The following is a 72,089-nucleotide window of genomic DNA, read 5'->3' on the forward strand; positions in this document are numbered from 1 at the left end:
TGCAGAGAAAACCTGAAGTAAGTTTACACTTCACTCAGCACTGTTGCTGCAGAAACCAAAAAGACTTCATCACAGGCACCAGGGAGTCTGCCAGTTTTCAAGTCTTGAATTGTTTCCTTCACCTGTTTCTTCTTTTCTTGGCCTTTGCTTTCTTTAAGGGATGTATTTATTTCTTCCAATTTTTTATTTCTCTTTTCCTTCACTTCTTTAAGGGAATTTTTCATTTCTTCTATAAGAGCCTCTATCATCTTCATAAAGTAATTTTAAGTTCATTTTTTTGTGTTTCAACTGCATTGGGATGTTCAGGCTTTGCTGTTGTAGGATCACTGGGTTCTGGTGGTTGGTGGTGCCATATTGCTCTTTCTGTTGTTGAATGTGTTCTTAGAGCAGTGTCCACTCATCTTGTCTTCCACTGGTGTGACTTGTGCCTTTGCCTGTTGTGCCAGGTGTTGTGTTTTGAACCTGTTTCTATGTAGTCTGCTGGGTTTGTGGGAGAGGGCTGGCCACAGGGAGGGTGTTCTGGTGCTTAGTGTTGGGTGTTGGAGTGGGCCTTGGCAGGACCACATCCAGTGGGTGGGTATGGGTGTGCAGCCTGGAGGCAGATATCTTACCTGCCTGCAGGCTGGCGGGGACTGCACCAGAGCAGTAAAGCTCCACCAGAGGTGGAGGCAGGTCCAGCTGCCTTGCTTGTGCTAGGATGGGAGGGGGATCATGGAATGTGGCCTGGGGTTTAGTTAGGGCCTGGACTTTGGAGCAGTCCAGACGAGAGACCAGTCACTCACCTGTTTTTCTACCTGGTGTGGTTTGTAGTCTGCTGGGGTTATAGTGATGTTCTCTCTTATACTTGACACATTCTACTTGTAAGGCTTTCCTTTGCATTGTCTTGCTGAGTTGTAGTGTTTTCTAATTCCATCTGCATTTCATCTTGAGTGCTCACCAATGTTTCTATCTCTTCATTGAATTCTATTCTAAAATTCTGGTTTATCCTTGTCATTTCTATCAGCCTCATGTTTGTGTTTTCTTTAACATCACTCAGGCATTATATTTGTTTTATATTTATATTTATATTTATATTTATATTTATATTTATATTCTGGCTTGTCTTCAGGACCTGACATTCTCTCTTTCAGGTCTTATTATCTCTTAGTAAGGCTCACCTTTGAGATTTTTATTTGACAACATGAGTTTTTCACTTCCAGTTTTATTTCAGTTTAAGTTTTCTTTAGTGATTCTGGTTTTTTGTTAAATTCTTCTTTCAGTTCTTGAAATATTTCATCATTTCATTCAACTGTTTGTGTCTTCATCTTTATTAAAGCATTTATTCACATCTTCTTTAAGTCTTTAACATATTCATAACTGCTGTTCTGAAGTCCTTGTCTTGCTCTTCAGCTAAATTTCTTTTCTTAGGACCTAACATAATTGGGTTCTTGGCTTTTAGAGGAGGTACATCATTTTGGTTGTTCATGGTTTGTGTTTTTATGCTGAGATGTAGGCATCTGGAGTTCTGGTGATTGGGGTGTTTCTTGGTGTAGATACCTGAGTTCATCTTTGTTGGATTGGTATTCTGTTCTTTGACTGCCGTTGGCCAATCTGGGTCCTAGCCAAGTGTGGTAGCTGTGGGATCCATGCATCCCAGTCAAGTGTGGTAGCTGTGGGATTCCTGCATCCCAGTCAAGTGTGGTAGCTGTGGGATTCCTGCATCCCAGTCAAGTGTGGTAGCTGTGGGATTCCTGCATCCCAGTCAAGTGTGGTAGCTGTGGGATTCCTGCATCCCAGTCAAGTGTGGTAGCTGTGAGATTACTGCATCCCAGTCAAGTGTGATAGCTGTGAGATTTCTGCATCCCAGTCAAGTGTGGTAGCTGTGAGATTCCTGCATCCCAGTCAAGTGTGGTAGCTGTGGGATCCCTAGTTGACAGTTGCTTTGTGGTTGGAAAATAGAGATAAACTAGAAAGAAAGGCTGAAAGGGGAAATGAGGAAGAACCAGGGAGACCCTCAGTCTCCACCAAGAGGCAGAGTTCCCATGGAATTGCGATGGAATGGGAAAAGGGGCTCCTGTGAGAAGGCTGAAGCAAGATGAAGGGTAAGGTAGAATGACAGAAATGGGGGACAGGAAGGAGAATGAAAGTGAGGCTGCTTTGGGTCCATGGTAGAGAGATGTTATGCAGGTTGGTTCAGTTACAAAGGACTGGAGATGGGCTAGATGAAAATGCTAAAAGTGATCTCCAAGAAGAACTAGAGAAACCTTCAAGACAGCATCTTTATCAAGTGCTGCTGGTAAAAACTAGTTAGCTGCATGTGAAGAATGAAACTATCCTAATCTCTCACTCTGAAAAAACTCAATTACAAATGGATCAAGAATCTTAACATAAGATTAAATACCTTAAATCTGCTAGAGGAGAAAGGAGGGAATTCACTTGAACTCACAAACACAGGAAAGGACTTTCTGAACAGGACACTGATGGCATGGGCATTAACATCAACAATAAATGGGACCTCATGAAACTAAAATATTTCTGTACATCAAAAGACAGCACCACTTAAGTGAAAATGAAACCTTCGGAGGGAAAAACCTTCACCAGCTATATATTGGACGGGGGGTTAGTATCTAGAATATATAATGAACTCAAAGAGTTAAACATCAAGGAAACAATCCAATTAAAATATGGGGCATGGAACTAAACAGAGTTCTCAGAAGATAAAATACAACTGTCTAGCAAACATTTTTTAAATATTCAACATCCTAAGCCATCAGGGAAATGCAAATTTAAACTAAGTAGAGAGTTCCTTTTCCCTCAGTCAGAATAGCTAAATTCTAAAAACAAACAATGACAAATGCTGACATTGATACAGGGAAAGAGAAACTCTTGTTCACTGCTAATAAGAAGTGAAAACTGATACAGTCACTATGAAAATCAATACAGAGTTTCCCCAAAAAGCTGAGAATAGAGCTGCCCACATGATCAGTCTAAACTACTTTTGGGTATATACCCAAAGAACTCTATATCTTCTTACTACAAAGATATTTGTGCACACATGTTCATTGTTCCTCTAATCACAATAGCCAGAAAATGGAGACAGCCTCTATATCTATCAATTGATGAATAGATGATGAAAATGTGGTATATTTATATAATGGAATATTAACTATTAAAAACTGAAATTAAAAAATTTGCAGGTAAATGGAGTGGGAAGCAATCACTCTTAGTGAGGTGACCCAGACCCAGAAAAACAAATATTGAATGTTTTCACTCATTTGTGAACATTAGCTTTGATGGTTTAGATATCTGTATTTTTTCCAGAATACCGATAGAAGTCAGGAATTACTAAGGGTCCTTAGGGAAGGGCTTTCAAGAGACAGAATATAGAATGTAATAAAGAGCTAAAGGAGAATTATAGAAAATAAATAAATAAATTGGAGTGAGAGATGGAGAAGCAGAGTAGAAGAGGAGAAGTGTGAGGGATAAATAACACTAAAAACTTCAAAAACATCATATGGAAACCTAGTGCTATAGAACCTTCTTAAAACATTTCTCTATATACACACACAAATAATTTAAATGGAGTTACCTTATAATGGGGTAATAGACACCAGAGACTAAGAAAAAAGCCTAATCCCAGGAATGGGTTCTTTTTCATGGAGTTGTTGACCAGTTCAGTCCCAATGATACCCTAGACATTACAGGATATTGGCAATGCTGTTTATTACCCTTCAGAGCTTGATAATAAAACTTTACTGCTGAATACTACACATACTTGAGTCATAGAACATGGAGAAATCAATCTAGTTCTCACTTGGAAGCTCCATCCCTATTGGCTAGCTGTCATAGTACTGAAGGGCTGTATATACTAATGCAGGAGGAAAGTAATCATCAAATCTTATCCAGATGATAACCCTGTGAACTAAATAATAATTGGTCTGATAAGACATACCTACTGGTGTAATAGTATAAACATCATCTGTGGTGGTATTGTGTTCCCCAAAATAGTGTGCACCCTAATAAATTTATCTGGGGTCAGAGAACAGACAGCCACTAGATACAGAGCCTAAAATGGTGGCTAGAAAATGGGTCAGAGCAAGCCATAGCAGAAGCTGGGTGGTGGTGGTGCACGCCTTTAATCCCAGCACTTGGGAGGCAGAGCTAGGCAGATCTCTGTGTTCAAGGATATAGCCAGTACGGAGACACACGCCTTTATATGGGAAAAAGACAAAGTTTGGAGAGAAGGGAAGTGGGATAAATCTAGGAAAAGTTGGGGAAGGAAGGGTGAATATGATCAAAATATGTAGAAAATTACCAAAAACATAAAATGTAGAAATTAACATAAAATTTGTAAATGCTATGAAGTTAGATAAGAATTTTTATGTCTTATTCAGAAAGTAAACAACTATGTTGGATAATGGCATGCACCATCGTGGAGAATACAAAAAAAGATTGAAGTATGTATAGTGAAATTTCCAGATCTTAGTGGTCAGGATAGGGGTCACCTGCTCCAGTCTTTGTAACTTGTATATTCCCAGGTTCATTTGAGGTCCCTCCTATTCAGTGAAATCTTCCATTTATTCTTGTCCCTTAGTCCAATAGAATTAACAGTTTATTACACATTTTATCAAGATCAATCCCAGAGTTGAGGGAAGCTAGAGGGCCATTTTGCAAGGGTCTCATATTCTTGAAAGGCATTATCTACAAATAAACTCACTGAGATAAAGAAGTATGATGTATAATAGGATTTCATAATGCTCATCATAGAATTGAAAACATAATAGGTCTATCACCAAAATCATTGTCATAATATATAAAATCATTGTTCTGAAGAAAAAGATGGAGAAAGACACTAGAAAATGGAAAGGCAGCCAGGCGGTGGTGGCACATGCCTTTAATCCCAGCACTCAGAAGGCAGAGCCAGGTGAATCTCTGTAAGTTTGAGGCCAGCCTGGTCTACAAAGCGAGTTCCAAGACAGGCACCAAGACAACACAGAGAAACCCTGTCTCAAATTTAAAAAAAAAAAAGAAAGAAAAGAAAAGAAAAAAGACAAGAAAAGAAAAGAAAAGAGAAAATGGAAAGGAATCTTATACTCATGAATTAGCAGAATTCAAGGTTGTAAAAGGGACCATTCTGGATCTAGAAAAAATCATCCTGAGTGAGGTAACCCAGACTCAGAAGGACAAACATGGTATGTACTCACTCATAGGAGGATACTAGATATAAAACAAAGATGACTAGACTGCTACACAATTCCAGGGAGGGCTACCTAGAAAACGGGACCCTAGGAAAGACACAGGGATCACCCAATGACAGAGAAATGGATGAGATCTACATGAACAACCTGGACGACAGTAGGAATAATGAAGGGCAAGGTTCGAGGGAAAGAAAGCTTAGGGGAACAGAAGATCCCACCTGGATCAGGAACAGAAAGGGAGAAGAAGGAATAACAGACCATGATAAATGAAGACCACATGAGAACAGGAATAGGCAGAGTGCTGGAGAGGTCCCCAGAAATCCACAATGATACATCCTCTGTAGACTGCTGGCAATGGTCGAGAGAAAGCCTGATCTGACCTAGTCTGGTGATCAGATGGCCAAACACCCTAACAGTCGTGCTGGAACTCTCATCCAATAACTGATGGAAGTGGATGCAGAGATCCTCAGCCAGGCCAAAGGAGTCCAATTGTCAGAAAGAGGAGGGACTGTAAGAGTATGAATTGTTGAGACCAAGACTGGAAAAGCACAGGGACAAATAGCCAAATGAATGGAAGCACATGAATTATGAACCAAAGGCTGTGGAGCCCCCAGCTGGATCAGGCCCTCTGGATAAGTGAGACAATTGAATAGTTTGAACTGTTTGTGAGGCATCCAGGCAGTGGGGGAGGACAGGGGAACCCATGGCTGATGTGTAAAATTAAAACACAAATATAATAAATTTTTAAAAAGGAGAGAAGGAAAAAAAAGGACCATTCTACAAAAAAAAAAAAAAAAAAAAAAAAAAAAAAAAAAAACACTTAAATTCAATGCAATCTCAACCAAAATACATTACTTACAAACCGAGAAAAAAAACCTATTCTGAAATTCATTTGAAAACAGAAAAGACCCTGGATAGCCAAAACAATCCTGAGTAAGAATACTAGAGATTGCTATTGAAAACTTCCAGATATATTACAGAGCTAGAGTAATAAAAAAACAGTATGGTACTGGCACAGAAACAGACATGAAGACCAGTGGAACAAAATAGAAGAGCTAAATATAAGTGATATTTTGGTAAAAAATGTGGCTGCTTTTTGCCCTCATCTGAAAAATCTGCCTGAAGCTAAACTGGAGAATTTTGGATTTCTTCTATTGGCAGAGGAATCTCAAGACAGCCTCGTATGGACTCTGTCATGCAGTTATTAATTATAACTTTAATGAAAATTTATAATGAAAATGAGCAAGCTGAGCAGGGAAAATCACAAAATGTAAATTTTGAGGAGAAAGGGGACATCAGGAAGTAGAATGGAGTAAAGCCCTGTATTCAAGGAAGTAAACACATTAAGAAAGGGAATAAAGGGAGTGGTGATCTCAGGGCAAGATCCTACCCAGCTAAGTTCCCAACTTGTGAAAAGGAATTAAAGAAAAGCTTAGAGCCAGGTGTTTTGGTACACACTTTTATCCCAGCATGCAGAAGGCAAAGGCTGATGAATCTCTGAGTTTGAGGCCATCCTGGTCAAAGAGTAAGTTCAAGGTCAGCCAAGCTTAGGCAGTGAAGGTAGCAATCAAAAACAGAAAGCTGGTAAAGATGTAATTGAATGAGGGCAGCCATGTTCCAGCCCCAGCAAGCAGAAGAATTTGGCAGCTTTGGCCACATGGTTCTGGATAGAAGAAACAGATTATGGAATTTGCCTCTGTACCTAAGAAAAGCTGCTGAGGCCAGACATGTTTTGGGTTTCTCTTAATGAAGGCCTAGAGAGGCCAATGTGTCAAGCTGTGAAGTTGAAGCCCAAGATGCTGGAGATGCCAGAGCCATGGGACACCTGCCAAGGAGAGCTGCCAACAGAGAATGGACCCGCCCAACAGAAAGAACTGTGTTGCAGTCAACAAAACTGAAAGGAACTGGAGATTTGAAGAACTCTTTGACATCAGACATGGACATGCCGAGTTTGGAGTTTGCCCAGCTGGTTTTCAGTCTTTCTTTGGTCCAGTATTTCCTCACTATGCTCCCTTCCCAACATTTTAGAAGGGTAATGTATATCCTGTGCCAATGTATGTTGGAAGTATATGATCTGTTTTTTATTATAATTTTATAGGGGATTACAGTTAAGAGATTGCATGAATCTCAGAAGAGACTTTGAACTTTGGACCACATTGTTGAAGCTGTTATAGGCTATGGAGACTTCTGAAGTTGGACTAAATGCATTTTTGCATTATGATATGGCTACAAGCTTTTGGGGGCCAGGCAGTGGGATGTGGTGGTTTGAAAGAAAATGGTCCCCAAAAAGAAGTGGCACTATTAAGAGATGTGACCCTGTTGAAGTAGGTGTGGCCTTGTTGGAACTGTGTCCCTGTGGAGGTGAGTTTTGAGGTCTTTTGCTCAAGCTTTGCTCATTGTGACACTCAGACCACTTAGCAATTAAGGAAATGCAAATTAAAGCAACTTTCAGATTTCATCTCACCCTGCTCAGAATGGCTAATATCAAAAAAAAAAAAAAAAAACCCAACTGAAAACAAGTGCCAGTGTGGTTGTGGGGAAAGGAGAGACCTTATTCATTGTTGGTGGAAATGCAAATTGATGCAGTCACTCTGCAAATCAAAATGGAGAATCCTCAAAAAGCTAAAAATAAGTCTATCACATGACCCAGCTCTACTGCTTCTTGGCAGGTACCCAAAGCACTCAACATCCTGTTCCACAGATGCTTGCTCAGCATGCTCACAGTAGCAAGGAAATGGAAACAAGCTAGCTGTCCTTCATTAGATGAATAGGTAATAAAAATGTGGTATTTATACACAGTGTAATGCTATTCAACTGTAAAGAAAGTGAAATCGTGAAATTTTCAGGTAAATAATTGGACCTAAAAATATATTAAGTAGGTAACCCAGACCCAGGATGACAAAGACTGCATGTTCTTGCTCATCAGTGGTTCCTAACTACAAATCCTGAGATGTGAGTATACATGGAGTAGCCACAGAGACCAGAAAAATAAGAAGGGATGGTGGGAGAGGGTTGATATGAGACTAGCAGGATATAGGTGATAGGAAGTGGAAAAAGGGGGTGTCCATAAAGACAGAGGGGGAACAAGGAAAAAATGACACCAAGGTTGTTTGATAAAGCCCCAGAGAATCATACTATTTTATATTTACCTAAATTTGTACACAATACGTGTGTGTGTGTGTGTGTGTGTGTGTGTGTGTGTGTGTGTGTGTGTGTGAACTAAGACAGTTGGGCAAACAATGCTTCCCACAAGAACCATAGATCAAAAAAGTCTCAGTACCAAGCACAAGAAACATGTTTCCAAGTGGTTGGTCAGAATAATCCTAGTGACTCCAAAAGCAGTAGAGTCTACTTATGCAGGCCTTGGTTGCCTCTCAGGGTTGAGAGTGGGTCCCTATTGCTACAGACACTGGACACTTGAGATCTGATTTGAAAGCATCTTTCCTGAGGTCTAGCTTCCATGATACTATGCAACTCCAGAAACTATACTATTCCAGGGAATGCTATGCAAGCTGCTAAGGTAGGGAAGCAATTAAACAGTCCTACTCAGCTGCAACACCTGTGGACCATAAAGGTGCAATGAGTGGCACTCACATGGTAGTGGTAACCAACAGCTGTCTAACTGGACTTAAGGTCCACTCAACTGGAGGGAAGTCATGCGTGGTACTGGAAACCCAGCCAACTTCCCCAAGCTAGTGAGGTCATGGCTCTTAGAAGAGCATCCACAACCTCTACTTTGCAAGACCAGCATAATTCCTACTACATTCTAAATATTATCCTTATGCTCACAGGTAAATGTACCTACCACCTCTCATCAAAGAAGCCTTTCTGATAGGAATTCCAACCATGCCCTATGATCATGCATACCTGGCAGGACACTTAGTCATCTCTGTGTGTGGGCCTGTGTTCGCAGATGCATCCTGGCCTTTATAGGGTGGCACCATGTTCCTTCTATCTATCTATCTATCTATCTATCTATCTATCTATCTATCTATCCATCTATCTATCTATCTATCTCCATCTATGTGTGTGTGTGTGTGTGTGTGTGTGTGTGTGTGTGTGCCTCTCTTTCTGTCAGGCCTGGCTTCTCTTGTCCTATCTGTAAGGACTATGTCCTTAATTACATCACCACCCTGCAACAGTGTCCCAGCCTAAAAAGTGGGCATGCTCTCTCTGTGTTCTCTCTTTCCACACTCTCTCCTCTCTCTCCTTCCATATTCTCCCCACTCTGCACGGTTTCTTGGTCTTTCTCTCTTCTCTCTCTCTCTCTCTCTCTCTCTCTCTCTCTCTCTCTCTCTCTCCCTCCCCCCCTCTCTCTTCCAATAAAGCTCTAGAAAGGTATCCATGGCTCGTGACTCTTTCATCACTGATACATCCAGCACTCACATCCATCAGCATGGCCGCTGCAGGCCAACACTATCCCTTCTTCTCTCTATAAAAGCCCATTCTAACTCTGGTAACCGTGGCTCGTGACTCTTCCACCGAACAACCAGTGCCATTCTACCTTAGTTAGGGTTTCGATTGCTCTGAAGAGACACCATGACCAAAGCAACTCTTATAAAAGAAAGCATTTAATTGGGACTGGTTTACAGTTCAGAGGTTCAGTCTATTATCATCATGCAAGCATGCAGGCAGACATAATGCTGCAGAGTAACTAAGAGTTCTACATCTTGATCTGCAGACAGCAGAAGTGAATGCCACACTAGGCCCAGCTTAAGCATCTGAGACCTCAAAGTCTACCTTCACAATGATACATTTCCTCCAACAAGGGCATACCTCCTAACAGTGCCACTCTCTATGGCCAAGCATTCAAACACATGAGCCTATGGGGGCCACTCCTATTCAAACCACCATACTCTGTTTACAGCAAATAGAGATCATCACAGAAAATCTCAATTAGACACAATGCCAAGACCAACAGATCATGGGGAGCATAAACTCAACTGATACATCTACATTATGGCTCCTGAATCTATAGCTTGGGAATGTTGTAGAAAAGGTTGTGGAGAGACTGCAAGAACCTAAATACCAGGAGGTCTGCTGTGCAACAGTCTCTCTTAGAAATGGATGCTTAAACAAGACCATAAAAATTAAAAATTATAATATCAATAGATATGTAAATACAGAAGAGGGAAAATTTTGAAGGGTCCCACTCCTAGACAAGACAACTAATGACTGCTGAGAGAAAAATTATCCTCTTCCATTATTTGTTGTCCCATGCAGAGTTGTCAGCCCTGAAACCACATACACACAAACAACAAAAACAGACTCAGCAGGTTGTATTTATATATTTTTGAGAAACACATACATAGATACACGTAATAATAATAATCAAAGAAAAAGAAGCTACTTGGGAAGAACATGGGAGAGTTCAAGGAAGAGGTTCCTGGAAGGGGCTATAGGGATGAAAGAGAGAGAAGAAAGTGATGTAATTCTACTTCATTTAAAAATAAAAATAGAAAAAGAACACTTAACAATGGGACCTCACGAAATTAAAAAGTTTCTGTACAACAAAGTCAACTTTACTGAGTGAAGAGCCTTCACCAAGGCCAATATCTACAATATATTAAAAAAAAAAACCCACAAAAGCCCAATAATAATTGGCTATGGAACTGAACAGAGATTTCTCAAAATAAAATAATTCCTGGCCTCAGCCGCTTTTCTTAACCATGAAGGAAGATTCACAAACACTTTATTCCTATATCCTTTTTTAACCAGGTAGCTGATGAGGCCAAGTCCTTTGGCTCCTTGGATGGAGCCTGGTCAATCCTTTAATGCCATCAGCTTTCCTTTGCTCTTTAAGAACAGGTACTTTGTAAACCTGTTCTTTTCACAAATTGCACGGTCAGCTGGGTGGGGTCTCGCCCTGAGGGCCTCACTCCTTTACTCTATTTCCCTTTATTCCATTTCTCCTTATCTCTTTCAGGACAAACCAGGACTCCTGGTTTAAATTTCCTCGTGTTCCTTTTCTCCTCAAACTATACATTCTTCATTTCTCTTTGCCCCACTTGCTCTTCTTCATTGCAGATCTGCCTAAAAGTGATTACTAATAACCACATGACAGACTCAAGATCAGGCTGCTTTGAAACTCCTCTGTCAAACAACTAGTCCAAAATGCTTCAAGGTAGCCTCAGGCAGACTCTTGGGAAAAGGACAAATAGCAGCCACATTCTTTGCCAAGATACCACAAAAATAGTCTCTAGCCCACTTGCTATTGTTCCCCTTTGAAACCTCTTGATTTGGGCCTACATATTCCACACTGTTCTCAGTACTACTGTCTTCCAAGATCCTGTGAGGATGGCCCATTAAGTCCCACTTAACAGAATTCAACTGCTTTTTTTAGTCCAAAGTCTCCCATGTTTCTCAAAAAAAAAAAAAAAGGGAAAAAAAAAATCCTGATCAAGCCTGCCACAGCGATTGTCAACTCTTAAAATTTCCTCTGATCTCCACATGTATGCTGTGGCACACTCACACTGTAGCATATGCACACCTGTATTCACACACACACACACACACACACACACACACACACACACAAAACATAAACATCACCACATCCCCACAAAATAACCATAAGTTACAATTTTTATTTAAGTAAAGAGAATCAACTCCATGTCAACACTTTGGGCCAACACATACACCTGTGTAGAATATTATTTTAAGGTGTGTTACTTTTGTTTATGTTGCATTTTTAACTCTGTGAAGTTGTGTTACTGTGCCTGTCTAAAATACCTGATGGTCCAATAAAGAACTGGATGACCAATAGCAAGGTAGGAGAAAGGATAGGCAGAGCTGACAGGAAGAGAGAATATATAGAGGGAGAACTCTTGGAGGAGAAGAGGAAGGAATGAGAGATGAAGGAAGAGGACTCTAGGGGCAAGCCACCCAGCCACCCAGCCACCAAGCTACACAGCCAGACATGGAGTAAGAAACAAAGAAAGGTATATCGGATAAAGATAAAAGCCTAGAGGCAAAAGGTTGACAGGATAATTTAAAGTTAAGAAAATCTGGCAAGCAACAAGGCAAGCTAAGGCCAGACATTCATAAATAAGAATAAGCCTCTATGTGTGATTTATTTGGGAGTTGGGTGGCAGGCCCCCCAAAAGAGTAAAAAACAAACAACCAACAACTCACCTGTGCACATACACATACATCTCCTGGAGCTAGAGTAATGGGTGGTTGTGAGCCCTTTGATGTGGTGCTGGGAATCAAACTCCAGTCCTCAGAAAGAGCAGTACAAGCTTTTCATGGCTGAGCCGTCTCTCAAGCCCCAACACAATCAATTTTTTTAATGACAACATCTTATGAATTGGTACTAGTTTAGTGTTGACCAGAGTTGGGGGCAGAAGGAGATAGTAGGAGTGAATGCAAAGAACAATGTAAGAGTCCTGCATGCTGATCTGAGTGTGATGCATCCTGAGTATAAGGATGGTGAGTACGAATGAGATAAAATTAGTTAGAATAAAATACACGGAAGATAGTATGACTGGGGAAATGTGGATGAAATTAATAAATTTCTGACAATATCAGCATCATAATTGTAATAATAAAATTTTGACATATGACACTAGAGGAAGTTAAATGAATGGTAAAGGGCACATGAATCTATACTTATATCAAAATTTTTTAAAAATATATAAAAAAAATCCTTTCTCAATTCTAAATATTTTTCTCACCTCCTCTACCAATGAAAACATCTGAGAAAAAAACACCAAAATCCCAGGAACAAAAGAAGGACCAGAAAGGTACAGGGGTGTGTAAGTTAGTTTTAAAGATATTTTAAGGAGGCTGGAGAGATGGCTCAGTGGTTAAGAGCACTGGCTGCTCTTCCAGAGGACCAGGGTTCAAGTCCCAGCACCCACATGGCAGCTCACAGCTATCTATAATTCCAGTTCCAGGGGATCCAACGTCCACATTCAGTTACACATGCAGGCAAAACACCAATGCACATGAAATAAAATTAAATCATTGAGAATGGTTGAGTTGGGGGAGGGTCGGAGAGGAAGAGCAATGGCAGAGATATCTTGATAGGGGAGCCATCATGAGGTTAGGGAGAAACCTGGTGCCAGGGAAACTCCCAGGAACCCACAAAGATGACCCCAGCTAAGACTTTTAGCAATAGTGGAGAGGGTTCCTGAACTGGCTTTGTCCTGTAATCAGATTGATGATTACACTAATTGTCATCATAGAACCCTCATCCAGTAACTGATGGAAGCAGATGTAGAGATCTACAGCTAAACACTGGGCGGATCTCTCGGAGTCCAGTGGAAGAGAGGGAGGAGGGATTAAATGAGCAAGGTGGGGAGTCAAGATCATGATGGGGAAATCCACAGAGACAGCTGACCAGAGCTAGTGGGAGCTCACAGATTCTAGACTAACAACTACATGGGACCGAACTAAGCCCTCTGAATGTGGGCAACAGTTGTGCAGCTGGGTCTGTTTGTGGGGCCCCTGGCAATGGGACCAGGATTGATCCCTGGTGCATGAACTGGCTTTTTGGAGCCCATTCCCTAAGATGGGACACCTTGCTCAGCCTTGATGAGGTGGGGAGGGGCTTGGTCCTGCCTTTGCTTGATATGCCAGGCTTTGTTGACTCCCCTTTCTGAGGAATAGATGGTGGTAGGGGTGAGGGGGAGGAGCAGGGGGAACTGTCGTTGGTATGTAAAATGAAAAAAACAAAAAGAATAAATCATTTTAAAAAAAGTTATCCTTATAAACAGAAGGGTTTTTTTAGGACAAAATAGTGAGAGCAATCTCAGGGTTCGGTTAGTGGTTCATGTTTGATCTGGCAAGTGACACTCCCAGTCCCTCCCCTCTTCACCCTCTTCCTCTTCTCCCTCTCCTTTCTCCAGATCCCTCTTCCTCTCTCTGTCCCCTCCTTCGCTCTCTCTCCCTCTGCTTACCTCCCTCTTCCCCTGCCTCACTGCTCCCACTCTTTCTCAATCTAAGGAGGAGAACTAGAGCTGCATAAGGATTTTACAAAACCAGGTCTTTACCTACTTCAGATCTAGGAACTTAACATTCCTTTTTCCCTAAATAAGACCAAAAGCACTACTGAATCTGTAATTTCTCTATTGTAAGGAAGCCTAAGAAGGTCAAAAGGTGGCAAGAGGGAGCAAAGAGACAGCTTACTGAGTAAGCCTGAGAAAGACCTGGTTTGGGTCCCCAGCACCCACAAAAAGACAGGGCATGGTGGCAGGTGCCTGTGATCCCCATGCTATGGGGTTGCTAACAGCCAGTCTTGCAGAAATGGCAGGGTTCAGATTCCTATGTGAGGAAGACATACCTCTATCAACCACAGGAGTGCCTGGCAGGGACTAGGACATAGGCATGCACAGGGCTCCTGGGTAAAGTGGGTCTGATTAGGGTAGATTAACATCTATGCAAAACGACTTCCAGGCAGTTCATACAGCTTTGAATCAACCTGACAACCTGCCTGATTTCAGTGAAAATGGAAATAAAAACACCAAGCCCTTTCACCCTCTTGGCCTCATTCACTAAGACCCCCTAAGAGGACTGAGATTGTACAGGAGGAACTTGGAGATGTCCCCTCTGGTTCCCCGGGCACAAAACAAAACCATAAAACACTTCATCAGGCAAGGGACCCAAAAGGACAACACCTGAGGGGCAGAGGTACAGGTGTCAGAGACTGACTGAGAGGGCCAGGGCTCAGGGGATAAAAATTCAAGGGTGAATTAAGTGTGAGGTGGCAGGTCGGAGGGCGTGAGAAATTAGGGACAGCTCAAGTTAGGCGAGGCCGACCGTAAGAGCCAGCAGGGCACGAGCTGAGGAAGGCGGGCAAGGCTTGGGGTGCAGGCTCACCTGCATTCTGCAGCGTCTCGATGTTTTGGGGTCTGGTCGCCAGCTCCGCCACCATCTGCACGAATTGCGTCCGGGCTTTCTGGTACTGTTCGAACACTGAGGAGAGAGACCCGGTGGAGCCGTCCGGAGGCCCGCGGCACCAACCCTCCCGAGTGCCCGCCCGCCCTGACCATACCTTGCAGCACCTGCCGCTGACTCATGGTGTAGCTGGGCCGCCAGGCGCAGCTGGGCCGCAGATAACAGGACCTCCGCCACCTCCGGGCCTGCACTAGGATCCGTTCTTCTGTGTATCCGTCTCCAGGGCAACCAACCCAAACCGGATGCAACCGCCATCGAAGGTCGTGACATCACGGCCAGTGTGTCTGAGGCAGGCACACGGTATGGATACCTCACCTACAGCGTAGCACGCACCTAGGAGCTTGGTTTTTTGTGTTTTGTTTTGTTTTGTTTTTGTTTTTGTTTATTCTTTCCATGCCGGCGACTGTCAGGAGGACATGGTCCTCTACACACCGACCCAGAGCGCTAGAGTGTTGGGAACAAACTGTAGCCGGGCTGTCAAGAACAACCAAGCATGTAAATCACCTGTAATACGATCGATCGATACGGTATTGTCAAAGCACCCTTAACTCAATGTTTTCTTTTTAGTGTATCCCTAGTACATATGACATTTTTTTTTTTATTTCCTCTGAAGGTTCACAGCAACTGAATACTTAATTACACTCCAGATAGCAAGCAAGCAAGCAGTCCGAGAGAGTCATTGGGGAAAGCAGAAAAGCAAATAATGTAATTAATATCCTATGGTCCAGGTTACTCTTAACTAATAACAATTTTGTTATCTGCATTTCTTTGGACATTTTATTTTAAAGTCAAGCTTCATTGTGTGGCTGAGTGGCGTTTCCAAAATGGGGGTGGTGGGTGTGATATCTTGAGTTCAAAGAAACCGAGTTTCTTTTCCTTACTTGTTTAAAAGAGAAAAAAAAAAAAAGATTCTTTGAAAGGTTTATACACATATAAAATGTAATGATTTTTAAACCATATACAGTAGTGCCTCTCACAGTATCTTAAACTGGCCCTGTAGGAATGAAATCCATTTTAGACATATTTCAGGTATGTCTTTTTAAGCAAAAAGGTTGTTTGCATTCTCACACTGAGCAACTTTGTGTGTGTGTTTGTTGTTTGTTTGTTTGTTTGTTTGAGACAGGTTCTCTCTCTCTCTCTCTCTCTCTCTCTCTCTCTCTCTCTCTCTCTCTCACTCTCCCCCCCCACAATGGCCCTGATAGCTCTGGAATTCACTGTGTAGGCCAGGCTGGCCTTGAACTCATAGAGATCTGCCTGCCTCTGCCTCCTGAGTGCCACTATGCCCAGCTAAGCAGAAGAACTCTTAACTGAGAAAGTCTTCAGTTTCTTTTAACAGTGTGTATGTACTACACTTAGTCTATCTACCACTGGTTTCTAGCTTCTCTTTGAAAACTGTGTATCAGATATTTCAGTAATGTGTGTCTGAATATCTCTCCACCTGAAACCCCAGCCTCACCAGATGTCAAGCTGGGCGGAGCCAGTGCTGCAGAGTGGTGGCCGGACAGGAACCCGCCATCCTGTCCAGTGCAGGAGCTTGCTCTCACCTTTGGAGTCCGCTACAATAATTGTTGAGATCTCACCCTTATATGAGCTTTCTTGATGAAGTGCTAGTATTGGTGGGATTCTGTGCTCAGTATAGTGATAATTTATTTGTACTGAAATGTGATTTTATTTGTATATTAATAAAGTTGTCTTGGGGTCAGAGCAAGCCACAGCAGAAGCTGAGCCGTGGTGGTGCATGCCTTTAATCCCAGCACTTGGGAGGCAGAGCTAGGCAGGATCTCTGTGTGTTCAAGGATATAGCCAGCATAGCGACACACACCTTTAATCTCAATACCAACCACAGAAGACCTGGAGGTCTGTACAGACAGTCAGTGACAAGGAGGTCATGTGGCTGGGTTTACAACCAATGAGAAAGCAGAACAGAAAGTCTATATAAAAGACAGGACATAGGAAGTAGCTCTCGGGCAGAGAGAAAAGACAGAGCAGCAGTGAAGGGTAAGGTTTTCCGCTCTTAGCTACTGCTCTGACCTCTTGGCTTTTAACTCTGCAATTAGCTCTGTGTTTCTTATTTAACAAGACAGTTACATCTACAGCTCAGGGACCTCAGGGATTGGTGGGATTCTATATACAGGGACATCAGGGATTGATGGGATTTCAATCCCTGTTCCCAAGTGAGGGTCAGATTGGTTTTGTTGTTGTTTGTTTGTTTGTTTGTTTGTTTTTTATGGTAGTGCACATCTTTTTTTTTTCATTTTTGTTTATTAAGAAATTTTCTACTCACTCCACATGCACAGACACCCCCCTCCTACCTTCTCCACTCCCCAGTCCTCTTTCCCAAGCCACCCCACATCCCCCAAATTGAGGTCTCCCATGGGGAGTCAGCAGAGCCCAGCACACTGAGCCTAGGCAGGTCCAAGCCCCTTCCCACTGCACCAAGGCTGTGCAAGGTGTCACACCACAGGCAACGGATTCCAGGAATCTGCCCATAGACCAGGGACAGATTCCAATCCCCCTGCCTGGGTGCCCCCCAAACAGTTTGAGCCAAACAACCACAACCATCTTCCATATCCAGAGGGCCTAGTCCAGTCCCATGGGGGCTCCACAGCCACCAGTCCACAGTTCGTGGGCTTCCACTAGTGTGGCCGGTCATCTCTGCACGTCCTCCCATCATGATCTCGACGTTCCTCGTCTGCAGTATCTCTCCTCTCTCTCATCAATTGGATTCCCGAAGCTCAGCCTGGTGCCTGTCTGTGGATCTCTGTATCTGCCTCCATCTGTCACTGGACAAAGGCTCTATGATGACAGCTAGGTTATTTGCTAGGCTGGTCACCATAGTAGACCAGTCCAGGCAACCTCTGGACCACTGCCAGCAGACCACGGTGGGGTCACAGGTTGTTTTTCTTTGGCCCTTTTCACCCTATAAGCAGGACATGAGAGTAGGATTAAGAGAAGGATGCAAAGGTGGAGGGAAGGAGCAGCTAAAAAGGCAGACTCTAGAATTTGGAACCAAATAAGATTGATGGCAGGCGCCAGCAGAAACAAAAATGAACCATACATGCCTTAAGAGAGTCAAAGCAGCAAGTTTAGTCAGTTTGAAATATTGAGACCGGAGCGTGACTGAAGCAGAAGTGTGGCATCCTCTGCCATTGCTACCTGAGGAGAGAGAACTCAGGAAGGGAGGGTGTTTGGAGACCCTTGCATGTTAGAAGGTGGGACAGATGGTGAGGAGAGAGGACTCAGGAAGGGAGGGTGTTTGGAGACCCTTGCATGTTAGAAGGTGGGACAGATGGTGAGGAGAGAGGACTCAGGAAGGGAGGGTGTTTGGAGACCCTTGCATGTTAGAAGGTGGGACAGATGGTGAGGAGAGAGGACTCAGGAAGGGAGGGTGTTTGGAGACCCTTGCATGTTAGAAGGTGGGACAGATGGTGAGGAGAGAGGACGGTAGTGACCCAAAAGTTAACTTCTTTGATTTGTGTGTAAGGCGTTTAGCTGTGGCCAGAGGTACATTCTTGTATACGAATCATGGAGGTATAGCTTTAATACTGTATTGAACAAGCATTATTTTTAAATCCTTTCTTTCATAAACTGAATCCAGTGACCAGAAAGCACAGAGATGAATTTTGAGCTCTGGCCTCCAAAGCAGCCATAGCAAGCAGCCTTAGCAGTGGTGACTGGTGGCTGGTGGCAGCAGAGACAGCAAAAACAAAACCAATAAACACGGAACACAGAAAGCTCACACACTCAAAGAAGACCAGTCAGAAATAAAACATGAGGTGGCCACCATCATTTGTACATCCACCTGAGCCTGACCAATTTCTGTCTTGGCTCCATGTTTACAACAAAACTTATGGATACACCAGAAAACATAGACCCATCCACACACAGAAAACAGACAGAACTTCCCAAACAAGCAGAATCAGGCAGGCAGGCTATGTCTTGTGTTTTGCCCTGGATGAGAGTAAAAGGGTTTTATAATTGGATGAGAGGGGGGTGATGTTTGTCTGTCGGGGGGGGGGGGGGGTGTCCCGTACCTATGGATACACCTGAGAAGCTGGTAAGGGGAAAAGTGTGTGGTTCAGAAGACAAGGAGAAGGAGATGGCTGGCAACCCTGGGGTCAAGCAGATAGGGGGAGCAAAAGAAATAGAAGGTCCTACTTTAGCAAGAGATCCCTTCCATGAAAGGGAATGGGACAAGTTGGCACCAGCAGGATGGGATGGATGAGGGGAATACTCCTAAAAATACAGATAAGTGATGGGTTTGGTGAGGCTGGGAAGGCTGTCTCCCTTCAACAATAGAGGAATGAGAAGGAGAGGTTGGTACTCAAAAATCTCTCAGCTCCAAAAAGGTGGCCCCAAAATCAAGAAGAGAAACGGATCATTGCGGCACTGTGATGACTGCACTCCAGGGTTCCTGTCTGAGAGAGTGGTGATTGGGCCAAGGCAGCCTGGTCCTCCTCAGTGGTCCACAGCCAGACCTAGGAGGTTGACTTGAAGGTGATGTGGGCTTGATGTCCTCATGCCACAAAGGACATGAGGACAGTCAGAGGTCCAATGTCCCTCTTGATGGCACTATGGACATGGTCAGTGTTAGTTATTTGCTTCGCTCTTACCCCACAAGGAACACGTTCCTAACACGACAAATCCACAGAAGAGCTGTTTATCAAAATAGGATAGAGGATAGAGGTGACAGGCCTGTGTGAAGCACACACGTGAGTGAGGAGAGAAGAGGAGAAGAGGAGAGAGAGAGACCTGTGCAACATGGCGCTGGCTTTTTAAAGAGTGAGCCGCGCATGCGTACAGGACTGCATGTGGCTTTATGCAACCATGTAAAGCCAAGGAGTCCTAGTTACGTGAGATGTTCTGACCTGGAAATGGCTATTTTGAACCGGAAATAACTAGGCAGTCCACCAGGAAAGCCCAACCTTGTGGACATGTTGTGATTTCCTATCAGTCAGAATGGTTCTCAAGGGTTTCGACAGACCCAGACCCAGTGGCCCCCCCAACCACATCTGAAACAGGGACCTGCAGGTTCTTGGGCTTTGGGAGCCTGGGCAGATGCTATTCTATTCCTATATTCCTATCTTATTCCTATATTTCTGGACCCTACAACTCTTACACAGATCTATAATGAAAAGGAGCAAGCTGGACAAAGAGAAATAGAAAATGTATTGTTTATGGCTAAAAAGAACCAGGAAATGTAATGGGGCTAAATCCAGTGCTTAAAGGAGATAAAAAGGTTAAAGAAATGCCTGAAGCTAAATGGAATAAAGAGAATGACCTTGGGGCAAGACCCAACCCAGATAAACTTCCAACTTGTAAAAAGGAATTGAAAGGAAAGCTTAAACAATGAAGGAAACCATCAACAACAGGAAGCTGATGTAAATGTAATTGAAAAAGGGGGGAAGGGCAAGTTCCAACCCTACCAAACAGCAGAACTTGGCAGCTTCATCTACAGAGTTCTGGCTTTAGAATCAAAGATACAAGAAAAGGGTTGTGGAATCTCTTTTCTGGCTAAGGAAAGCTGCTGAAGCCAAGGCATGTGTCAGAGGTGTCTCTGCTTGGAGCCCCAGGGAGGCCTTTGTGTGAAGCTGTGAAGATGAAGCCTGGATATCATTGGAGACTCCAAGATGTTGGAGAAGCCGGACCAAGGAGGGCTGAAGACCAAGTGTGGAACCAGCCCAAGAGAGAGAAAGTATGTTGCAGTAAACAAATCTAAAAAGATTGGAGATCTGAAGAGCACTCTGATGTCAGACATAGAGATATAGAATTCCAAGTTTGCTCCGCTGGTTTTCAGTCTTGCTTTGGTCCAGTATTTCCTCATTGTGCTCCCTTTCCTCCTATTTGGAATGATAATGTATGTTCTGTGCCATTGTATGTTGGAAGTATATGATCTGGTTTTTTTTATTTTGATTTTTTTTTTTTGAGCTGAGGATCAAACCCAGGGCCATGTGCTTGCTAGGCAAACACTCTACCACTGAGCTAAATCCCCAACCCTTAATTTTGACTTTATAGGGGGTTACAGTTAAGAGATTTTTGAGCTTTGATCTTTTAAACACTGTTGAGACTGAAAGACTGAAAGGGCCATTGTAAGGGAAACAAGGCCCCCCCCCACTAGCTCTGCTAATTGCAGATTCAGTGGAAAATACTGCACTCTGCCCCCACGCCCCATATCAGAAAAGTTAGCCCATCACGCTATGCTAACAGGATGCTTGCAGGATGACCCCTGGGGTTATGTTTGCAAGATAAATCGCTTGGGAAGAATGCTTGCCAAATAACCCCTTGCTAGATAAGCTTGGAATTCATTTACCTACCCAGACTCTGAGAAAGACCACAGAGACATCTGGCGTCCAGGTGTCTGCTCTCGGGGTGACCCCACTCCCCTGTCCTGGTAGAACTGCCTCATAAAAGACCTGTGAGCCTCAAACTCGGGGTCACCAGCTTGTCCTCACGCTGGTGCCCCACGAGCTCGTGTTAAAGTAAAGCTTCATTTATGACCCGATATTGGAGTGAAGCTCTCTGTTTTGTACGTCAACCCTAACATCTGGAGGTCCCATCGAGATTGATAAGGACGGTGGTGAGTCGGCAGGGAAGCAGCTGTTCAAGCGGCCCGTGAGGACCCTTGGACGGTGGGGGACAGACGTGTCCTGAACCCACAGGCTGCAGCTCTGGAGGACGCTCTGGAGTGTGGGGACCCTGAAACAGAGGGCCCGTCTGGTTCCCTTTTGTCTAGGAGATTTTTCAGACAGCCCGGGCCAATAGACAATTTTTTTTTGGCTTCATTTTCCCTACCATTTTGCCGGCTTGTCTTGTTTATGTGTTGTGTCTCGATTTTTGTGTCCTTCTGTGTCTGTTTATACTTGTTCGGAATGGGACAGACGGCCGCCAAGTCTGTATCCACCCCTTTGTCCCTAACCCTCTCTCATTGGTCGGCAGTGACAGGCGAGTTGAACCTGATGGTTCGGATGAGGAAAAAAAAGTGACAGACTTTCTGTTCGTCTGAATGGCCCACCTTTGGAGTCGGGTGGCCGGTAGATGGTACTTTTGATCTTAATATAATCAGAACAGTCAAACAAAAAAATCTTCATTCCAGGTTCACATTGGCATCCGGACCAACAAGCCTACATCTGGGTCTGGAAAGATTTAATGATAAACCCGCCTAAATGGGTCCGGTCATTTCAGGTCGGCCCATCTGCACCACCTACTGATTATACCTCTCTCCTTCTAACCAAAACCTCTGATTCGCCTAAATCTTCCCCTCCCACATTGATTCTCAGGCTGATCTCATTTCTCTTGACCTAGACCCCCACCGCCTTACAGATCGCCGCCGCCACCGCCGCCACCGCCGCCGCCGCCGCCGCCAACGGGGGCAGGATCCGGACCGGCCCCAGTCTCCCCTTCGGGGCCTGCACAGGGCACCCGCCAGAGAAGGGCATGCCCTCATGATGAGGCGCCCAACGTGGAATCCAAATACTCCGGAAGGTAGGGAGCATCTGTCCCTCTATCGCCAGACTCTAATGGCGGGTCTCCATGCAGTGGCCAGAAGGCCCACTAATTTGGCTAAGGTAGATGAGGTTCTCCAAGGGCCTGACGAAACCCCCTCTGCCTTCCTTGAAAGGCTCATAGAAACATACAGGAAGTATATGCCTTTCGATCCACAGTCTGAAGAACAGAAGGGGACAGTAGCGATGGCCTTTATAGGACAGTCAGCTGCAGACATAAGACGCAAATTACAGAGATTGGATGGTTTGCAGGAACTGAGTTTGAGAGATTTAGTCAAGGAAACAAAAAAGGTTTATTATTAAAAAAAAAAAAAAGACAAGGCCGGTCGGTCTTGGCCCTTGACAACTGAGGAAGTCAGGGTTCGGACCCCCTCCCCAAACTCCGGGTAACGTTTAAAATGGAGGGGACCCCAATGGACTTTGAGGTGGACACGGGGGCAGTCTATTCAGCCATCAAGCATCCACTAGGCCCTCTGTCTACCCGAAAGTCACTGGTCCAAGGAACAAATGGAAGCAGAGAGAGACCCTGGACCACTCAGAAAACAGTCAACTTGGGGAAAGAACTCCCAGCAACAGAGAAATATCGGCTGTATGGGACCACCATCCCCGCGGCCCAACTGACTATGGTCCCCACAGGACTGAAAAATAAAAAATGGACCCACAGGTTCCCAGAGGCTTGGGCAGAGATGGGGGGGGGACCTGGACTGGCAGTAGAACAACCACCCGTTGTGGTCACCTTAAAACCCACAGCAGTTCCGGCTCGGGAAAAGAACCCCTTTGTCTGGCAAGAAAAACACCAGACAGCGTTTGAGACACTAAAGAAGGCACTCCTGTTGGCACCTGCCCTCGCCCTTCCTGATGTGAGTAAGCCCTTCACCCTATACCTCCACGAGAAAAAGGGGGTGGCGGTTGGTGTACTAGCGCAAGCTCTCGGACCCTGAAAAAGGCCCGTCGCCTTCTTATCCAAACGACTTCACCCAGTGGCTAGAGGATGGCCCACTTGCCTCCAGGCAATGACAACAGTGGCTACTTTGATGAGAGACTCGGACAAATTGACTCTGGGGCAGCACCTGACCATCATTGCTCCCCATGCATTGGAGAGCATTGTCCACCAGCCGCCTGACCGATGGCTGAACAATGCCCGGGCCACCTATTACCAGACAATGCTACTAGACCTAGACCGCATCACATTTGGGCCCCCGCCCCTTTTAAATCCAGCCTCCCAATCTCCCTGAAAGAGGGTAAAAATAAACTAGTCCATAACTGCGAGGCCATCCTAGCCGAAGAGACCGGGGTCTGAAAGGACCTAACAGACCAGCCTCTAGCCCACTCTGATCTGATATGGTATACGGATGGCAGCAGCTTCCTGAGGGGGGGGTGCAGAAAAAAGCGAGAACAGCCGTAGTGGACAAAAATCGGGTAATTTGGTCTAGTAGCCTCCCGGACGGAACTTCAGCCCAGAAAGCAGAACTGATAGCAGAGCTCTCACCATGGCTGCAGGGAAACGGGCCACAATCTATGCTGACAGCCGGTATGCGTTCGCAACAGCGCATGTGCATGGGGCAATATATCGAGAGAGAGGGCTACTAACATCGGCTAAAAAAAAAAAATTAAGGCCCTATTAGAAGCTGTAATGTTACCCCGAGAGCTGGCCATCGTACATTGCCCTGGGCACCAAAAAGGGGACTCCCCAATGGCAGCAGGAAACAGGAAGGCCGATCAAGAGACAAAGGAGGCTGCCCTCCGGGATCCAAGGAGCCTGGCCATTCACGCCTGGACTCTGGAGGATTCAGCTCCTGAAGAGGCTCCACCCCCGGAACTTCTGAAAGACACTCTGAAAAGGATCCACAAATTAACCCATCTGGGCAGCAGAAAATTGATCCAGCTGATTACAGAAGATAAGACCCTCTCCCCATCTAAAAAGAAACAAATGGCAGAAAAGATGATAGCTGCTTGCCAGGCCGGCCAGCAGGTAAATACATATCCTGGAAAACTGGCCCCCGGAAAAAGGCTACGAGGAACCCGCCCTGGCCAGCATTGGGAAGCAGACTTCACCGAGGTAAAGCCAGCTAAGTATGGCCTAAAGTACCTGCTAATGTTTGTAGATACCTTTACAGGATGGATAAAAGCCTACCCCACCAAAAAGGAGACTGCAGCAATAGTTGCTAAAAAATCCTGGAGGAAATCTTCCCAAGATTTGGACTGCCTCAGGTAATTGGGTCAGATAATGGACCAGCGTTCATGGCCCAGGTAAGTCAGGGACTGACAAAAATGCTGGGGATTGATTAAAAATTACATTATATCTATAGACTCCAGAGCTCAGGACAGGAGAACAATTAAGACCTTAACCAAATTGACCATGGAGACTGGCTCTAGAGATTGGACGATGCTCCTACCGTATGCCCTCTTTAGAGCTAGAAATACCCCTTCCTTCATGGGTCTTACCCCCTTTGAACTGCTCCTTGGGTGTGCACCCCCAGTTAAGAACCTAACCCTCCAGCAAGGAGAAATCATGCTTTCCCCTCTGTCTGACAGGCTACAAGCCTTAGCATCTGTCCAGCATACACTGTGGAAGCAACTGTCCGCTGCATACCAACCCAGAGGGGACAGCGCTGCCCATCAGTTCCATGTGGGGGACTTCGTATACGTCCACAGACACCAGCATCAGACTTTGAAACCCCGGTGGAAGGGACCATACCAAGTCCTGCTGACCACTCCAACGGCAGTCAAGGTGGACGGGATTGCCGCCTGGATCCATGCCTCCCACCTCAAGCCAGCCAAAGTGCCAGAAGACTCTTGGACTCCGGGAATGGACTGACAATCCTCTTAAGCTTCGGATTCGTCGCCAATGCGACCGCAAGTAACCCACATCAACCAGTGTCTCAGACTTGGCAGGTTATATCAGGCCAAGGGAAAAATTGTATAAAAAATTACCTCTAATCAGCACCCACTGTGGGGCTGATGGCTTGACTTGCACCCGGACCTCTGCCAGCTAGCAGCAGGGTCAGATGACTGGGATATCCCTACAACTGACCCTAGGAACCCTAGATCACCAGCCGTCTGTCAGGATGGAAAGGAAACTTTTAAATATAATGAAAAAAAATACGGATGTAATAAGGGATGGTATAATCAATCCCCATGGCTAACTACATTATTGTCAGCCCTCACAGGACCACTTATTGTATTAATTCTTATCCTCATGATTGGACCATGTATCCTCAATCGAATCTCGGCTTTTGTACAATCCCAGGTAAATGGGGTTAAGATGATGGTCCTGAGACAACGATACCAGCCGGTATCTGGCAGTGACCTTTAGGATTAAAGGTCGGCACAAGAGAAAGGGAGGAATGAAAGGGCCATTGTAAGGGAAACAAGGCCCCCCCCACCAGCTCTGCTAATTGCAGATTCAGTGGAAAATACTGCACTCTGCCCCCACGCCCCATATCAGAAAAGTTAGCCCATCACGCTATGCTAACAGGATGCTTGCAGGATGAACCCTGGGGTTATGTTTGCAAGATAAATCGCTTGGGAAGAATGCTTGCCAAATAACCCCTTGCTAGATAAGCTTGGAATTCGTTTACCTACCCAGACTCTGAGAAAGACTGCAGAGACATCTGGCGTCCAGGTGTCTGCACTCGGGGTGACCCCACTCCCCTGCCCTGGTAGAACTGCCTCATAAAAGGCCTGTGAGCCTCAAACTTGGGGTCACCAGCTTGTTCGCGCTGGTGCCCCACGAGCTTGTGTTAAAGTAAAGCTTCATTTATGACCTGATATCGGAGTGAAGCTCTCTGTTTTGTACGTTGACCCTAACAAGACTATGGATATTAGTTACTGAGTTGGCGTTCTTACCCTGCGAGGAACACATCCCGAACATGACAAATCCACAGAAGAGTTGTTTATTAATAGAGGATAGAGGTGACAGGCCTGTGTGAAGCACACACGTGAGTGAGGAGAGGAGAGAAGAGGAGGAGAGGAGAGAAGAGAGAGAAGAGAGGAGAGAAGAGAGACTTGTGCAAAATGGCGCCGGCTTTTTAAAGAGTGAGCCGCGCATGCGTACAGGACCGCATGTGGCTACTCCACGCAAGCGCTTTACATACGCAACCATGTAAAGCCACGGAGTCCTAGCCACGAAAGATGTTCTGACCTGGAAATGGCTATTTTGAACCGGAAATAACTAGGCGGTCCGCCGGGAAAGCCCAACCGTGTGGACATGTTGTGATTTCCTATCAATGGGGACTTTTGAAATTGGACTAAATGCATTTTGCATTATTATGTGACTATAAGCCAGGAAGTGGAATGTGGTGGTTTGAATAAAATGAGCCCCCAGACTCATGCTTAGTCATCAGGGAATAAAACTGTTTGAAAGGATTACAAAGATGAAGGGGACGTCACTTTACTGAAGTAGAAGTGGCCTTGTTGGAGGAAGTATGTCACTGAGAGTGAGCTCTGAGGTTTTCAAAACCTGTGCAAGGCCCAGTCCCCGCCCCCTCTCTCCTCTGTTGGCCTGTGGACCAAGATGTAGTTCTCAGCTGCTGCTCCAGAGCCATGCATACTACCATCATGATAATGAACTAAACCTCTGAAACTGTAAGCAAGGCCTGAATTAACTGCTTTCTTTTATGAGTTACCTTGATCATGGTGTCTCTTCACAGCAATAGATCATCAACTAAGACACCAGGTTTTTTGTTAGATAATCTGTGGCTCTTGGGGAAAACATTGTCAGCCCAAGCGGCATAACTTCATTTAAACTATATATACACATATACACATACAGTTTTAAGTATTATATGTAAATTTATATATATATAAAAGATTCCCTATGTCTTTTTCAAGCATCCTTCATATTATTTACCCTTCCTTTCCTGTACTGATCTCTTCTTTCCCTTTTCTCCCTTTTCTCCTGCCCAGTTAAAGCCTTCCCTATTTTTTCCTGTTTCCCCTTCATATAGCCTGTATTCTGCTATTTGCTTCTCTAGAGCTCCCCCTACCCATGGTCCCTTTTTACTCCAGGTTATAGACTCACATCTGAAGATATGAAGCTAGATACCACAGATGAGAAAGAACATGGGACAATGTCTTTCTGAGTTGGCCTGTCTCACTCAATATAATATTTTCTAGTTCCATACATTTGCCAGAATTTTTCATGATTTTATTTTTCTTTCCTGCTGAGTAATATTCCATTGTATATGTGTACTACAACCCATTATTTATCAGTTTAAGGATATTCAGGAGATTTCCATTTCCTAGCTATTGTGACTAGAGAGGCAATGAAATGTCTAAGCAGATATCCACAAACTATAATGTCAGGTACTTTGGGCATATACCAAGGAATGGCATAGTTGGGTCATATGGTAGATTAATTTTTAACTTTTCAAGAATTCTCCATGCTGATTTTTACAGTGGCTGTACCAGTTTATAATTCCATTAACAGTGAATTAGGGGGCTGGAGAGATGGATGGCTCAGAGGTTAAGAGCACTGTTTGCTCTTCCAGAGGTCCTGAGTTCAATACCCAGCACCCACATGGTGGCTCACAACCCTCTGTAATGAGATCTGGCGCCCTCTTCTGGCCTGCAGGGATATGTGCAGGCAGAACACTGGATACACAATAAATAGATCAGTCTTGGTGAATTAGGATCCCACTCCGTCTATCTCCGCCAGCATTTGTTGTCAGTTGTCTTTTTGATCTTGGCCACTCTGAATCAGGTAAGATGAAATCTCACAATTGTTTTAATTTGCATTTTCCTGATTGCTAAGGATGTGAAAAGATTCTTTTAAATGTTTATTCAAGATTTTTATTTCTCCTTTCATGAACTCTCTGTTCGGATCTGTAACCCATTTTAATTGATTGTTTTCCTGAGTCTTTGTTGCTTTGTATATCCTGAATAGAAATCCTTTATCAGATGTACAGTTGTCAAAGGTTCCGCCCCATACTGTGGAACCATTCTATGCTCAAGTGACTCTTTAATATATAGAAGCTTTCAAGTTTTACAAGATCTCATTTGTCATTGTTGACCTTAATTTCTGATCAAATAGAGTCTGATTCAGAATATCCTTCCTTGTATCTATAGTTTATAGGATAATGCCTGTTTCCTTTCAGCTATTTTAGCATTTCAGGTTTCACATTGAAGTATTTCATTCTTTTGGGGTTGATTTTTGTGCAGGGTGATAGACATGGGTCTATTTTATTCTTCTACATTTGGCACCCACTTTTCCCAGCACCCTTTGTTAAAGAGTTTTCTCCATTGTGTATTTTTTGTATCTTTGTTCAATATGTATATTTCTGTAGTCATTTGCATTCATGTTTGGGTCTTCTAACTTGTTCCATAGGTCTACATGTCTGCTTTTGTGCTAATACTATGCTATTTTTATTACTGTAGCATGACATCTGATATGGTAATTCTTCCACATTATTCTTTTTGCTAAGGATTGCCTAGGCCATCCCTGGTTCTTTTGTTGTTCCCTATGAATTTCAGGATAGTTTTTCTATTCTTGTGGAGAATGTTGTGAGTATTTTGTTGGAGTTATATTGAATGTGTAAATTGCTTTAAGTAGAATGATCATTTTCACAATATTAATTTTACCAGTCCATGAGCATAGGAGATCTTTCTGCCTTCTGGTGTCTTCCTCAATTTTTTCTTCAGAGAGTTAAAATCATCATTGTAGAGATCTTTGATTCCTCTTTTCAAGTTAATTCTTAGCTATTTTGTTGTTGCTATTGCAAATGCAAGTGTTCCCATGATGGATTTCCCAGAGTTTGTTATTGGTATACAGAAAGGCTACTGATTTTTGTTAGGTGATCTTGTATCAGGCCATTTTGCTGAACTTTTTGGTCATTTCTAGAAGTTTTCTGGTGGAATTTTTTGCATCTGTTTATGTAATACCATATCCTGTATAAATACATGCTCTGATAGGTTCATTTCCTATTTGTAGCCCTTTAATTTCCTTTTCTTGCATTATTGCTCTAGCTAGTACTTCAAGCACCATATTGAAAAGGAGTTCAGATAGTGGACAGCCATGTCTTGGTCTTGATTTCAATGGAATTGCATCAGGTTTTTCTCCATTTAGGATGATGTTAGCTGTGGTTTTGTCATATAAAATATTTATTGTGTTGAGGCATTGTACTGGCTGGTTTTATGTCCACTTGACACACATCTGAGAGGAGGAAACCTCAATTGAGAAAATCACAGCATTGAAAACCCTAAGACATTGGAAACGCTAAGACAGACATTTTCCTTCCACTCCTACTCTCTTGAGTAGGATTTTTATCATGAAAATATGTTGGATTTTGTCAAAGGCCTTTTCTTTCCTTTTTTTTTTTTTTTTTTTAAGCTGAGGATTGAACCCAGGGCCTTGTGCTTGCTAGGCAAGCGCTCTACCACTAAGCTAAATCCCCAACCCCAAAGGCCTTTTCTTAATCAACTAAAATAGTCATGGGTGTTTTGTCCTTAAGTGCATTTATATTTATTGATTTACATATATTGAACAATCCATGTATCTTCCAGATAAGGTCAGCTGGTCATGGTGGATGGCCTTTTTTAGATGTGCCAGTATTTAGTTTGTGAGTATTTTGTTGAGAACTTTTGTATATATGTTCATTGTGGATACTGACCTATAATTTTCAATTTGTGTTGTTTTTAACCTTGTTTTGCTTTTAGAATAATACTGATTTTGTAAAAGGCATTTTTTAAAGTGCTTTGTTTCTGCTTTTTTTGAACAATTTAAAAAGTGTTGGTGAAGATCTTTATGGAGGTTGGAATGAGAATGACTCCCATAGGCTCCTATGTTTGAGTGCTTAGAACTATTTGAGAAAGATTAGAAGGTGTGGTCTTGTTGGAGGAAATGTGTTACTGGGGGTGGGCTTTGGGGTTCCAAAGACTCATGCCATTCCCTCTCTCTTTTTCCACACCCCTTCTCTGCCTCCAACTTGAGAATCAAGATGTGAGCTCTCAGCTATTCCTACCATCTGTCTTTATTCCACCATCATGGACTCTTACCATGAGCACCAAATTAAACAATTTATTTTATAAGTTGCCTTGATCATGGAATCCCAGAACACCAGTAAAAAAGTAACTAAGATAGAAGAAGTTGTTACCAGGAGTGGGGCAAATGCTGTGACAAGCTTCATAGGATGGAGCCTGGCCACTTTGAATCACATTTGCAGAAGTTTTACTTTGTTACTCATTTTTAGGAGTAGACAGTTCCCTGGGCTTTTCTTTTTTACAAGTTAGAAGCTTAGCTGGGTAGTGTCTTTCCCTGAGGGCACCACTCCTTTTACTTCATTTTGGATCAGGCCTTTTTTCAATTTTTTTCATCTCTTTCAGCCCAAGCCTTGGCCTTAATACTAAATTTTCTTATATTTGTTAGAACTTGATTTGTGTTCAAGTATGTGGTCAAGTTTGGAGAAAGTTCCATGGGCGGCAGAGGAAAAAAAAAAAGTGTGTGGGTAAAATGATACATAAATATCTACTAGGTCCACATGATTTAGGATGTTTTCTAATTCCAGCATTTCTCTGTTTAGTTTTTGTCTACAGATCTGTCTTTTGGAGAAAGTGGAGTATTGAAGTCACCCATTACCACTGTATGAGAGTCAATATGCAGTTTCTACTATAGTAATATTTCTTTTATGCACTTGTGTGTCCTAGTGTTTGGTGAATAGATGTTTATAATTGAAAAACTTTGGTGGCTTTTTCCTTTGATGAGTATGTAGTGTCCTTCCCTACCTCTTCTGATTAGTTTAGAATTGAAGACTATTTTGTCACACTGCCCTGCTTCTTACATCCACTTACTTGGAATACCTTTTTACATCCTTTTACCATACGTGGATAGATAGAAGAATGCAAATAGATACATATCTATCACTGTGCACAAAACTCAGCTCCAAATAGATCAATGACCCAACAAAAGAACCTGATACCCTAAACCTGATAGGAAAGAAAGTAGGAAATAAGCTTGAAGTGATTAGCATAGGAAAGGACTTGCTGTACAGGATATTGCTAGCACGGGCACTAAGACAAAAAATAAATGGGACCCCATAAAGCTGAAAAGCTTCTGTACAGCTGAAGACACCATCATTTGAGTAAAGCCACAGCCTACAGAATGGGGAAAAATCTGTACCAATTTTACATCTGATAGAGGCTTAGTGGCTAGAATATACAAAGTACTCAATAAAAGTGAAAATCAGGAAAACAAATAACCCAATTTTAAATGGGGTAGAGAACTAACCAGAGAGTTCTCAAAAGATGAAACACAAATGGCTGGAAAACACTTTTAAAATGTTCTATATCTTTAGTCATCAGGGAAATGCAAATCAAAACTCCTTTGAGATTTCATATTATGCCAGTCAGAATGGCCAAGATAAATAAATGAACGATAGCTCAAGCTGGTGTGAATGTGGGTGAAGGGAAACACTGATTCATTGTTGGTAGGAGTGCAAACTGATACAGGCCCTGTGGAAGTCAGCATAGCAAATCAATAGTTCTCAAAAATCTGAAAATAGATCTACCACAAATCCAATTATACCGCTCTTGGGCAAGTACTCACAGAAATACACAGCTTATTCCAGAGGTACTTACCTATCTCTGTTCATTGCTAACCTATTCACAATAGCCAGAAATTGTAAAATGCCAAGATGTCCATCAACTAATGAATGGGTAATAAAAATGACATGCATTTGCATAATAAAATATTATTCAGCTGTTTAAAAAAAATGAAATTTTCAGGTAAACAATCATCCTGAGTGAGATTTTAAAAAAGACAAATATTGCATATTTTTTCTTACATGTGGATGTAAGCTTTTAAACTTTAGATGTGTGTGTTTCATTTAAAATATGCACAGAGGTCATGCAGCTAGTAAGGAACCAAAGAGGAGGAAGGGATCTTCCCAAGAATGAGAAACAGAGCATAGCATTATAAAGACATAAAGGTGAAACTAGAATAGGGGGGACTCAATGGGAAAAGTGATGGGAGGGCAGAGTGAAGGATGGAATGTGGGGAGAGATAACTAACACTAATGGCCTTTTGAAAGTTTTTAGAAGTTTTTAAGATTTATACATATTTGAAATTAATTTAAAGGGAGTCACCATATACTGGGAGAGACAATGCGCTAACTAGACATCTTATGCCACTAAGTAAAACCTCTAGTACCAAGTGTGGGTTATATCTTTTGGAGTCAGTGGCTAAAGGTGTCCCATAGAGTCTCCCAAACATTACAGGCTATTACCAAAACTATTGGTTACCCTCCATAACATGATAGCCAGGCCCTATTGCTGAAAATATAACTTACTTACATCATTGAACATGGAGAAATTGATCTTGTGTCCAACTAGAAGCTTCACACCCCTGACCAGTTTATGGGGCTGGAAGGTACAATGCACACTATCAGTGGAGAAAAGTAATTATTGGTTTCACTCAGCTATAATTCATGACATAAACAGAGACTTACATATAAGATATATTGGTGTAATCGTGGCACAAATGTTATTGGTGTAACCAACCACTTTCTGGTTGAATTTAAGGCCCACTCTATGAGATAGAAACCATATAGGACACTTCTATAATGGCCAAGAACCTGAAATTAGATAGGTCATGGGCCTAGGGCAAAAATCTATATTATTCTGCTAAAAGAACATAGCAATAAAATGACTCCTAATAACATGCCATTATACCCATAGAGCAAAGAATCACTCAGTCCTCAGAGAAGCTTCTTCTTGTAGTAGATAGTAAGTAGTTAACAAAAAGATCCACAGCTGAACAATGTGTAGAGAGTGAGACACCTTGGAGCACTCACCCCTGAATGGGATGCCTTTATTAAACTTCTCTCCTCAAGGCTCAGGGATCTATGTAGAAAAGGAGGCAGATGACTCCAAAGAAATGTTCCTGACACAACAGGACTCATAATAACTCACAGAGATTGTGACAGCATGCACAAGGCCCTAAACTGGTTCTAATCAGACAAAATCCCAGCACTGAGAAGGGCAAGTGGACACAAACCTTAACCAAGAAGGCTATTTTCAATTGATACCTGCTATGGAGAGAAAAAAAATCAACTTTCTCCAGTGAAATGACAGTGAGGACATCAACCACAGGCCAGGGAAGGGATTATGTTCAGGAGTAGTTGATCCACACAAAATGTGGTTTTTGTGTTCATTTTTATCTTTTTTGCTTTTTTGTTTATTTTTGTTGTTAGGTTTGTTGTTGTTGTTGTTGTTGTTGTTGTTGTTGTCTTGAGGCATCCCATTTAGGGGTGAGTGCTCCAATGGGATATTCTGTGGGAGCTTGGAAAATAAGAATGTTGACAGCAATGCAGGAAATGGAAGCTTGTGAACTTGCAGAGGGAAATTTTGAAAGTCCCTTAAGGAGTCTCTCAGGGCTATTTATGTGATATTTTGAATTAAGAACTAGTAAAGTGAAGCCATTACTTTACTGGGACAATCAATACTGGTCAGTTAGTGCTGAAAATCAGAAACCAGCAACATGTAGGACAGTAGTGGCATGAAGCCAGTCTGGTCTACAGATTAAGTTCTAGGACAGCCAGGGCTACACAATGAGGTCCTGTCTCAAAGAAGAAGAAGAAGAAGAAGAAGAAGAAGAAGAAGAAGAAGAAGAAGAAGAAGAAGAAGGGGAGGAGGAGAAGGAAGAGACCAGCAACTCTCTCAGTTCCTTTGGGCAGTACTTCCTGCCCAACCACAGGACATGCCTTTCAGAAGACCATGTAGGCTACCCAAGTATGTATACTTCCCACTCTCTAGCTTCCAAGACTCAATCATCAATTCTCCCTCCACCTCATCACAGTGTATAAGCCCCCAATTCCAGCAGACACCCCTGCCCAAACACAGGCCACTTCTGCCAGAAAACCAGGTAGGCAGCCCACTCATGGACCTCCTCTACTTTATTAGTGCCCCTACTCCAACACTACCTCAATCCCCCTACCCTCCTCATCACCATATCCCAGTCCCCAACTTAGGCAGAGACTCCCTACCAGACCAGAAGCCATACCAGCCACCAGAACTCCAGATAGGCCACCCACCTGCAGTCCTTCTCCACTCTCTCAGTGCCCCCTACAATATCCCCAGTCCCCTCTTCCCTCTTCATCAACATGTTCTGGCCCCCAACTTGGATGGAGACAACCCTGCTCTACAAGAGGCCATGACAGATCCCAACTCAGGTGGAGACCCTGTGATCAATCACAGGCCACATAGACCAAAATACCAAAAAGGAAACAGAAAACAAGGAAGAAAAATCCATTCAACAAAGACAAACCCAGAAATTGGCACCTAGACCTGTGATTACCCCAATCCCAGATGCCTAGACACAAGTATAAGAACACAAACAATAGCCAGGGCAATACATCACTACCATAATCCAGCTATCCCACTACAACAAGCAGTGGGATATACTGACTATTCCAACACAGCTGAAGCATAAGAAAAAGATCTTAAAACCAACTTTATGAAGATGATAGAGGTCCATAAAGAAGTTAATAAACCCCTTAAAGAAATTGAGGAAAAGACAAACAAGAAATTGGAGGAAATGAGTAAATCCCATAAAGAAAGCCAAGAAAAAAACAAACAGTTGAAGGATTTAAATAACACTGTTCAAGACCTGAAAATGGAAATAGAAGCAATAAACACAAATTGAGGTAATTCTGGAAATGAAAAATCTAGGTAAGTGAATAAGAATATGCAAGCATAGCTGGGTGATGGTGGTGCACAACTTTAATCCCAACACTCGTGAGGCAGAGCCAGGCGGATCTCTGTGAGTTCAAGGCCAGCCTGGGCTACCAAGTGAGTCCCAGGAAAAGCACAAAGCTACACAGAGAAACCCTGTCTCAAAAAACCAAACAAAAAAAGAAAAAAGAAATAAATATATATATATATAAAAATGTGAATATATATATGTGCAAGCATCACCAACAGAATCCAAAACATAGAAGATAGAATCTCAGACATTAAAATTACAGGAGAAGAAATAGATTAGATCACCAAAGAAAATGTTAAATCTAAAAAATTTCTGGTACATCCAGGAAATCCAAAACACTACAAAAAGACCAAACCTGAGAATAATAAAAATAGAAGAAGGAGAAGAATCCCAGGTCAAAGGCCCAGAAAATGTTTTCAACAAAATCATTAAAAAAAAATTGTCTAACCTAAAGAAGGAGATGCATAAAGATACAAGAAGCTCACAGAACACCAAATAGACTGGACCAGAAAAAAAAGTCCACTCACCACATAAAAATCAAAACACTAAAGACAAGAACCGAGAATATTAAAAGCTGCAAAGGAAAACAGTCAAGTAACACATAAAGACAGACGTATTAGAATTACACCCAACTTCTCAATGGAGACCCTAAAAGCCAGAAGATCTGGACTGATGTCCTGAAGACTCAGAGACTACAGATGTCAGCCCAGAATACTATACCCAGCAAAACTTTCAATCATCAAAGATGGAGAAAACATCTTGTTTCTATGATATTCTATGATAAAGTCAAATTTAAACAGTATCTATCTACAAATCCAGCCCTACAGAAGGTATGAGAAGGAAAACTCCAAACCAAGGAAATACAGAATCTCATACCAGCAAAACCAAATGAAACCACACACACACATACACCACCACCACCACCACCATCACCATCAACAACAACAATAACAGGAATTAACAATCATTAGTCTTTATTGTCTCTCACTATCAGTGGGCTCAATTCCCTGATAAAAAGACATAAAAAAAAACCAGAAAAGATATGAAAACAGGATCCATCCTTTTGCTGCATACAAGAAACACACCTCACCATCAAAGATAGACACTACCTCCAAGTAAAGGGTTGGAAAAAGATTTTCTAAGAAAATGGACCTAAGAATCGCTGGTGTAGCTATTCTAATCTCTAACAAAATAGACTTCAAACCAAAATTAAACAAAAGAGATGGGGAAGTATACTTCATAATCATCAAAGGAAAAAATCCACAAAGATGACATTTCAATTCTGAAAATCCATGCCTCAATTGCAAGGTCACCTACATTTGTAAAAGAAACATTATGAGCCGGGCAGTGGTGGCACACACCTGTAATCCCAGCACTTGGGAGACAGAGGCAGAGGGATCTTTGTGAGTTCGAGGCCAGCCTGGTCTACCGAGCGAGATCCAGGAAAGGCACAAAGCTACACAGAGAAACCCTGTCTCAAAAAAAAAGAAACATTATGAAAGCTTAAAACACAGATTGACACATTGATAGTGGGAGACTTCAATACCCCACTCTCACCAATGGACAGGTCATCTAGACAAAACTAAACAGAGAAACACTGGAGCTAACAGACATTATAAACCAAATGGACCTAACAGATATCTACAAAATATTTCACCCAAACACCTTCTTCTTGGCATCTCACAGAACTTTCTTTAAAACTGACCACATACTTGGTGACAAGGTAAGTTTCAACAGATATAAGAAAATTGAAGTAAACCCCTTCATCCTATCAGAGCACCAAGATTAAGGCTGGATTTCAGCAATAATAGAAAACCTAAAAACTCATGGAAACTTCATAACTCTACACTGAACAAAAAAATTGGTCAAGATAGAAATAAAGAAATTAGAGACTTCCTAGAATTCAATGAAAATGAATGCACAACATACCCAAACTTATGAGACACAATGAAAGTCATGCTAAGAGGAAAGTTCATAAGTGCCTATATATACATAAAAGGAGAGATCTTAAACTACCAACTTAACAGCTCACCTGAAAGCTCTAGAACAAAAGAAGCAAGCATGCTCAAGAGTAGACAGCAGAAAACAAACAAACTGAGGGCTGAAATCGATAAAATACAAACAGAATAATACAAAGAATCAATGAAACAAAGAGCTGGTTCTTTGAGAAAAATCAAGATGGACAAACCCTTATCCAAACTAACTAAAAGATGAAGAGAGAATATCCAAATTAACAAAATCAGAAATGAAAGGGGGAACATAACAGAGACACCAAGTGTCTTTGTTAGGATTTCTATTGCTATGAAAAGACACAATGACTATGGCAATTCTATGAAGAAAGCATTTTATTGGGGCTGCATTACAATTCATTATCATGACAGGAAGTGTGGCAGCATGCAGGCAGATGTGGTGCTGGATAGGTAGCTGAGAATTCTATACCTAGATCAGCAGGCAGTAGGAAAAGAGTAAGACACTGAACCTAGCTTGAGCATCTTAAGACCCCAAAATCCACTCCCAGTGACATTCTTCCTCCAACAAAGCCACACCTACCCCCACAAAGCAACACTTCTTAACAGTATCACTTCCTATGGGTCTATGAGGGCCATTTTCATTCAAACCACTACACCAAGGAAATCCAAAAAATCATTAGGTCACACTTTAAAAACCTGTACTCCACAAAATTTTTCTCAATAGATATAAGGGCTTGCACCTTGTCTTATTGCATCCTGTTATGCCATGGTTGCTTGATATCCCTGGGGAGCCTGCACTTTTCTGAGGGGAAACAGAAAAGAAATGGACCTGGGGGTGGGAGGAAGCAGGGGACTGGGAGGAGTGGAAGGACAGGAGGCTGCAGTTGGGATGTATTTTATGATAGAAGAGTAAATAACAAGAAAAGACGAGCAGTAATGAGGCAGACTCTTCTGGGAAGTGTTTCCTCAGGGTCAGCACACATAAGGTGTGATCTAGATGGGCCAAGACTGATTCTTGTACTATCAGCCAAACTTGGTAACATGTAAGAGTTTTCCAGGTAGTACTGGTTGTTGAGACATGAAGGAATCATGGAGAATTGCTGAGTCTTGGTACCAGGAGAAATGGGAAGAGCCCTTGGTAAATGTGTAGCCTAAAGGAGAAGCACCAGAATTGAAGGGTGCTGGAGAGAAGTTTACATATGACATCATGTAGCAGGATCAGAGTCCCTGAAGAAGGCCCAGAAGAGACTGTTGGTAGAAGTGCAACCCAATCACAGCAGGAGAATGCAGCATTTTGGAAGTGCCAATACCTTCAGATAACCACCAAGAAGAGCAGGAGCTGGCCGGAGCCTCTAAGATGTGCTATATGTGCTTGGCAATCCCTTTGAAATTTAGTAGTCCCAAAGGCCTGCCATTGAGTTTCACTCTGCTTGACTTTGGTTTTGCTTTGATCTGATTGTGACAGTGCCTGGTTCTTCCCTCTTGGAGTAAGAAAATATTTAACTTTTTTTTTTTTTTTTTTACAGGAGCCTACAGTTAAGAGGCTTTGGAATTTTACAGATATTTGGAATTTCAGACAGATTTTGGGTATTTTAAGGACAATGAACTTTTAAATTGTTGAAATTTTTAAGGGCTGTGGGACCTTTAAAAGTTAGAATATTTTATATTGTGATGTTGATATTTATTAAAAGCTTTTAAGGTCCCATCTCAAAGACTTTCTCCTAGAGTTCAAAAGAGACTCTACAACCAGTGAAAGAACTAATCTGGCTGGCAGTGGTGGTGCATGCCTGTAATCTCAGCACTTGGGAGGCAGAGGCAGGTGGATCTCTGTGAGTTCGAGGCCAGCCTGGTCTACAAAGCGAGTTCCAAGACAGCCTCCAAAGGTACACAGAGAAACCCTGTTTCGAAAAGCAAAAAAAAAAAAAGAAAAAAGAAAAAAAAACCTAATCTGAGGGAAGAGGAATAAATCTACTTACACCATATTCTTTCTATCAATGTCTCTTTATTGCTCTGCCTCTGCTCTCTCTGTTCTCTTTATTCTACCCTGAGTCTCTGAAGTTTCTAGTTTTTATACACATATAATTAGCAATTCTCTGGCCAGAGCAAGGTCATAAGGCTTGAATTCTTTCAGGGTCATAAAAGGCCAATAAGAGTTTCACCAGTTAGCGACTGTCAGGCTTTCTTTATGACTCTAGGGGGAGGTGAGTAGAAAAGCCTCAGTGAACTCCTAAAGGGAATGGGGTCAAATGAGAGGGAGAGAGACCTTAAATCAAGTAGGGAAATCTAAGAAGGGAAAAGGGGAGTCTATGTGCATTCCTAAGTGTCGTAGATAATAAGCTAATCAATAAGCCAAAGTGAAAGTAAGTACAAGGAGTTAAGAATTTGTTAGTGTGAGGTTAGCTTGAAGGCGTACTTTCCTATCTCTTGGCAGAGTGAGTCCACAGCTCTAAGACTATAAATCAATAATTTTAGACATGTCATAATTCTATGTCCTTGGGTGTCTGAGAATGTCTCAAATGAGATACTTTTGCCTGGACACATAACACTGACCAAATGTCTGCCAATAAGAATAGTTAGGGACCAAGATGTCAGGAACCAAACATGAACTATGGAAAGTACTAGCTAGACCAGAGAACAAGTCATAAGCCCCTTCCCAGAGCAGTAACCAGAGGCCCCCAAAGATAAGAGAACATCCCACAGTCAGGTGCCATGACAACCGAACGTAAAGAGCATTCCATGGTCAGGTAGCCTAGCAACAGAATAAACTGCCCTTGACTAGTGACCTTAGCCGACATCTCGCAGTTACATGATCTGCCTCACATGTTCTACACGCCCCTTTTCCCTTTCCCTCCTTCCTCCCCTTCCCCTCTTATGCTATATAAGCCATGCGGAGAGAAATAAAGATTGGCGGCTTGATCAGAATCTTGTCTTGCTGTCGTCTCTTGTGTCCCCTGTCTCTCATTCGCTCCCACAGGTGGGTCGCCCCTGTTGAAGCCCTGCTGGCCAGGGCAAAGAATAGTTGTAGGAAGACAGATCTCTACATTTACATTGGAGAAAAGAACAAAGATCTGGTTGTGGGAAGCAGGTTTTTACTGTGTGACTGTTTTCACACATAGCTGGGGATATAATCAATACATACCAAATGCATAAGGGAGATTGTGCCCAAAGATGATCAAACATTTCTAAACTGTGGAAAATAAATCCCAAATTTGTAACAGATGGGAAAAGGCTACAGCAAGAAAACAGCCAATTCATTCAAAAGGCAATAATTGCAAAATGCCTTGTGTGATGGTTTCCTCCAGTAGAATCCTTAGTTCTAATGGCTTGACCTTATCAAATGATGGCTATATTATCCTGTGGCCTGTAATAGCTCATGATAATGGCTCCTGACAGATATTAATATGAAATCTTAGGGACAACAAAAAAGGAAAGGTTATGGTTTGACAGTGGTGTGTTTGTGTGTCAAGACAAAGGGTCTATCATACTTACTAGTTTCTGTAGTGGGTAGCCATTCCAGCTTTGATCTGGAAGTTCCAACCCCCATTGAGGCTCCGGTAACTGTCACGCCTACAAGACTGGGTGAGAGAGGACACTGAAGACCCAAGATCCGGATGCGCCAGCTCTCTTGGTTCCTGGACCCTGGACGCTAGAGGTAGACCGAGCAGAGTTCTCCAGAGAACACCTCTGGACTGCGCCATACCTTTCCCAGACCCTGTTACATATCCCTTTACTTGTAAGTTACCCCACAAAATAAACCTCCCTTTTAACTACATGGAGTGGCCTTAATAATTCCACCAATAAGTTTCATTTCAACAAGCTAGAGTCATTTGGAAATGAGGAACCTCAACTGAAAAAATGGCCTCATCAGACTGACCTGTGGACAAGCTTATGTTGCATTTTCTTTATTGATAATTGATGTAGAATGGATGGTGCTCTACCTCTAGGCAAGTGGTCCTGGATGCTACAAGAGAGTAGACTGACAAGTCCTTCATTCAAGGAGATAAACAGATTAAGAAATGGAATAAAGAGAGTAGGGACCTCAAGGAAAGATCCCACCCAGCTAAGTTTCCAACTTGTGAAAAGGAATTAAAGAAAGTCTTAGAGTTAGGTGTGGTGGCCCACACCTTTAATCCCAGCACTCCAGAGGCAGAGGCAGGCAGATATCTGAGTTGGAGGCCAGCCTGGTCTACAGAGAAATTTCTAGGCCAAATTTAGTCAGTGAAGGTAACCATAAAAAACAGAAAGCTGGTGAAAATATAATTATATAAAGGGGCCATGTTTTGGCCCCAGCAAGCAGCAGAACTTGGCAGCTTCCGCCATGTGGTTCTGGCTTTAGAGTTAAGGATAGAAGAAAGGGGCTATGAAATGTGCCTCCACAGCTAAGGAAGCCACTGAGGCCAGGCATGTATCAGAAGTGTCCCTAAATGGAGGCCTAGAGAGGCCATTGTGTGAAGCTGTGAAGTTGAAGCCTGGGTTGCCTTGGATACCCCAAAATATTGGAGATGCCAGAGCTATGGTATACCTGTTGAGCAGAGCTGCTAACAGGATATAGAACCAGTCCAAGAGAAAAAAAGTATATTGCAGTCAACAAAGCTGAAAGGAGTTGGAGATCTGAAGAACACTTTGACATTAGACATGGAGATGCAGAACTTGGAGTCTGCCCAGCTGATTTTAAGCTTTGCTTTGCTTTAGCCATTTGATACAATGTCCATTTAACAGAATAACAGTACTAAATTCTCTTCCAAGGCATATGACCTACCTATTTATGGGTTCCTGTCCCAGTCCATAGTACCAGAGATAAGTTCAGTCTTTTGGCATGAGCCTTAAATCCATCCAGAAAAGCCAAGATGAGCAATGTGCCTTGAGATGCTAGAGTGTGAATTAGGCCAGAATGTTTGGTTATTCCCATAACATTCGTGGCACTATCACCAGTAAGCAGCACTTCTCTATGGCTTTTGCATCAGCTCCTGCCTCCCAGCTCTGGCCCTGTTTGAGTTCCTATACTAACTTCCTTCAATGATGGGCTACAATATGGAAGTGTAGACCAAATAAATCCTTTCCTTCACAAAAAAAGAAAAAAAGTAGGCTGGGCAAGACATGAGGAGCAAGGCAGTACACACACACACAGCCTTATCCTCTGCATTAATTCCTGCCTTGAGTCACTGCCTTGACTTCTTTGAATGATGGACTATACACTGTAAGCTTAAATAAACCCTTTAAATAAATCCAAAAGTTATTTGATCATAGTTTTTTCATCACAGCAATAGAAGCCCTAACTAAGACAGAATCCAACAACATGCATGGATCAGCTAATTCACCACTTGGGAAAGCAAACTGTAGAAGGCAGATGGCAGGAAACACCAGCTACCCCAAAGGTTAGCCATCTGAGAGAGCATAAAGTTCCTGGATGCAGGAGCTGGCCAACAAAGCCAAGATGGGCAATGTGCCTTGAGATGCTAGAGTGTGAATTAGGCCAGTAAAAAAAAGGAAGGGAGTTGGAACCTGTCACTTCCCCCAGTGCCAATGGTCTTGCCTATAACTAATGTGTAGAAATCTCCCTTCTGAGAAAGGTTTTTCAGGTGCAGCCTGTTAAGAGGGTAGGGCTCTGTAAACCTACACCTCTATAAACCCCTCACCTATGCTCTGTAAAAGAGCAAAGAAACTTGTTGGTCCCCCAGAATGAACTTTGGTGGAATTGTGCCTTGGTTTATCACTGGGACCTTTGGAGGAGGGGTAGAAGCTGCTTATGTCTACTGTGGGGGGGGGGGATTTTAGCAATAACACTATTTCCCAGAAAATTCACAGATTATGAGCTCTCCTCTGGGTTAGTTTCCCACTGGGTTCCAGAACTCCCAAACTCTGAAGTTCCTGGGCATGCAAGTGAAATATGACATGGAAACCAATGAGATAAAGAAGACTTTGTGGGTAACAAGATGTTTATTGAGTTTTGGGCACAGGAGAGGGGTGGCATGGTTAGTGGTAAAAAAGATCTTTTCTGGCACTTCAGATCCAGGCCCCTGAGGCTTCAGGGAGGATCACAGTCTAAGAACACTCAACAGGTGACACGCTCTTCTCCAGAGTGCTCCCATCATGAGTGACCTGGCAGCTGTATCTGCTGTGAGGTGTCCACTGGTGAGATGTCAGTGTCAGGTAGCTGCTGACCATGTACTTGTTGTTAGTCTGTTTCGAAGGTTGGGTTGTCTCTACACCCTGTGTGACAGGAATTCCATCTACTTTCCAGTTCACCACCAAAGTACCTGGGTAGAATTCACTCACCAGACACACTAGTGTGACCTTCCTGGGATGGAGATCCTTCAGGGAAGGCAGGAACAGAGTGACCAGGGGGTCAGACTTGGGTTGACCTGTGCAGATAGAGAAGGGGATGAGAGTTGTCACAGGAGAGCATGTGACAGGGAAGCATCCTCTCTTATCGGAATCTTTTGACCTTTCATGTTCCATCCTGGGATCCTGCTTCCTTCTTCTTCTCTATCCACTCAAGTCCCCTAGAGAACAGACATCCTTTTGGGGGAGGGCCTCCCTCAACTCCACATTTCCTCAGGGTACTCTTGAGTAGGATCAGCAGGAAGTATTAGATAGAAGGACAGAGGGGGGAGACAGACAGAAAATACAGGACAGACTCAGGAGGGCCTGGATCCCAATCCACCAGGCCTCAACTGTCTCTGCCCTAAGGTATTTATAGGAATTCCAAGGGGTGGAGCAAAAGACCTCCCCACAGCACAGCCAAGTGCAGACCATTTCAGATACCTGCCCTCAGGTCCATGGTCTAATCATTCTCTCCATGCAGACCTGCTGGGTAAAGCCACTAGGAAACCTGAAAATAGGCTCCCACAGGTCCCCCTTCTTAATGTATAAAAAACAACTCCCCCTTAAGAGCTTACAACAATCTCCAAAGCTGTCACACCTTCCAGTATAGGAGTACAGGATGATAAAGATGGCTATTTTTTGGAGTGAGTCTAAGGTGACTACATCAGTCTTAGCTGCATCCAGCCCTTTCTAAACCAGAAAACTATTGATGCAACTGCAAACTTAAAAACCCCCTTAGCTTCATCATTAACATTAACAGGTTAACATAATTTTAACATAAATATTGCTACACATAGTTACAATTCTCTCAATGTTACAACTTAAACTCTTAATAGAACCATTTGAATTTCTTGCTAATAGAACATAGGATAAACTTCTTATGTATCCACATCAAACTTAAATACTTCCTTAACCTTACCAAACCATGGTGCATCAATAGGTTAACATAATATATGACCATTACTATACACCATTATAATTTCTACAAACATATATTCAACCTTAATTCACTCATAACTCCCCCTTTTTATATTTTTTTTAACAAAATCTTGAATCTAATTAGAAAAAAAAAATTTCTCCATTTAGGATAACATAATGACATGAATATTATTATACCCAATTATAGTTCCTACAAATCTGTATTTGAAAGCAATATTCTCAATCTAACCATTAACACTTTAAAACCTTTAGCAAAACATCCAAAAGCAGTTTCTTAATAAAACTCTTTATACTTTTAAAGCAATCTCTTAGTTTACCCATTTGCATTTCTTACAAACAAAACAAAACATTAATCCACTTAAATAACAATAAAATTTTTAATTAAATAGACTAAGAAATATTAACTCTCCCTTTTCTTTATACATTTTTTTAAACAAAATCTCAAACCTCATTAGAAGAAAACCCAGACTTCCCATTTAAACAGTTCCATTTGTAACACAAAACCAATTCTATAAGCAGTTGCATTTTTATATAAACAGTTCCATAAAACAGTTTCATTTTTAACACAAAACAATTCATGAATCACCACAGTTAATAAAGCATATATGCATACACAAAACTGCAACTTGAGCCTAGGTAGAAAAAATAAATTTCTTCATTTAAGCAGTTCCATTGTTAACACAAATAATTCCATAAAACAGTTCCTAGGTCATCACCATTGATAAAGTCTACATGCATAATAAATAAATTAAACTGTCCCATTGCAATGAAATCACTACTATTCATTTCATTTCTTGAATACCAAAATTCAAATAATAAATTCTGGTACCAGCCTTCCAAATATGAAGAAATCCATAACCAAAACCTTTTTGTAGTTTTATCTCATTTTTTAAGTTCAAAAAGTTTTTTAAAAAGTAAATTCTGGTATCACACTTCCATTTTTCCAAATATGAAGAAATGTTTTACAACAAAAAAAATTTTGCAGTTAACAATTTTAGTTCAAGCAAGCATCTCTGTAACTTTCATTCTCAAGCCAGAGACATTTTTAGCTACAGTTAACATTTTTTTAAAAGATTCATTTATTTATTATGCATACAGTGAGTGTTCAGCCTGCAGACCAGAAGAGGGCACCAGATCTCATTGTAGATGGTTGTGAGCCACCATGTGGTTGCTGGGAATTGAACTCAGGTCCTCTGGAAGAACAGCCAGTGCTCTTAACCTCTGAGCCATCTCTCCAGCCCAGAGGATTTGAGAGAGAGCTCATCTCTTTTTTCTTTTCTTTTCTTTTTTTTCTTTTTCTTTTTTTGAGCTGAGGATCGAACCCAGGGTCTTGTACTTGCTAGGCAAGCACTGAGCTAAATCCCCAACCCAGTTAACATGTTTAAACTGCACTGTTTTTGCTGCTAGCTCAGGTTTTTCTATGTTGTGTTGATTTTCCATGGATCTCAGCTGTGGATGCCTGGCTGTGGTTGTTGTGCTGGTTCTGGGGTCCATAATTCTTAGCTTCTTAGCAGATTCTGGAGCTTTTGCAACCACTCAGACTACCAGCTTGCAGTCTCCTAGGGACACCACCTTCTGTGTCCCAAGTTCCTTCACCATATACAATAAGCATAGATTCACAATTACCATTTACACTTTTTCACAAACTCACATTCAGCATATAAACATATACTTATTTATACTTCTTACAAGCTTATATTCTCAAGGAAACTCTATAGGACTACCTTAGCAAAGATACTTATATTCATAAAGAAATTCTATAGGACTACCTTAACAAATATACTTTTTATATACTTCTTATTTAAATTTACATCATGGCTATTTACTACATGTCTTTACTTCTTACAAACTTATAACTACATGTCTTAAAGAAATTCTATAGATCTATTACATATCTGACTTAGCAAACACATAAAGATTTCTTAACACTTAGAAGAGATTTAGAAAAGATATCTAGGAGAGATTCCTTAGAAGAACTATAAAGACTCTTAGCAGAACTTACTAAACATTAGGGCTGGAGAGATGGCTCAGAGGTTAAGAGCACTGATTGCTCTTCCAGAGGTCCTGAGTTCAATTCCCAGCAACCACATGGTGGCTCACAACCATCTATAATGAGATCTGGTACCCTCTTCTGACCCGTAGTCATACATGCTGTATACAAAATAAATAAATAAATCTTTAAAAAAATAAAGAACTTACTAAACAATTAAGATATTCCTTAACACCTAGAAGAGATTTAACATCTTCCAAAAAGACAGAGAATAATTTTCTATGTCTTACTCTTAATTATTATCACTAGAACTATTAGAAAGACTCTCTTAATAAGACAGGAAGTATGAAAATCATTTCTAAAGTTCAGAGTTTATAGTAAAGTTCAGAGTTTATAGTCAACTTTGATATCATTCTGAAAGTTTTTGAGAGTTTCAAACAAGAATCTAGTTCTTCAATGACTCTCTTAACTCTGAGATTTAGTGAGTTCTGTTGCTAAACAGTACTTTATGCATTCCAGATCTTTTATAACAACTCTATTAAGAACTATCTCAGTTTACAGCAGACCCCCCCCCCAAAAAAAAGAGAGATGAGAAGAAAAACCTTGTAAGGAATATTCTGTTTCTGAATTGATTAGCTGGCAACTCAACAGTTTCCCAACAGAAGATAATTGTCTAAGTTAGAGTGAGGTTCCAAACTTGTGGCTTTTAGCAGGTTTCTCTGTACACCAAAACCATTGCTGAAACTTCATTCAAACTCTTCAGCAGTCTGGAGGCCTCCTTATATTCCTATTATCCTCAGCCTGCATAACGGAACCTCAATATCAGGAAAATTGATTTAGCTGCTTATCACTCCAGTTCCTCTAGAGGAGTATCATTAGAGCTGACATTCCTCTGTTCCACACACATCACCAAACTCAAACAATTTTCCCCCTTCTTAATAAAAATTTTAAAGCTGTATTTGCCATGGATTCTTTTAAGGATGCTCATGTTTCTGATAGATTTTTATTCTGACAAGGTTATTTGTTCACCAAGACTGCTACAATTCAAAGGAATCAAGAACACAGATGTTCTTCCATGAAACACATTCTTCATTAGCTTACTGAGGAAGAACATTTTCATGATTTCACTTCATTAGCTTCTTAACCCCTGATGTTATTATTATTAGAAGCTGTGATATACTCTAACCATGAGTTATTTAACTCAGATTGTTCTCACATACATCAGTGCCTTCACTAAGCAAACATTCTAATTTAGCATTGTTTTCTTACAGAGAACCTTCAAGAGAAGTGACTATTTTGAGGTATGTCTAGATTTTCTGAAGTTTGATCCCCATCTATAAAGCAGTCATTTCTTTTTGAATGTCTATTTCCTATAGTGATATTTTATTTGTACTGAAATGTGATTTTATTTGTATATTAATAAAGTTGCCTTGGGATCAGAGCAAGCCATAGCAGAAGCTGGGTGGTAGTAGTGCACACCTTTAATCCCAGCACTTGGGAGGCAGAGCTAGGCAGGATCTCTGTGTGTTCAAGGACACAGCCAGCATGGTGACACACGCCTTTAATCTCAATACCAACTATAGAAGACCTGGAGGTCTGTACAGACAGGCAGTGACAAGGAGGTCATGTGGTTGGGTTTACAACCAATGAGAAAGCAGAACAGAAAGTATATAAAAAAGAAAACACACAGAAGTAGATCTCTTGCGGAGAGAAAAGACAGAACAGCAATGAAGGGTAAGGCTTACAGCTCTCAGCTATTGCTCTGACCTCTTGGCTTCTAACTCTGCAATTGGCTCTGTGTTTCTTATTTAACAAGACTGTTACATCTACAATTTCCTTGTCCCCTTATTAGATTTGCAAAGGAATCATTCACTACAGGCTGTTTGTTCAAGAGGCAAAGAACCTTTTAATTGCCCATAAGTTTCTTCATATCTAAAACAATGTTCAATGTATAGACTGTTCTCCTTTGCTTTCTTTCTTTTTTGTTTTTGTTTTTTGAGACAGGGTTTCTCTGTGTAGCTTTGTGCCTTTCCTGGAACTCGCTTTGGAGACCAGGCTGGCCTCAAACTCACAGAGATCCACCTGCCTCTGCCTCCTGAGTGCTGGGATTAAAGGCGTGTGCCACCACCACCCTGCTCTCCTTTGCTTCCTTAAGGATTTTAAAGTGATTTGTTGATAAACAGTATTAGCATTTTAATGATCTCCTAAACGGCAAGTTTTTGATCACCTGTTTCTTGTTTTTTTGGGAAGTAAAGCCATGCTTTTTAGCAGCACTTGAAAAAAAAAAAAAAAAAGCAATGTTTTAAGCTGAGCACTTGTAAGTTTTTTATCCCAGTTTGTCTGCTTTTTCTCCGTACTAGCTTGCCTATGCTGTCTTGCTTCTATGCACTACATCTCCCAGGACAGCTTTCTCTTATATCAGCTCACTGTTCCGAGCTACCTTGCAGACTCCATTTTCATAGTTCTTTTTGGGTCTAGGAGTCAATTTCTGGTTCTCTTTTACTGGGCTTGCTTTCAAAATTTTTGCTCAGGAAGTTTGAACGAAGCTTTTTTTGTTTTCAAGTACAGGAGATCAAGAGATTTCTGTTCTCCCTGAACTGGCCTTAATAGGTATTTCTCTTTACTGGGCCTAGATCAGAATTGGACCTGCCTCGTTAGCATGCATTGAGGTGGGCATTCATTCTACCAACCTTCACTCAGGGCTTGTGTTTGCCTCAGCCAGACAGTAAGAAACAAAAACACTTAAAACAGAGCTTTCCTACAGCTCCTTCAAAGAGACTTTCACCAATAGATCTTTATCTCATTTTGTTTGTTCCTTCCCCGCCCCCACCCCATGCAGAGCTTTAGATACCTCAGGCTGTAGCTCAGTTCCTTTGCTAGCTGCCTCTGGAGGTAGGAGCTTTATTTTTCCCAAATCTGCCTCAAACTCTAGCAGCTTTCTCCAGGTCTTGCACCTTCCAGAGAAGAATTTGACCTTTCTCCACTTCTGTTTTCAGGGTCTGTGCGGTTTGTGTTCATAAAGCAAGCTTCTGCTATTTTATCAAGAGAGGTTTTTGTTATCCCTAAGCTTGCATTAGGACAGGTGTACCTCCCTCCTCAGGCCCTTCACCTGACCCTCTGTCCCAGCAAGTTGCATTTATCTATCTGTGCATTCAGACAGCAGCTTACTCCCAGAGGCAATAACCCCTGGGGATTTACCCCCTCTCCTGCTGCGTCCGTGGAAACAAAGCTTTTCTCAGAACAACCCTTTTGCAGCTGTGGACACTGAGTAGCCCCACCTGCCTATGTGGGGCTTCTAGGAAGGCAGGCGACCATGCCCTTCCTACAAGCTTTGGCCTTGCTTTTTGTCCCCAGGTCCTGCACTGTTCTACCTCAGCTCCATGCCTGAGGAAGCTGTTGACAACTGCAGGGACCTTAGTATCCTGGAATGCACTCAAATTCAGAGATAGCTAATTGCTTTTCAGTTGTTGGTTAGAAGTGAGGATACAACGTTAACAGAGAGGTTTTGCATTGTTTCAGGGGATGTAAACAAAGCTTCCAAAGTCTCAATTCAGCTGCATCTAAGAGGCTCAGCTTTTTTGCTTTTCCTGTATCAACAGCTCCTCCCATCAGAGGTATCTACCTGCCTCTACAGAGGGATTCTGACTGTTTTATACTGGCTAGAAGAGACAGAGTTTAGAAGAGAAATTTTTGGGAACTCGAGCTCTGCCTCCCTCATTGCAGGGAGGATTTTTCTAGCTTAGAGAGGTTTTGTCCTGTTTTAAGAAGTTTGTTGTTTTCCCTTAGAGCTAATCACAGGTAATTTTCCTACAGAGGTCCAGATTGATCTAATTTTATCCTTACAGAAAGAGAAACTAAGAAAGTATGTTCTGAAAGTCTTTTTAGTTTCTTAGAGAGAGAACTCTCCAAGGAGCTGACACTTTGTCCACAGTGGTTACCTGACCACAGAATCCTGCAATGGCTGTGTTCCTGGGACTCCATCCCCCAGACTGTGACCACTTCAGAAGCTCTGGTGACTCCTGATTTCACTTAGCATCATTTTCTCCCTCATTCCTCTCCAAGCCTAAGGACAGCCAAGTTAGCCAGCAGGCCCCAACCTGAGAGAGCCCAGGAACAACAGATAGTCTACGTTTTCCCAGTGGTCATTCTGTAAGGACCAGGTTCTAGTTACCTCATCACTCTGAGCCTTTTGTGTGACCCCATGACCTTGTGGCCAGCAGAAGATTGGAGAGCTGCAGCCTAGACTAAGCCAGATCCCTCTCTTGGCCTCGGTAACTTTCCACATGGAGCATCTGCCCTTGAAGGCTGGGTTCATGGCACCAGCCATGTATGTGGTCCTACTATGTGGCCATCTCAGTTTAAATGGACAGCTGGGCCTCAGTTCAATCACTGGGATCTAGTGGTCTTTAAGGCCTGAAAATCTCAGCCTTTGAGCCCCATTGGGCATCTGCCTCAGAAGAGTAAATGACACTATTGGAGCCCTTCCTATGGTTTACCCTAAGACTACTTACTGCCTCTCCCTCACCCACAGAAAACAGTACATGTCAGACTGTAAGGCTAGGGAAAGCAGATGGGAAGAACTCTCTAGAGAGAAAACAGACTTTTCTGAGACAATTGAATGAGATCATGAGAGCCACTTACCCAGGACTGTGAGCTGGGTCCCTCCACCAAAGACAGGCCATGACTGGTGCTCAGACGGAAACCCATGGGGCCAGCACCTGGAGCCTGTTGCCCGTGGGATGATCTGGAACAGGAACCTATTGGGTGAGACAGGCACAGGACTACAGTAAATGAACTATATCCTTGGCAGAAATTAGATGGACAGCCAGTATCCCACAAGTCCCATTATCTACCTACCACTTCCATCTCTGAATTTTTCAATGTTGATAGAAACACCAGGCCCAGAATATTCTCAAAAAAAATTCCTATATGGTGTATCTTCTCTGGTGGGTGTTGTGGAACCAGGAAGTTGTGTGTGTGTGTGTGTGTGTGTGTGTGTGTGTGTGTGTGTGTGTGTGTGTGCGCGCACACACACGGTTTTTTGTTTGTTTTTTGTTTTTGTTTTTTTTGGGTTTTCGAGACAGGGTTTCTCTGTAGCTTTGGAGACTGTCCTGGAACTTGTTTTGTAGACCAGGCTGGCCTCGAACTCACAGAGATCCGCCTGCCTCTTCCTTCCTGAGTGCTGGGATTACAGGTGTGTGCCACCACCGCCCGGCACGCATGTCTTTTTATAGTGTCTGAGTCTCTTCCATACTAGCTCCTTGTGATCTATCCAAACCAGCTTCCTCCCAGAACCCAGTCACACTGTATTGTGGGGATTCCAATGCTTTCGTTTCCGTCATGAGACCTTCTCTGACCTTTCAGGCTACTTTTTATTAATTTATGTGCACATCCATCTGTGCTGGCTAGTCTAATGTCAATTTGACACACAAAATAGAATTATCTAAAAGGAGGGAAACTCAATTCAGAAAATTCCTCCATAAGATCCAGCTGTAAGACATTTTAAGCAGTGATTGATGTGAGAGGGCCCAACCCATTGTGGATGGTGCCATCCCTTGGTTGGTGATCCTGGGTTCTATTAAAAAAAAATGCAAGCTGAGAAAGCCATGAGGATCAAGCCAGTTAACCCTTCCACAGACTCTGCCTCAGCTCCTGCCTCCAGGATCCTGCCCTGTTTGAGTTCCTGTCCTGACTTCCTTCAGTGATGAACAGCAATGTGGAAATGTAAGCCAAATAAACCCCTTCCTCCCTATGGTAGCTTGAAAGAAAATGCCCCAAAGGGAATGGCACTAATAGGTGTGGCCTTGTTGAAGTAGGTGTGGTATTATTGGAGGAAGTGGGTCACTATGGAGGTAGACTTTGAGGTCTCACATATTCTCAAGCCTTGCCAACATATAGGAACTTGACTACTTCTCCAGTACCATGTCTGCCTGCATGCCACCATTTTGCATCATGATGATAATATACTAAACCTCTGAAAATGTAAGCCACCCCAATTAAATGTTTTTCCTTTATAAAAGATGCTGTGGTCATGGTGTCTCTTCACAGAAATAGAAACCCTAAAACAGAAGTTGGTACCAGGAACTGGGGTGTTGTTGTGATAGGCCTGACCATGCTTTTGTTTGAAGAAATATAGACCTTGGGACTATGGATTAGAAAAGCAGTTGAATGTTTTAAATGCTGCTTAATGGGCCATCCTATTAGAAACATGGAAGACCGTGATGCTGAGCATGATGTGAACTGTAGGCACCTAGATCAAGAGATATCAGAAGAGAAGAATGTTAGTATGTGGCCTAGAGATTGGTCATGTGATATTTTGGTGAAGAATGTGGCTGCTTTTTGCCCTTGTCCAAAAAGTCTGCCTGAAGCTAAAGTGAAGAATTTTGGACTAATTCCATTAGCAGAGGAAGTCTCAAAACAGCTTGTATAAACTCTAGAATATGGTTATTAGTGTTAACTCTGATGAAGATTTATAATGAAAAGGAGCAAACTGAGCAAATAAAAAATATACAATGTATAGATTGAGAAAAGGGGCACCAGGAAATGGAATAGAGCTAAATCCTGTGTCCAAGGAGATAAATGAATTAAGAAATGGAATAAAGGGAGTAGTAATCTCAGGGCAAGATCCCACTCAGCTAATTTTCCAAGTTGTGAAAAGGAATTAAAGAAAAGCTTAGAACCAGGTGTGGTGGTGCAATCATTTAATCCCAGCACTCAAAAGGTAGTGGCTGGCAGATCTCTGAGTTTGAGTCCAGCCTGGTCTACAAAGAAAGTTTCAGGACAGCCAAGCTTAGGCAGTGAAGGAAACCATGGAAAACAAAGCTAGTGAAGATGCAGTTGACAGGTGAAGATATAATTCCAGCCCCAGCAAGCAGCAAAACCTGGCAGCTTCAGTCATGTGGTTCTGGCTTTAGAGTCAAGGATAGAAGAAGGGGGTGATGGAATATTCCTCCATAACTAATGAAAGCCACTGAGGTCAAGCATGTGTCAGGGGTGTCCCTGCATGGAGGCCTAAAGAGGCCATTGTGTGAAGCTGTGAAGATAAAGCCTGGATTGCCTTGGAGACCCCAAGATGTTCGAGACGCCAGTGTGCTGGGGATGTCTTTCTGTATGCTGTGAATGTGTTGCTCTGATTGATTGATTGATAAATAAATTGCTGTTTGGCTACTAGCCAGGCAAGAAGTATAGTATAGGCAGGATAAGCAGAGAGGAAAATGCTGGGAAGTGGAAGGCTGAGTCAGGAACCACCATGAGAAGCAAGATGTAAAATATTAGTAAGCCACAAGCCATGTGGCAAAGTATAGATATATAGAAATGGATTAAATTAAGATATAAGAGCTAGCTAGCAAGAGGTCTGTCTGCCAGAGACCATACAGTTTGTAAATAATATAAGCCTCTGTGTGTTTAATTGGGTTTAAGTGACTGTGGACTGGGTGGGACACAGGAAAACTTCAGCTATACCAGAGCTATGGGATACCTTCTGAGGAGAGCTGCTAACAGGGAATGGAACCAGCCCTGAGAGAAGTATGTTACAGTCAACAAAGCTAAAAGGAATTGGAGATCTGAAGAGTGTTTTGACATCAGACATGGAGATGCAGAGTTTGGAGTTTGCCCAGCTGGTTTTCAGTCTTGCTTTGGTCCAGTGTTTCCTCACTGTTCTCCTTCCCTGCATTTTGGAACAGCAATGTATAGCATGTGCCATTATGTGTTGGAAATATGTGATCTTCTTTTTAATTTTAATTTCACAGGGAATTACAGTTTAAGAGATTGCATGAATCTCAGGAGAGACTTTGAACTTTATACTTTTAAATAAATTTGAGATTGTTAATAGACTATGGGAACTTTTGGAGTTGGACTGAATGAGTGAGGGAGAGATGCCCCCCCCCCCCCCCACCCCACCTTGCCCCTCGACACCTACAGCAGATGAGGAAGGTGATCCTCCCCCTTACCAGCTACAGCATTCAAGAAAGCAGGCCCTGCTCCTCACCTAGGCAGCATAGTAGAGATGACCCTGTTGGTGGGGATACAAGTGAATTGGCCCTGAGGATGTGAGTGGGTTAGCTGGCCAGGAGGAAGTGGTCCTGGGTTCTATAAGAAAGAAGGCTGAGCAAGCCATGGAGAGCAAGTCAGTGAGCAGCATTCCTCTGTGGCCTCTGCATCAGCTCCAGGCTCCATTTTCCCACTCTGTTTGAGTTCCTGTCCTGATTTCTTTGATGATGAACCGTGATGTAGGAGCACAAGCTGAATAAATGCTTTCTTCCCCCAAGTTGCTTTGGTCATTGTATTTATCACAGAGATGTTTACCAGATTTTTTTTCCAGATTCTTAAGAAATGGTCATTTTTGTGCTGTTGTGCCAAATATGAATTTCAATTTTTTTTCTGTTTGTTTGTTTGTTGAAACAGGGTCTCACAGTGTATCCCTATTTAGTGATATGGGAGTAATTCAATAGACCAGGCTGGCCTCAAACTCAGAGATTTCCTGCCTCTGCCTCCCAAGTGCTGGGATAAAAGGTGTGCACCACCACACCTAGTCCTATAATTTTCTATTTATGTGAGAAAAAAAGTGATTGAATCTTGATAGGGGTTACATTGAGCCTAGTCACTCTGGATAGTATGAACATTCATGACTGACTTTCTGGCAAAGGTGACATAACAATTCTAGGTAAAAATTACCACTCAACAAATGGCTCAGACAAAGGGACAGACACTTCCCTACCTCATACCACACACATGAACTGATCAGAGGTCTCAGAACAAGAGCTACAACTTAAATGGTGGTGGTTAAATGAAAATGGTTATGAAACCTAGTTTACAAAAGAAAGTCTTAGGACTCCTCCCCAAAGCTGCATGTCATCCACCTTGAACATAACCTGGAAAGTAAAATGCTAATAAATCTGGAGTAGGGGGGATGCCATGTCCAATTGAGGTCAGTTATCACCCTGAAACTGAAAGTTAGGCGAATACTTGCACCTTGGAAGCTAAGATCCCTAAGTCCTCTTTTTCCTTTTAGTGCCCCAAATACTAGAAGCTAGTTTCTATCTTCCAGGAAAGAGGCAGTAAGAGCCAGGTCAAGGAGAAATACCTAATGATGCTGATGTAGCTTGCCAAATTATCCAGCCAAGATCAAACTGTAGTGAGGACCACAGTCTACCATCACCAGTGTTCTTACTGCGTCCTTTGCACAATGTCCCTTTCTCAAATAAAAGCAAACAGCTAAGCACTGTCACATGCCAGAGGAGACTTCCAATAGGAAAGAGTAGTTTTTCACATCAGCATTCAGTTTTTAAACACAAGGACTATAGACTCATGTGTCTTCTTATGTCATTTTGGTAGCTTGTCTTTTCAATTTGTTGGGACAAAGTATTTCTGATACACACCTTAGACTATAGCACCTATTATGATGCCCTCCACCCTGTCACAAGTAATAATTTCCTTACCTGAAATTCTTAAATATTTCAGATTTGGAGGTTTTGCACATATCTGATCTGATCAAAAATGTATTCATGTTTGATACACTCATTATACAATAGTCTGGTAGTACTTTCATACAACATTCCCAGTGTGCCCACATTTTGACTACGAGGCCCAAATATGCAGTTCTCCACATGCAGGGTCACGTTTGCACTTGTAAAGCTAGCTGGCCAGTGGGCCCCAGGGATCCCCCAGACTTCCCTGTACTAGAACTAGCAGCATGACCTGCCACCTCCCACTCTTTGCATGCCTGCTAAGAGTCTGAACTCAGGTCCTCATGTCTGAGTCCTCTCCATGCCCCCAGTTTCCACTCCCTCCACCCCAAAACACTTCCACAATATTTAATGGATGTTTTGATAATTATCTAAGAATAAATTTCTAGAACTGCAACTACTTGACCAAGACAAACACACAGTTAATTCTAAATGAATTAAGACGGTGGTACACTAAAATGACCTGGGGTCATGGTCTTAATTCCAACTACTCCAGAGGTTTAGGAAGGAGGATGGCAAGTTCAAATCCTGCCTAGGCTACAGACAGTAATATCAGCCTGGGAAACCTAGCAAGACTTTTTCTCAAAATTTGAAAAAAAAAAAAAAAAAAAAAAGTAGGAGGAAGAAGAAGATGGGCTAAGGATGTGGCTCACTGGTAGAAAACTGGCCTAGCATAGCAAGGTTTAAACTGAGTTTAGACTATCATTTGCCCAAAGCCTCTCAGGTGGATCCTTCCTTCTCATACCTCTGGACTTAACTACCACCTTCCTAGTCACTCACTCCAGCCTCCAGTCCATGGCCACACTCATACATCCCCCACAAGCAAGTCCCTTACCTGCCTGGCAGGGTCCACAGTCTAGGCCTGCTGCTTCCTGCTGAAGCTCCAGGGCTCATGGCTCTGCTCCTTCCTGCTGAGCCTGGGGGAAGTACATGCTGGACACCATCTACTACTAGGCCCAACAGCAGCAACAGAAGGAGAACTTTGCACTGCCTGGGGATGGTGCCCAGTGCCTGTCCTGTTCTGAGCTTCATTGTCCCTCAAGTTCAAAGTCAACTCCAGCCCCTCTTCCAATGGAGGTTTCCTGACAAAAGGCTTGCTCCTCCTCTAATGGCCAGAAGCTATTCCTGTGCAAATGGATCTGTGTAGCCAAGCCCCAGGTTGGCTCTGGTTCCCACCAGCAGCAGGCACCCTCTAATGCCCACGGTCCTCATCTGTCTCTCCCAGAGGGACATCTGCAAACTACCCTGTTGTGGTTGGGATGTATGCTCACACCTGCTAACTCGTCCCTGGAGCTCTGGGTGGCTCTCCCTGACTGATACCCAGGTCCCCAAGGGCCCCCTGGGTCTGTAGAGCAGGTCCCCAGGGCTTAGAGGGGCTGAACACCTGCCCAATGGAACAAGACTCTCTAAAGGCTTAATGCCAGGGATGTGGGGTGAGGTTGTAGCTAATGCAGGGATGTGGGGTGGAGTTGTAGCTAATGCAGGGATGTGAGGTGAGGTTGTAGCTAATGCAGGGATGTGGGGTGGAGTTGTAGCTAATGCAGGGATGTGGGGTGAGGTTGTAGCTAATGCAGGGATGTGGGGTGAGGTTGTAGCTAATGCAGGGATGTGGGGTGGAGTTGTAGCTAATGCAGGGATGTGGGGTGGAGTTGTAGCTAATGCAGGGATGTGGGGTGGAGTTGTAGCTAATGCAGGGATGTGGGGTGGAGTTGTAGCTAATGCAGGGATGTGAGGTGAGGTTGGAGCTAATGCAGGGATGTGGGGTGAGGTTGGAGCTAATGCAAGGATGTGAGGTGAGGTAGTAGCTAATGCAGGGATGTGGGGTGAGGTTGGAGCTAATGCAGGGTTATGGGGAATCCTTAAAGCAGAGGTTTAAGTTCAGCAAAAAGCCACTGGTCTGACCCAGGAATCATGATATAGTAATTAGAATGGTGTTTAATGCACCATGTTCAGCACTTGTAGATCTCATATCACAAACCCAGACACCTCAAATCTTTATAGATAACGCCCCATATCTGTAAAAGTATAACTAATAAACATTAGCAGTGCAATTGCAGCACTGGAGAGGCTGAAACAGGAAGAAGGTGAGTTCAAGGCCATCCTGGGACATATAACAAGATCCTGAAGGAAAAAAAAAAAAGCAACACAAAACAGAGAAAGCAAATAAATGAAAATTGTACAGGAGTATATTACATGCTCATTGGACACACCCTATGTATGCATTGTGAAATAACTTGAACTCTTATTTGTCTTTATGTGTGATCACATCATGTAAAGTCTACCCTCATCACCATTTTCAGTGACCTATTGTCTTCCTGTGGCATGGCAGAACTTCATAACTTGTCTGTACAATTTTCACCCAAAGCCCATGAGCTGCTTATCCAGCTGTGGGAGCATTCACTTGGCCATGCAAGACTCCCCCCTTATCTATCCAACCACATTGTGGGATTCTGTAACAAGCAGATGTCTTGCTCGTCTCACAGAGATCATGAGGGCCACAGTGAATTAGACTCCATGGATTTATAAGATTCTGCTTGGATCCCTGTGTCCTCAGACACTGACTGCAGACCCTGAGGGATAAGCACTACATCTTGGAGTTCCCATGGTCCATTGAGAAAGGATACAGTACCAGACAATAGAGTGTGAGTTCCCTAACAGATGTGTGAAGTACAGAGGACTTCTGGTACAGTCTAGCTTCCCTTCACTTGAGGCACATGGCCTCTCTGCCTACTTTGGGCTCCTTATATCTTGGAGATTGAAGGAATGATCCAAGGGACATTAACTAAGTTGTTCCACCCCAGAAACCCTACATCCTAGGGCTCAGAACCCATGATTCCCCCTTGGAGCAATTATAGAATCATTCCCAACTGTTCTCTGAGCCCTGATCCTGCCATGGCCTCTGGTCAAGAAGCAGCCACAAACCACAGCTTCCTGCAGTTATCCAGATATAGCCATCAGACCACCCTCACTCAACACTCAAGATGCCTGACTCTTCTCTCTTCAGGTAGAGGACTGTCTCCTAGCCAGGTACTTCAGCCCTGCGTTCTCCTTCGACTCCTGCCCACCTCTCTACTCAGGGCCCTGGAGAGGCTAGCTAGACCAGTTGAGTTGCTGAGGTCTAGGTTTAAGTGAAAGACTCTGCTTCAGCAATCAACTTCTGACCTCTATACACCACACACACATATATATACCCACACATGTATTAATATGTACACACAAATACACATGCAAAACAGAGGTGGAGTCTACTGGAAGGTGATTAGGTAATTGTGGCATTCTCCTATGGAATGGTTTAGTGAACAATACCAGAGAACTCATGGAGATGTAATACTTGTGAGGCCAAGGGTGCTATAACACTTAAAGGGGCAAGGTCCCAATATCTGCACAAGGATGTTAGGCTTGTAGGGCCAAGGATTCTAATGTCTGAGATCCGCACAGGGATATAAAACTGCTAGGTTCAAGGGTTCTGACACCTGGGTTTTCCTGGGCTGATAACATTTATAAGGTCTACCTATCTTTCCATTCAGTGATACTGCCCACTAAGGGAAATGAAAGTTACTAGAGACCAGCATTTAAAAAATTTTCCTTGGGTTGGGGATTTAGCTCAGTGGTAGAGCGCTTGCCTAGCAAGTGCAAGGCCCTGGGTTCAATCCTCAGCTCCATAAATAAATAAATAAATAAATAAATAAATAAATAAATACATGCATGAATGAATGAATCGATAGATAGATAAAAGAAAAATAAATAAATAAATAGATAAAAGAATAAATGAAATAAATGAATGAATGAATAAATAAATAAATAAATAAATAAATAAAAATAAAAAGTAAAAAGCTTTCCTTGCCCAACCACAAGTCCTATCCACATTAGACAAGAGTCCTCAGCCAGCTGATTACTGGCCACTATTTTGCTCCCAGTAATAATCTTTGATTTGGAACATAACTGCTTAGAACTCCTCAATGCAGGAGGCACAGCTCACCCACTGGCTTTTCCTAATGAGTCTACCCAAATCAAGTATGCTGTGCTATCTCTACTCCCAAGCCTAGCTCTGCCCCCACAGCAGCTTCTGCACTGGCCCAGCCTGAAGCTGTAATCCACATCAGACCAAGAAAAGAAGTCCACATTGCCCAGGTCTATTGAGAGCCACTGGTAGCGAATGTCCGTGAGAGTATACAGCAGTGACAACTAGAGTTCAGAAGGTCAACCTATCAGAACTAAGGGTTCTGTTAGAGGAAACCATCACACAAGGTATTGTGAAATTACTGCCTTTTGAATGAACTGGCTGTCTCTTGTTGTAAACTTCTTGTGCAGTAACAGCTATGATATCTCCACATTTACCATGCATCTCCATGATATTTGTACATGTAATCTCACAATTGTATCTCAATCTTGGGCACAACTTTCCCTGTACATTTGGGGTAACTGGAAAACTGTCCCCAGCTGTGTTTATTTTTTATTAACATCCATCTGGCCAGGGCCATTCTGGACAAAAGATACCTTTTTTCCAAGGACAAACTGCACATAGATAAACATTAGCTCATCTCACTTACAGATAAGGGAAAATAACCACTAGCAATTAAATCCTCAACTCCTTACCTTCACCCCAGGTTATTTATACAAGACCTTAATTTAAGAGATTTACTGCTCACATTCCTGAGATGAAGTTTTAGCCACCACTAGAAGGTGATTACTTCTACTAACTCAAGGAGATTGCAAGGCCAGAAAGGTGATAGGTGCCAAGCTTCTTTCTTGTGCAAATTAAGTTTTAATTCCTCCTCAGCCAGGTGCTGTTCCTAGATTCCCTAATTGATCTTGGCCTTTAGTTGACCCTACCAGAGAACCCCCTTTAGTCACTCCCCTTTGGGGTTGTAATTGCAAGCTGACATTTATTGCTTTATGTGTGGATCCTTATCACCCCTCTCTGTGACCCTGAAAACTTCAAGCCTCGAATTGCTTTACCAGATTACTGCGTGTGTATATATACTGGTTCTCTGAGAGCATGAGGGAGAATTGATTGAGAAGAACAAAGATGAGGACGGAGAGGGAAAGAACTAGGTAGAGATGAGAGAACAGCAGAAGGGACCGAGAGCAGGAGGGACTGAGAGGAGCTAAGTATGAGAACAGAAAAGAAACTGTGTAGATCAAATTGACTTAGAAGAATAAAGTGAATGGACTAAAGAGCTCTGTGTGCTTAGATTCATTTGATAGCCCTCAGATTGGAATCCTCAGCTGGTTGATAGACTCTTCCACTGACCCTGGGAGAAAACAATAAAGGATAGACCTTTTATTGGTTTTGGTACAGGTCATATCACAAAAAACAAACAATATGAAATACCAAGATAATATGTTACCTCCCCCTCCAAACCCATTCACTAGTCCTATAGAAATATTCTCCAGTGAGAATTACGTAGATAAACCTCAGTATACAGACATTAGAAGAGTAATCTAAACTTGAACAAAGAATCCAAGGAGATTAAAGAAGACATAGACAAACTCAGTGAACTTAAAAGGGGCATAGCAAAAGGCACCTAAGGCATGTCCAAGAAAAGACAAATACATAGATAAATAAAATCATGAAGATAACCCAAGCTTCAAAAGCTTATTTAAATAAAGAGCTAGAAATATTGATAGCTCAAGCTGAAATGAAAATGGAATTGAAAACTCAATAACCCAATCAGAAAGCTCAGGGGGAAAGCCAAAATATCTGAATTTTAAGATAAAGAAGAGGAATTAGACCACACAAGCAAAGAATATGAAAAAAAAAATTTTAAACACATGAAAGAAACATGCAAGAATTATAAGATACCAAGAAAAGATCGAATCTTCAGATTATAAGCATAGATGAAGGAGGAGAATACAAAGTCAATGGCATAGATCAGATTTTCAACAGGATTACAGAACAAAAACTCTCCAAATTAAGGGGAAACATACACGTATAGATACAAGAAGCACCTAGAACACCAAAAAGACGTGACCAGAAAAGAAACTCCCGGTATCATTCAGGGTTCCCTAAAGGAACAGAACTGGTGAATGTCTATGTAAAGGAGCCCTATTAGAGGATGTCACATGCTGTGGTCCTGTTAGTCCACTCATCACTGTCTCCCAAGAATCCAGTAGTCATTCATTCCATGAGGCTGGATGTCTCAGTTGTTCCTCGGCTTATGTCAGAATCCTGAAGAAGTAGGCTCTGACACCAGTGAAGGAATGCTTCTGTAGCAGGGTAGAAGGACTTGTCAGGGAGAGTGAAGGCAAACAGGCAAAAAGCAAAAGCCTCTTTCTTCCATGTTCTTTATATGGGCCCAGGTGTGGCCTAGGGCGGGTCTTTTGACCTCATATGATCCAGATTTAAGGTAGATCGTCACACTTCAAATGATCCAATCAAGAAAAGTCAGGTGTGCACAGCTGCTTGGGTTTGTCGTTAATTCCAAATGTAGTCAAGTTGACAACCAAGAATAGCTGTCACATCCCCACAGTGACTACAGTTAAAACACTGGATGAAGGTACAGAATAGAGAGGGTACTGTGAGCTGCAAGAGGAAAAGCACAAACCACATATGAAGGAACCTGTTAGGATTACAGGCAGCCTCTCAGTGGAAACTTTAAAAGATAGAAGGGCCTGGAACAATACACTTCAAGAAGACCATGGATGCCAACCCAGATGACCATACCCAGTAAAACTTCCTACCATAGTTGAAGGAGAAGGAAAAAACTTACATAATATAAACAGGCTAAAAGAATTCCTATACAGGCCCTGCGGCGGTGGTGCATGCCTTTAATCCCAGCACTCGGAGGCAAAGCCAAGCAGATCTCCGTGAGTTTGAGGCCAGCCTGGTCTACAGATTGAGATCTCGTACACGCACCAAAAAGTACACAGAGAAACCCTGCCTCGAAAAACAACAACAACAAAAAGAATTCATAGCCATCAAATCAGACTTATAGAAAATACTAGAAACAATACTTCAGTGTGAAGAGAAGAATAAGTACAGCTCATAGATCAGTGCCTTGTTCAACTATCGTCAGAGAAGCCTCCTCCTGCACTAGACGGGAATAAATAGAGAGCCACAGCCAGAAACATGCAGAGAGCAAGACCTTGAAATACTCAGCCCTAAAAGGGATGTCTCCATGAAATCTCTCCCCTCAGGGCTTAGGGAACCCTAAAGAAGAGGAGGGGAAAAAAAGTAAAAGAGTCAGAGGGGGTGGAAGATACCAGGCAATCAAAGCTTTCTAGACACAGCAGGGCTGGTGTACATACGATCTCACAGAGACTATGACAGCATGCACACAGCCTGCACGGGTCTGCACCACATAGGATCCTAGAGCTGAAAGGAGCATCCACATGCCCATTCCTAACCCAGAAGCTATCTCCAGTCGGTAGCTATTTGCAAATGAAATATTAGTTTTCTCCAAGGAAGTTTCACTGGGGAAACAAACCACTCTTAAAGAGAGGCCCTGTGCCCTGCAGCACATGCCAGCACAAAACAAACACAATAGCCTCTTTGGGGGTGGGGATTGTCTCGTAAAGTCAGAGCGTGTGTGGGGTGTGTGTGTGTGTGTGTGTGTGTGTGTGTGTGTGTGTGTGTGTGTGTGTTTATACTTCAGGTCCTTTGTGTACATATTTTGGCTTCCAGTTTTTGGATTTTTATGGGATTTCAAGTGTTCCAACATGTGTGTCTTTGTGTCTATATGTGTTTCTTGTGCTTTTTCTTTGGCTTTTTTTCTTATTTGGTTGGTTTTTTTTTTTTATTTCAATTTGTTTGCTTTTTATTTATCTTATTGCATTTTATTTTATTAAACTATCTTAGAATAAACCTATTATTATTCCTTAGTGTCTGTTTATTTTCTGACAATAGATAGAAAGCTATAGATCCAGGCCGGGCAGTGGTGGCGCATGCCTTTAATCCCAGCACTCGGGAGGCAGAGACAGGCAGATCTTTGTGAGTTGAGGCCAGCCTGGTCTACAGAGTGAGATCCAGGAAAGGTGCAAAGCTACACAGAGAAACCCTGTCTTGAAAAAAAAAGAGAAAAGAAAAAAGAAAGGTATAGATCCAGATGGGAGAGGAAGAGGGAAGGAACTGGGAGGAGGAGGAGGAGAAACCATAATCAGAATATATCATATTAAAAAATCTATTTTCAATAAAAGAAAAAAGGGAATGATGATTACAGGAACCAAAAATGCTCATTCTTCAAGACTTTTATCAATTAAAATAAACACAATATCCAAACTTCATAATTCCACAATGACTTTAAAAATAAGCAATTCTTTGGAAAAACATACCTATGTAATAGAAATACAAGAAAAATGGGAAACTTTTTAGAGAATACCACAGATGATATAAAAAATTTAATGGCAATTGTAGCTATATCAACTATTCTGTCTTATCCCCATATAGACACTTCTTTTGAAGATCTAAAGGACTGTATTTCTATCTCTAACAAAGGTCCTATTAGACCATTGTGGGTAACTGGCCAGAAAAATATCATGTGGCCTCAGGGATGTCTGCCTATGTATGTTGACATGAGAATGGACAATAACACACTCTTCAAAAAATTTTACAGAAACTGGTAAGAAAAAGAAGATTGTCCATAACTTTATGGTGATGTGACAATTTGATGGGAGCAATTACTATAGACATGATCAGAACATACTTATTCAACGTGAAGATTCTACAAAGTCATAATGAATTCATATTCTTATGAAAACATGAAGAAAATATTGACTTTAATAATGATTTTCAAGGGACAGCTGTAGTTGCTCTAATAGATCTTCTTACAGTCCTGACCTCAGAATGTAAAATCTTATTTCTTGACGCAGGATGCTGCTCTTAGAACTGCAAATCTAAAGAACAAACAAACAAATAAAGCACTGCAAATCTTATAGTTACATCTATGGTAGAAAATGGCTCTGAGTGGAAGACGCAGGAAAAAGACCCAGATGTTCAATAAAAATGGCTTACTAGTTAAGTGGGACAAAGTGCTTAAATATATCATTATCAGACACACTTGACCACTCAGCTCTAGAAAGTGTATTCACTCCATTTGAAAATAAATGTGAAAAAGTCTTCAATTGTAATCAAGAGTTGTGGGTGCTGGTCGGCTTTTTACTCCTGATGTTAACAAAAGCAGGAATAATGTCAATGAAAGATCTCTGATATTTCCATTCAGTACTCACACAGCAAAGTCAGAGGGAAGCCTGAAGAACCATTATCACTTGCAAATGGAAGGTCTTGCCAACGGCAGTCTTTGGGTGCCAAGATGACCTTGGCACCAGGTCAAGGAAATAGCACACATGCTATTCTAGTTGTGGCATTGACTGTATCATTCTCTATCAACCACCACACTTCCCAGATATCCAAAAAGGCACTGGAAAGACAACTGATGCTGAAAGGTTAGTGCCTGTAATCCCAGCACTGGAAGGCAGAGACAAGAGGATCCCGGGCAGTGGCTCGCCAACAGTTTAGGTGAATCAGCAGCACCTGGTTCAGTGGGAGAGGGTAGAGACAGAAGAAGACACACAATGTCAATCTCCAGCACCCATATGCACATACATTTGTATGGATTTGTGTAGTATGAATCTTAAAGAGTCTTATCAATAAAATCAAACCTGAGGCCAGTTATTGGGGTGAATGCTGGAAGATCAGAGACACAGAACAAGCCACAGCTATCTCACCTTGCTAGTTCCTCAGGTGATCCTTTTTCCTCAGGCTGGAAGCTTCTGAGTCCTTATCCAAATGGCTCTCAGCTGAACTGTGTTGTTCCAAAGCCTGAACGCTTAACCAACCAAAAGCTTAACTAACTACATGCTTTTTTCTCCCTTAATTCCTGGTCCTCACGCCTTATATACTTTTCTCTTTCTGCCCCCACTCCTTGGGATTAAAGGTTGGGTTTCTGGGATTAAAGGCGTGGGTCACCATGCTTAGCTGTTTCTAAGGTGGCCTTGAACTCAGAGATGCACCTGGCTCTGCCCCCAAGTGCTGGGATTGAAAGGCCATTGTAAGGGAAACAACCCCCCCCCCACTAGCTCTGCTAATTGTAGATTCAGTGGAAAATACTGCACTCTGCCCCCACGCCCCATACCAGAAAAGTTAGCCCATCATGCTGTGCTAACAGGATGCTTGTAGGATGACCGCCTGCGGTTGTGCTTGCAAGATAAATTGCTTGAGAAGAATACTTGCAAAATAACCCCTTGCTAGATAAGCTTGGAATTCGTTTACCCACCCAGACTCTGAGAAAGACCTCGGAGACATCTGGTCTCCAGATGTCTGCACTCTGGATGACCCCGCTCCCCCGCCCTGATAGAACCACCTCTTAAAAGGCCTGCGAGCCTTAGACTCAGGGTCACCGGCTACTTCTCGCGCTGGTGGCCCACGAGCTCGTGCTAATAAAACTTCTTTTGTGACCCGATATTGGAGTGAAGCTCTCTGTTTTGGACGCTGACCCTAACAGGATTAAAGGTGTGTACCACCACCGCCCAACTTCTGTTATGGCTTACTCTTCCTATTTTCTAGCCACCATTTTTGGCTTTGTTCTAGTGGCTGTCTGTTCTCTGCCCCCAGATATGTTTATTTTGGGGAACACACAATATTTCAGGGAACACAATACCCACCACAGATTTGATAATCAGTGCCATAAAAATAAATCAAACATTGTGGCTCAGGATTGCAATCCCAGTACTTGGAAGACAAAGGTTGGAGGATGAGTTCAAGGTTATCTTTGCCTACATAGTTTAAGCTTGAGCCAGCCTTGCACCAGATGAGATGTTAACACAATAAACAAAACAAAAATATCAAAACATGAGGGACACAGCAAAAATAGTACTAAAGGGAAAATTTATACCAAAAATGCTTATGGAAGAAAATATATCAAATTAATAATGTACCACTAAGCCTCAAAGAACCAGGAAGGAAAGGCGAGATAGTGGTGCTCACGCCTTTAATGCTAGCACTTAGGAGTCAGAGGCAGGTAAATCTCTGAGTTTGAAGCCAGCCTGTTCTACAGAGTGAGTTCTAGGAGAGCCAGAGCCATACGGAAAAACTCTGTCCAAAAAAAAAGAAAGTTGCAGGTAAATGGATGGAACATTATACTGAATCTATGAGGGTGACCCTAACAAAGACTCCTAGCAATGGGGGATACAGAGCCTGAACTGGCCATCTCCTATAACCAGGTAAGTCTTCCAGTGGAGGGATTGGGACCCCAATCCAGCCACATAATCGCTGACCTACAATTTGCTCTGCCAACAAGATGTGCTGGGGGAAAGGTGGTGCAGAAATAATGGTAGTAGACAACCAAAGATGGTCCAGCTTGAGACCCATACCATGAGAGAGAGTCCACCCTTAACACTGCCTGGATGGCCAGGACCCAGGTGGAAGACAGCCCAGAGAACTAGGATAGAACCAAACAAGACTGGCAATAAAAGAAAAGAAAAAGTCAGTGAAATGATTCCTAACAATATTCTGCTATCCTCATAGACTGGTGCCTAGCCCAGTTGTCAGCAGAAAGGCTTTACCCAGCAACTGATGGAAACAGATGCAGAGAACCACAGCCAAACATTGGGTGGACCTTGGGGACCCTCTGGAAGAGGGGGAGGAAGAATTGTGGGAGCCAGAGGGGTCAAGGACATCACAAGAAAACCACAGAGTCAATTAACCTAGGCTAGTAGGAGCCCACAGTCTGAACTGCCAACCAGAGAGCTTGAACGGGACTAACTCTTGGCCTTCTGCACATATGTTACAGTTGTGTAGCTTGGTCTTCTTGTGGGGCTCCTAACAGTGGGAGCAAGGCTGTCTCAGATTCGGTTGCCTGCTTTTGGGACCCTTTCCTCCTACTGGGTTACCTCATCCAGCCTTGATAGGAGAGGAGGTACCTAGACTTCCTGCAACTTGATATGCCATGGTTGGTTGACATCCATGGGAGGCCTGCCCTTTTCTAAAGAGAAACAGAGGAGGGGGAGGAGGAGTGCAGGGTGGAAGGAGAGACTGGAGGAGAGGAGATAGGAAGGGGAGACTGTGGTAGGGCTGGGGGGAAAGTAATCCAAAAGGACAAATGAAACTTAAAGTGGACAGAAGGGAAGGAATAACAGAGATTCAGCAGAAGTTAGAGAACTTAAAACCACTTTTCAAAATCAACCAACCTAGAAGTGGTCCTTTGACAGGTGAGTGACAAGCTCTGCACCTGACTACCTAAGAAAACAGGTAAAAATAAGTGAAACTGGGAAGTTTACAAAAGTGCAGTACAGTTAATGCCACAGAAATAAAAACATATCAGAGTGGACTATAACAAACAATTACACCTTAACAAACTAGCCTAGAAGAATTCATTGATACTATACAACCGATAAGACTAAATCAATAAGAGATTTAACCAGCTAAACAAATAAACTAAATAATGAAGAGATTTAAATAGTAACTAAAGGTAAAGAAAAGCCCAGAACTAAACAGATTGGCAAGTGAATCTACCAAAAATTTAAAAGAGCTAACATCAACTCTTCTCACACTCTTCCAAAACGTAGAACAGAAACACTTCCAAATTATTTTTTATTTATTTTATGTGTGTGTGGATGTTTTACCTACATGTATGTCTGTGCACCATATGTGTGCCTGGTGCCTGTGGAAGCTAGAGAGTGTTGGGTACTATGCAACTGAAGTTATAGTTGTGAGCTGCCACATGGGTGCTGGTAATCAAACCTGGATCTTCTGGAAGAGCAGCTTTTGCTCTTAACCACTGAGCTGTTCCTCCACACCCCGCCCCCTCCACCACCACTTTTAAGGCATGATCTTGCTGCATAGTACTAGCTGACCTGGAACTTACAGAGATATACCTGTCTCTGCCTCCCACATATTGGGAGTAAAAGTGTGCATCACAAGGCCTGGCTAAATTCTTTTTATGCTGCCAGCATTTTCCTGATATAAAAACCAAACAAAGATACTACAAGAAAAAAATTGGGTTGGGGATTTAGCTCAGTGGTAGAGTGTTTGCCTAGCAAGCACAAGGCCCTGGGTTCAGTCCTCAGCTCAAAAAAAAAAAAAAAAAAAAATTATAGACCAACAATACGAATGCAAAAATGTTCAACAAAATACTACCACACAAAAATTCAACATCATCTTAAAAAGATCTGGATGAATTACAAGGAGGCATGGATGATATTTTAACAAAATGAAGGAATACTACCAAACTCATTCTATGAAGCCAACATTAATCTCATATCAAAACTATATAAAGACACCACATAAAAAGAAACCTATCAATCAGATTCTCTGGTGAAAATATATGCAAAAAGTTACAACACAATTCTTGGAAACCAAATTCAAAAATACAATAAAAAGGTCATACTCCATAATTAAGTTAGTTTCACCACAGAGATATGAGAATGGTTTGACACATAAAATTCAGGAAGTATAATAAGGCACATAAGCAGACTTAAGGATGAGAAATCACATGATTACCCCAATCAAAACAGAAAAATCATTTGACAAACTAGGAATCAAAGAAATAAACCTCAACATAATAAATGCTATACACAACAAACCCAATAGTCAACATTATATTACATAAAAACTAAGAGCATAGGCCTTACCCACTCTGAGGAGTGGATGGGGGTAGAGTGGGAGGGAGGTGAGGAGGAAGAAGGGGAGAGAGGGGGAACTGTGGTTGATATGTAAAATGAAAAAAAAATATTTAAATTTAAAAAAAGACATGAAAAACAAAAAAAACAAAAAACTAAGAGCATTTCCCCTAAAGCTTGGCACAGACAAGAATGTCTCCTCTCTTCTCCACATTTATATAATAGAGTGCTGGCTTAACTGGAACAAGAAGACAAGAGAAACAAAATGGATACAAAAAAGAGAAGGACAATTATTCCTATGTACAGACAACATGATCCTATGCTTAAAAGACCCTAAAGATGCCACCTGAAATCTTAGTAATTCTTGAACGAAAGTATTAAGATATAAAACATCTAAAAATCAGCAGCTTCTCTATATACCAATAACAAACTTGCTGGAAAAAAAATCAGGGAGGGAGGGAAATCCCATTCTTCTAAATAGCTTCCAAACTAATAAAACACCTAGCAATAAACCTACCAAGAGATAAATGGTCCCACTTTCATATAAAAGTGTAAAAACTTTTAAAACATTCAAAAAGAAAATGGGGACATTAAAAAATGGAAATAACCCCCATGTTCATGGATTATCAGAATTAATATTGTAAGGGTGATTATATTATTAAAAACAATTTACAGCCAGGCGGTGGTAGAGCATGCCTGTAATCCCAGCACTCGGGAGGCAGGCAGGTGGATCTCTGTGACCATAAAATTCAGTAAGTGTAAGGCACATAAGCAGACTTAAGGATGAGAAACCACATGATTACCCCAATCAAAGCAGATAACTCATTTGACAAAGAAACTAGGAATCAAAAAAATAAACCTCAACATAATAAATGCTATATACAACAAACCCAATAGTCAACATTATATTACATAAAAACTAAGAGCATAGGTCTTACCCACTCTGAGGAGTGGATGGGGGTAGAGTGTGGTACCTGGTCTACAAAGCAAGTTCCAGGACAGCATCCAAAGCTACAGAGAAACCCTGTCTCGAAAAAAAAACAAAAACAAACAAACAAACAAAAATGATTTACAGATTCAATGCAATCTTTATCCCAAGGACATTGCCAGGTATGGTAGCACAACCTTTAATGCCAGCACTCGGGAGGCAAAGCCAAGAGGATCTGCACATACATGCATACACAAAGAAGAAAAAGAACAAAAACTGCTTTGTGTTTCTACCTCACCCTAATTAGAATGACAGCAAATGCTAGCAAGAACAATGGGGAAGGGAACACTTATTCCAGCTGGTGAGAAGGTAAACTTACGCCCTCATTATGGAAATCAGTGTGCACATTCCTCAAAACACTCAAAATAGAATGCCATACAAGCCAACTGCAGTACTCTTGGGGATGTACCAGAGAGACTCGAAGTCAACATACCACAGATATTTACACAACCACATTTTTTGATGTACTATTCACAATAACCAGGAAATTAACTAGCATCGATGCCATCAATAGATGAATGGATAAAGAAAATATGGCATGAATACACAATGGAATTTTAGGCAGCTGTAAAGAAAAATGGAATCATGACATTTGCAGGGAAATTGATGAAACTAAAAATCATTATGCTAGCAATAAAATCCAGACTCAGAAGGACAAATAACACAATTTCCCTCACAAGCAGAACCTGGGTTTAGATTATATACGTGTGTGCACATATGTGTATGTGACTATGGTGACTATGAGGTGTGTTTGTGCTTGTAGGTCATGAAACTAGAAAGGGGATCATGAGAAGAGAAGGATCTGACAGGGGACAGACAAGATAACGGAATACACGTGACATGGAAGCAGAAAAGGGAGGACAGGAAACCAGCCAGAGAGGAGACAGGAAGCACCAGGCAGGAGGGGGATGGTGTATGAGTAATAATAAAGTATAATGGTACAAATGTATGAAAACGCCAGAATGAAACCCATTACATTGTATGCTACCCTAAAAAAAAAATTATTTATTGTTTGTTTGTTTTTTTGTTTTGTTTTGTTTTGTTTTGAGAGAGAGGATTTCTCTGTGTAGCCTGGCTGTCCTGAAACTCACTCTGTAGACCAGGATGGCCTCAAACTCACAGAGATCTGCCTGCCACTATCTCCTGGTTTCTAAAAAAATTTTTTTTTTTTTTTTTTTGTGGAGCTGAGGATTGAACCCAGGGCCTTGTGCTTGCTAGGCAAGTGCTCTACCACTGAGCTAAATCCCCAATCCCTAAAAAATAATTTTTTAAAGATGGAAAAAATTGAGGTTAGAGAGATGGCTCAGTGATCATGAGCACTTGCTACGAGGAGATCCAAGTTTGGTTCTTAGGACACATCAGATCTCCTTCCAGCCTCTACAAGCACCAGCACGCATGTGGCATACACACATGAATAAGAAACAACAAAAACTAAACCATTGTTTAAATGAAAAATAAATCACAAAATGGGAAAAAGTAGAGCTGTCCTTTGGCATCCATAGTATATGGCTCCATGAGTGTTCATGTCCCTTGTATAGAATGGTATATTCTAACCTTTACTAATCACTGGTTTATAATGAG

General features: G+C 42.2%; 2 protein-coding genes and 1 pseudogene across 3 annotated transcripts in view; all 3 read right to left on the bottom strand.

Annotated features, from left to right (window-relative positions):
* Window positions 1-133, bottom strand: part of LOC118589790 — a 906-nt pseudogene extending 773 nt beyond the window's left edge.
* LOC118589788 (sperm-associated antigen 6) overlaps window positions 1-15,378 on the bottom strand; it is a 176,581-nt gene extending 161,203 nt beyond the window's left edge. For both annotated transcript variants that reach the window (XM_036197364.1, XM_036197363.1), the window contains exons 1-2: window positions 15,175-15,378; window positions 15,000-15,095 (exon numbers count right to left, since the gene is read on the bottom strand). In XM_036197364.1, the coding sequence (XP_036053257.1) occupies window positions 15,000-15,095; window positions 15,175-15,199 (121 nt within the window). In that variant the 5' untranslated portion in view covers window positions 15,200-15,378. The remainder of the gene's footprint in view (window positions 1-14,999; window positions 15,096-15,174) is intronic.
* A 27,910-nt stretch (window positions 15,379-43,288) lies between these two features.
* Igll5 (immunoglobulin lambda like polypeptide 5) lies at window positions 43,289-56,995 on the bottom strand. The gene is made up of 3 exons (XM_036194770.1): window positions 56,799-56,995; window positions 51,141-51,256; window positions 43,289-43,608 (listed from the first exon to the last, which is right to left on the bottom strand). The coding sequence occupies exons 1-3, from the start codon at window positions 56,993-56,995 to the stop codon at window positions 43,289-43,291; spliced, it is 633 nt and encodes a 210-aa protein (XP_036050663.1).
* Window positions 56,996-72,089: the final 15,094 nt, after the last annotated feature.

Source organism: Onychomys torridus, chromosome 8 (assembly GCF_903995425.1).
Source record: "Onychomys torridus chromosome 8, mOncTor1.1, whole genome shotgun sequence".
NCBI classification, from domain to species: Eukaryota; Metazoa; Chordata; class Mammalia; order Rodentia; family Cricetidae; genus Onychomys; species Onychomys torridus.

What these genes read in the sequence shown, in the direction of transcription:
- Igll5 (XM_036194770.1), bottom strand. Translation starts at nt 56,995, where the DNA reads ATGAAGCTCAGAACAGGACAGGCACTGGGCACCATCCCCAGGCAGTGC. An exon ending in CTGTGGACCCTGCCAGGCAG is followed by an intron (nt 51,257 to 56,798) that starts GTAAGGGACTTG and finishes CTCACCCAATAG; the next exon opens with GTTCCTGTTCCAGATCATCC. An exon ending in GACCCAGCTCACAGTCCTGG is followed by an intron (nt 43,609 to 51,140) that starts GTAAGTGGCTCT and finishes CTATCTGCACAG; the next exon opens with GTCAACCCAAGTCTGACCCC.